At 34.0% G+C, this 72,089-nt stretch overlaps 1 protein-coding gene across 1 annotated transcript; it reads right to left on the reverse strand.

Moving 5' to 3' along the window:
* Positions 1-35,348: 35,348 nt before the first annotated feature.
* Positions 35,349-36,310, reverse strand: LOC116574213 (protein SET-like). Its single transcript, XM_032314856.1, has one exon. It carries the CDS (start codon positions 36,293-36,295, stop codon positions 35,429-35,431), a length of 867 nt encoding a protein of 288 aa, XP_032170747.1. The 5' UTR covers positions 36,296-36,310; the 3' UTR covers positions 35,349-35,428.
* Positions 36,311-72,089: the final 35,779 nt, after the last annotated feature.

Raw genomic sequence — 72,089 nt, forward strand, 5'->3', positions numbered from 1 at the left:
AATGGAATCATACAGTATGTAACCTTTTGAGACTGGTTTCTTTCATGTAGCAATATGCATTTAAGATTCAACCAGAACTCGACAGCTTTTATTTTTTCCTATTACTGAATAGTACTGAAATGTATCATAATGTCTTAAGTTGTCAATCAATTCATCTATTAAAGGACATCTTATTTCTTTCCAGCTTTTGGTGATTAGGAATGGCTATAATGAACGTTCATGTACATGCTTTTTCATAAAAATAAGTTTACGAATCATTGGGTGAAAATCAGTACAGCTATTATTACTGGATCATATGGTAAGATTCTGTTTAACTCTGTAAGAATGTACTAAAACAGGCTTATAAAACCATTTTCATTCCCATCAGCCATGAAGATGTTTTGCGTTTAAACCAGTGATCAATATTGACAAGTCTATGGATTTTCCAATTCTAATATTTCTGTAGTAGTATCTCATTGCAGATAAGCCTAAGGAAAGTAATTTATTTTCAGTTTTCTTAGAATTTTCTTGGAAGGATGAGAGTGACAACTTCCAAGCTCTTTACATGTCAGAGTTAAAACCAGAAGTCCAAAGGCTCTTACGATCATTCCTGCTTGCTGCCACCCGGGCAGGCATTTCCTGTAGTCAGAATGGCACTTTTACACCCTGAAAAGAAAGAAGTACAGAGTGATCCACTCATTTCAGTCCAGCAGCAACTCCTCAAAAACAGGACTTCCTTGACACCTGTACTGGCAGTTCTGTATGAGGTGCTGCTGGCTCTAGAAAGTGGCATGGACTTCATTGTACTGAAGCTACACAAGCAGATACCATCAATATCAGAACTTAAAATAAATTTCCTCCATTACTCTCTTTAGAACTACCTCCAACTTCTCTCTTCAGCAAGCTGTAGCCACCCGCCTCTCCCCCTCCCCTTACCTTAAACAAGTGCTTAAGCAATTCAATAGTGTCTATCAGCCCTCCAGAGTTTCTCATATTTTTACAGTTAGCAATTTTTCCATAAAATAACTCTGAGCCTCCACAGACAACATCATGTGATGCATATATATGTGCATGTTTCTGGGCTTTTTAAATAAATGATAATTCAGATTGGCTAGGCATGTACCCCAAAGAAAGTCAACTTTTATTTTATCAGAAAGGACAAACTCCAGATAAGAATCATACAAATATTTCAGCTACTTTAACCTCTCAGCAAGACCAGAAATGTTGCTAATTAGCAGTATGGTGAGGGTCTCAGAGAGGTTTTCATTGGTGAAATTAATAGTTGATTAATAAATCATTGTAACCATTAGTTATAGTTCTCATTAGCAAAATTAGAAGTATTCAAATTATGGGAATTGGCTAAAATATTTCAGACACTGTAGATATGCAACAATATGTGTAACCTAGGTCTTTAGGAAAGGCAACTGTACTTAATTCCTAAATGGCCAGTTACCGGTATGGAGCATTTCCTATTATCTCATGTTGATTACAGGAATAAGCAATACCTGCCTCTGAAAATGAATCTACAGTGAACCTTTACTGCAGCTCAGTGACTGAAGTATCTTAAGGAATTGCAAACCAGACCTAATCGGGCTTTGTAGAACAAGTCTTATGAAATTTCTATATGTGTGTGCAGACTTACACATAAATATTTGTTAGATAAATGTTTGTGATGATAGCAAAATCTGTTCTGTAATTCTTGTTCATTATAAACTGTAAGCAAGGCAGTATAGGAGATAACTAAATCTGTTTTAGTCTTAACCAATGGGTACAATTATTTTCCAAAAGAAACTGAGAACCAAATTACAACCAAAAACAAATTAATTGAGGTTGATGTGCAATACTTAATTCCTGAAATTTACATTCATCTTTAAATCTACAGATCCCCAGGATTGATTTTAAGGAAAGGGACCAGAAGACTAGAGACAGTTTTCTATGTTTGAAAGACCTGGAAGCACTGTTATTTCTCTGCAATATAAAATCACATATTTTTAGTTTAGTATAATGTTACATGTTTTTCTGCCAGACCAAGTTACATATTTAAGTGATTTGGCTTGAATAATTTGCTAAATGAAGCATTTGATTTTAGATTATTATTGAGTTAACACTAGAATTTATTATGGGATTTTTCTACCCTATAATTTGAATTTTTGTTTTATATAATTTCCTTTTTAAAATATTACTTATTAAAACTGCATGTACTGTATGCTACAGAGAAATATTTCCCCCTTCATTTCTAGAACTAAATCTTGTAAACACTCTACTTTTCTCTACTTATGAATATTCAAATAGTTAGCCTCTTCAGGAATATTTTGTAGTTTTCGCATGTATATTGTATATGAAAATACACAATTATTTCTTTTTATCATATCTCAGATAATTGAGGGAGAACGAAAACTGAAGATAATTATTTATAATTTTTTTTTTAATTATTTTTTTTTATTTATTTCCAGCATAACAGTATTCATTATTTTTGCACCACACCCCGTGCTCCATGCAATCCGTGCCCTCTATAATACCCACCACCTGGTTTGCATTTTATAGTATGTTATTGGATGGAAAATAAGTAGTGAAAGAAATTGAAAATGTAGTTATGTGTAGATACTGCATTGTCCATCTAAAACATAATGGATCTCAGTACTTTCACGCTATGATTATTTTTGTCTGATAAGTTACCTCCTTATTTCCACTAACAATGCACTAAGCAATTGATCTTGGAAGATCAATGAATTCTATAATTGATTTAAACAATACTACTATGTCTAGAGGTTTCAAAATCCATCAAGAATTTTTCCCAGCTTATTTCAGTTTTTTAGAATAAAACAGTGTTGGGATTGATGTGGTTTTTATTTTAATGATTCTGCATAAGTACTACAATAAATGAGTGAATTGCAACATCTGAATCTTTATTGCTATTTTCAAAAAATTCATGTCTTCAAAGACTGGGCCTGAAAATGTTAAACTACAATGAAGAAAACATAACCAACACAGCAAAAAACCCCTCGTGTACACTCTCAGTAACCATCTACTCCAAGGACATCACAGTCACAACTTCTAACATTATAAATATTTTTACCTATATTTCACATTATTAATGGAAACATGTGACCTATATTTTTATATGTCCTTTTCAAATACAAAATTATATTTGAGAGATTCATCATTATAGTCATAGTTCATTCTCAATAGTGTATAATATTCTATTATATGAATATACTACATCTATTTACTGGTTTATGAATACTTAGATTATTTCAAAGTGTGCTCTTTCTCAAATAAATAAATACAGTTTGTTCTCTGTATTTAAGAATCTGGTTTTTTGTTTGTCTTTATTTTGTTTTGTTTCTTAAATTGTACATCTGAGTAAAATCATATGGTATTTGTCTTTTGCTGACTGACATATTTCACTTAGAATTATATCCTCTACACCTATCCATGTTTTGCAAATGGTGAGGTCTCATCCTTTTTTATAGCTTGTAAATATTTCATTATATATTTCATTAAATATGTTATAGATATAATATTATATATTATAATATATATTGTTATATATATATATATATAATGTGTGCATATATATCACCTCTTCTTTATCCATTCATCTGTTGATGAACACTTGGGTTGCTTTTGTAAAAGTGTTGCAATAAACACAATGATGCATTTGTAAATAATGCTGCAATAAACACAGCGGTGCATAGATCTTTTTGAATTGTTATTTTTATTTTCTTTGGTTGAACAGCCAGTAAGTAGAAGAATTACTGGATCATATAGTAATTCTATTTTTGATTTTTTGAGGAACCTCCATACTGTTTTCCACAGTGGTTGCCCCAATTTGCATTTATGCCAACATTGCACATGAGGGTTGCTTTTTCCCTGCATCTCCATGAACACTTGTCATTTCTTACTTTTTTATTTTAGTCATTCTGACAGGTGTAAGATGATATCTCACTGTAGTTTTGATTTGCATTTCAAGTAATACATTCTTGACAACTCCTCCTTTCTTTCAAAGAGATGGAAAACAGAAATTTTATATGCTTTTTGTCCCCAATGTAATATATACTATTGTAGAACATAATATTTTCCTTAAAAAACAGAAATTGGGGGTGCTCAGTTAAGCATCTGACTCTTGTTTTCAGCTCAGGTCATGTTCTCAGGTCATGAGATAGAGCCTGGCTTTGGGCTCTGTACTCAGTGGAGAGACTACTTGGGATTCTCTCTCTCCCTTTCCCTCAGCCCCTTCCCCCCTTATCTCTCTCAAATAAACGAATAAATCTTTAAAAAAAATTCATGTTTAAATTAAATATGAGGTAAATTAAATGTGACTTTTCCAAATTGAAACCATCTATTCTTAATATTTTTGGAGACATTTTACTTCCACATATCCCCTCTAATTATCATATGCACATTTTTAAATGTAAGCACTGTATTCAGTTCAGTTCAGAATTCTTTATCTTTCTTTCTTTTCCTTGTTGAACTCTGTAGTTCTATGTATGAATTCATTTTTGTTTTGAAAGGAGTAAAAATACATTTTTTAAAAAGGGCAATTCTACCATTGCCATTTTGTTGCCTAAGGTATGAAAGCTAATATAAGCATTCATAAAATTCTGTAAAGAAAGGAAGATTTCTCTGTAAATCAACTTTAAGGTCAGCTCTCTTATCCTTGATGATTGAAAATGTACTTGGCCCTGAGATCCTTGCAAGCAGAGGAGCTGGTAATTTTCCATACTTGTTGCCTGATGATACATTTTAGTTTAAAACTTGTTTCTTGCATCATTCCAAAAAGCATCAAATCCTAAATTTCAATTTCTTTCTAAGTTTTATTTTTTCTATTTTATCTTTCTTTCCAGCATATATTGGTATTCTCCATATATATTTCATAAGATTGCTTAAGCACTGATTCATAAAGAACTTAATGTTTTACTAAATAGCTTTAAATATTTTACCAAATAATTTCATAATGAAAGTATAGTACATTGATGAACAGTTGAACAACTCTGGTATTATCTTTGTCTATTTTGAAAAACACTAAATTCAAGGGACTTTTATTACTTGGTTTTAAGTTAGTAATTTTAAAAATCTATAACTAAGCTGGTATTAAGTACTAATACTGGGAGATTCCCCTCTATGTACAGTATCATTTCTCCAAGTAGGATGAGTTACTTCCTTACCTACTGCTTTGACGGAACATCAGTGACACAGCTAAGAGCCCCTATCCAGTTTTTGTTCTGCTACTTCCTGCTTCTTGATCTTTAGAAAAGCTATTTAATCTTTGGTTTCCATTTCCATTTCATTACTTACATCAGAATCAAGAACTCTTATTTTCCATATTGTTTCATAAGTTTTTCCACCATAAAATTCTCAGAGTTTTATATGGTAGCAATCAATATGGCTGTCATTCTTTGCTCCTCAAAAGGACTAACCAATAAGTCCAAAGCCTTCCTGACTTAACAAATTTTGATAAAGAATTACCTCTAAATTTTTAATTTCTTAAATTCAGAGGATAGTCCTGAATCTAATAAAGTGTTCACTTATTATACAATAGTTTTCAAAAATTAAAATTGTAAGAGTTGGAGAATGTAGTTAAGGGCACCCTTCAAAACTCATATGTTAAAACCTCAACACACCCATGGGACAGTTTTAGGAGGTGGAGCTTGTGAAAGGTAATTAGCATGAAATGAGTTCACAGGATGAGTGCTCATGAATGGGATTATTGCCCTCAGAAGAGTTACAAGAGAACTTGCTTTCCCTCCCTGCTCTCTGTCCTATGAGGATACAATGAGAAGTCAGCAGTTTACAACCCAGTAGAGGGTCCACCAGAACTTGACTATACTCTGATCTCAGACTTCTATCCTCTGGGATTGTAAGCAATAAATTTCTGCTATTTCTAAACCACCCACTCTATGCTATTTTGGTACAGCATTTTGAACCAAGAAAATAGTGTATTTTTCTACCACAGTTGTATATAGATATTATGCTTGATACTGCTTTTCCCACATTTTTACCTTATGAATAAGGCTAAATCTTTATACAATCTAGTTTTCATGTGGTTCTCCCAAACATTATCCTCACTGGATTTGCTAGATACTGAGAAGTTTATTGATTTTTCAAACACTAAACTTGATTCTTCTAGCTTTTCTCTGTATTTCATTATATTAGTGATCATGATTTAATTTTATCTCACAATACTACCACTAATATTTATACCATGAATAAAAAACACTATAGGTAATATAGGAATTATATTTGAACAAGAAGAAAAGGTATTCATTCATCTCTGGCACATAGCATCATTCCCAGGCCCAGCTCCCAGAAGGGAAAAAAAAAAAAAAAACCACCTTTAATAAGAATATTTTCTTGACAATATGATTTATCCCTATTTATTAATAGAATTTCTGTCATTGGGGAAAAAATTGGCTCTCTGCATTTGTCCTGTGACAAGTTAGTAATGTCAATGCATCTCTGGGAGCTTGGAATTTAACATTTTAAGGTATTTTTACCTTTTAGATCCTCAGAGCTTTATGTTCTTTCAATTGAGAGATATGAAATAGAATACTGAATCTGTGTATCTAACTAATTTGCTTCTTTTTCATCTATTATAATTGCTGAAATAGCATATTCTAAACATTTATATTCTAAGTTTTTTTCTTAACAAATGGTAAAGAAACTAGTATGTCCTATTTTCATCATGAGGAAAAAACTTCTTCGTGTGGGGTCAAATAATCTAAATGTCATTAGAGGTCAATATTGCAATTGCAGCCGGCACCTAAAGAGGAAGGAGAATCTGGAATACAGAAAATCAGAAATAATTTGGCAAAGGAACTTTAAGAATAAAAGAAATTGTGGTTGAGAATAGCTAGCTAAAGCCTCCAGGCTGTATTAATCCAGACCAGGATGCATCAGAGCCTGCCGCTTCCAGTCGGCGACGGGAGAAGAATTAGGCACAAACAAATCAGCTGCAAGAGATTGGGAGCAGGGGACAACAGTGGAAAAGGACTGCTGCCACGAACAACTCCACAGTCTCTCTTTTAATAGATAGAAAACAAGAGCCAACAGAAGGACTGATGAAGGTCACACGTTAGTCACGTCTTGCAGGCCAGCAAGGAGGAGGGTAATGTTTATAGTTAACCCAGCACATTCAAAGGACTCATCGAACTAACCACGGGTGCTTCTGGGAAGAGAAAGGAGTGATAACGGAAAAGGGAAGCAGGTGGTTTTTGTTCCACCCTGAGCTGACCCAGCATTCCTGGGTGCTCGGCTTCCCTGAAGCAGGCGGCGTCCGGCCCTCGGCGGGCCGGGCCTTCCCGGTTGCCCGGCTTCTGTGAAGGGGGCGGCCTTCCGCCCTGAGCGAGCTGGGCATCCCCGGCTGCCCAGCTTCATGGTCGTATATCGTCCTTCTCCCCAAAGACCTGTTGCCAGTATATGTATTTCTTAAGGCCATATCTAAATGTTCTTGGCAACTAGTAAAATCCTCCAGGGGTTACAGTTTAAGTAACAAATTGTTCCGAGGGGCAGCAGCAAGAGTCAGAATGCTGATCCAGAGCATCTAGTTATAAACCCCATCTCTGACACTTCCATTCCAGGTGACAGCAATGAACAAGACAGCTTGGTAATCCAAACAGTTTGAGATACTTCAGCTTTGTGTCAATGATTATCATTTGGAGATTAATCTAATCCCTTTTCAACCAGTTTTCTTCTCTGAAATATCTTCTCTGATTATCTCATCCAAGCACCTACTTCATAAAATTGTTGTGAGGATAAATAGACTAATTGACAGTATCAGCCTTAGTAAGTAACAAATAAGCATGATCTTGTGTATTTAATCTATTGTAAACAACTTCACACAAATTTTCTTTGGCCATGACAACAATGAGTTATTTTGTTTGTTTGTTTCCCACTTTTTGCTGCAAGAACTTTACCTTCTCAGAGTAAATTCAGCTATCTCAGTTCGCCCCACAAACATCACATTACTTACTGTTCTTTCTTCTGTTAACAAAAATGTATCCCTGACCAAAGTTTTCTGAATCACAGGAACTGATCAGCAAATTTTCAAAGTGTTTAGAACTACACCTTTCATGAAAAGAAATTATGAAAACTTAAATTAAAATGGGCTTTTTAAATGCCACTTAAGATTTCTGCTAATTCAGCCCTTTATTTTTTTAAGGATTTTATTTATTTATTTGACAGAGATCACAAGTAGAAAGAGAGGCAGGCAAAGAGAGGAGGAAGCAGGCTCCCTGCTGAGCAGAGAGCCCAATCAGGGCTCTATCCCAGGACCCTGAGATCAGGGCCTGAGCCAAAGGCAAAGGCTTAACCCATTGAGCCACCCAGGCACCCCTAATTCAGTCCTTTAAAAACACATACACACTCTTAAGGTTTAGGCAAGATAGTTCTAAGGAATCTGTTTTGGGTTCTTGTTCCGTGGGAATGGTTTCCTTAAAGATTTTATATACATATAAATTACAATGATCAGACTTTAGTCAGGAAAACAGAAATTGCTTGTATTATTTTCCTACAGCTGTCATAATAAAGTACTACCAACTTAATGACTTAAAACAAAACACATTTATTCCCTCACAGCTCTGTAGGATAGATGTCTGAAATCAAGTTGTTAACAGGACTGCGCTCTCTCTCAGACTGGGCAGCATTCTTCCTTGCCCCTACTAGTTTCTGGTGGTGGCCATCAGTCCTTGGTGATCTCTGGCTTGGAGCTATAGCTATCTATCCCTCATCTGTTTTCCTTTCTCACATGGCACTGTCTCTGTGTGACATCTGCCTGTGTCCCCTTTTTTCTTATATGGACACTAGTCATATTGGAATAAAGGGCCACCTATTCCAGTATGACCTCATCTTAGTTAATTACATCTTTACAAAGCAAAACCCTTTGTCCATCTAAGGTGTCACTCTGAGGTTCTGAAACTAGAAGAATTTGGTGATAGAAGAACACCATCTACCCCATTACACCCCTCAAGTTTTGTTTTTTTTCTTTTGTTTCGTTTTGTTTTTAATGCCAGAATGAGGTTTATTTATTTTTTTTTAAGATTTTATTTATTTGCGAGAGAGAGAGAGAGTACACTCAAGCAGGCAGAGAGGCAGGCAGAGGCAGCGGGAGAAGCAGGCACCCTGCCGAGCAAGGAGCCCGATGCGGGACTCAATCCTGGGAGTCCGGGATCATGACCTGAGCCAAAGGCAGCGGCTTAACCAACTGAGCCACCCAGGCATCCCCAGAATGAGGTTTAATCAGGGATTTAGAGATATTTATAGCTACTGGAAGGTTGTGGGAATAATGGTGAGGAAAAATAGGGGCATAGAGAGGCTACCACTAGTGATTCCAGCTGCCTGCAAAACCAAAGTGACTGCATCTAAGATGGTGCTCAAAGATTTGGGAAGCTACCACTACTCACCTTGGCTGCTTTGAGTCTTGAAATGGATGATTCTCAAGAGGATATCTAAAAGTAATGGAAAAAGTCTTTCATTTGGCAAAGCCCATACTTTTTCACAACTGCTACCATAAAAAACTCATCTCTCTTTTGTCTTCTCAATCTCTTTAGAAGTACCCCTCATTGTTAAACTCAAACCAAAATGTTACTCACAAATTGAGGAAATATAGCATCCCCTCACTCCATATCCCCCAACACTGTTCCTACAAGTGAGAGTATAAAAGGGGTGAGGAAGGTGTTGAGAATCACAATCAGTACCCTTCACAGAAAGGTTTCTAGTCGCCCTACTGAGACAAGCACTCAATGATTATCTAGTGGAATATAAATATTTTGTTCTCTCCTTTCATACTTTCGCATAAGAAGTACCTAGTAATCACTGGAAAGAAGGAATGTGCCGGTCCATTTCAGATGAGCAACTGTCATAAAAACAGCACAAATAGCATTAGAGAGTCAAAGGACCTTAAAAATGGGTAGGACTTCTAGAGAAAACATTCTGCTATTTTTCCTCAAGGTAAAGTCAAGGATCATAATAGTATCTCTAATCACAAAAAAATGGAAAAGATTCATTTATTTCCAAACCCCTACCATGAATGACCATGAGCCTGAGTGGCCTATCAAGCCATTCTTGTTACTTAGTCACAAAAAAAGATCATCTGGCTTCTCACATAATACTCTATTCATTGGGAAAGCTCTAATTTCTTTAAAGATATCAAAGAAAAGACCTAGGGCCTGCCTTCAATGAACAATTTAATGAATATATATTCATAGTTTCCTCTATATATACATATATGTGTGCACATGTACATATAGGAAAAAATATGTAGTAAAATAAATGTACATATGTAGCTAACACACACAAGCACATGCATACAAGCACACATACAGCTATATATAGATATAAATAACTCCTAGCTTTCTATGGGGGAATTTGCTGGGGGGAGAGAAAATGGTAAGGTAAAGAGAAAGAAATAGAGAGTGAAATTAATTTGAGTAGATTCTAGAAGGAGAAAAATAACACTTTGATTTACCAGGCAAAGTGAAGGACATCACATATTCTTTATTGGCCCCAACCAGAAATTTTAGACACTCCAATAGTATGACAGTTCCAGATACAATTTTAATGTCTTTTTTTTTTAATGTTATTTATTTGACAGAAAGAGAGAGATCACAAGTAGGCAAAGAGGCAGGCAGCGAGAGAAGGGGAAGTAGGCTCCCTGTTGAGCAGAGAGCCTGACGCAGGGCTCCATCCCAGGACTCTGAGATCATGACCTGAGCTGAAAGCAGAGGCACCTGAGCCATCCAGGTGCCCTGAGATACAACTTTAAAGAGAGGAGGAGCCAAATTTCTGAGCTCAGAAGAGGGCAAGTCACAACTATAGCTAGGATCAGCACAGAACAAGTGTTACTTAACTCTTATTATGTATGCAAGTGTCCCCTGGACACTATTTACAGTGGTTAAGCAAAGTGAAAAAGAAGGGAGTGTTCCACAAAGTGTTGTCTTCAGTCTGTTCTATCAAAGATTCTATTTGGAAAGATCTTCTTTTTGAATGATTTTTTTTAACCTCATGCATTATGCAGAACATCCAATATATTTAACTGGGTAATCACAAAAAAATAAAAGGAAATTATCATAATAATATGTCATTCTACCTTTTGGCACAGGGTGGGAAGGAGCAGTAGGTTAACATTCCAAAATGAAAAATTTCCAATCTTTCTAAGCATATGTACATCACTTTTATCTTAAACAACTGTTTAAATCAAAATTTGACATTTTAGCATTTTATATGAATAACTGATGAAAGTATTCTAATGTGACAATACTTAAATTGCACAAAATGGATTATCCCCTCCAAACCACAAACTATGAATTTCTGAATTGCTCTATGACATACCTCGCTAGTGGCAGCAAAACAAAACAAAACAATAACCATAGAAAAAGGGATCACATTTGTGATACCAGAAGTGATGATGGGGTGGATTGAGGAATAATTGGGATTGTTTGTCAACAAGTACAAATTCTTAGTTATATGATAAATAACTATTAGGGATTGTAGTGTACAACATGATAAGACCCTGGTATTTGATATATAACAAAGTTAAGAGAGTAAATCCTAAGAGTTCTCATCATAAGAAAAACTTTCCTTTATTCTTTTCTTCCCTTTCTTTTTATTCTATCTCTATAAGATGGATGTTACTAAGCCTACTGTGGTAAGCATTTCACATTATATATAAATCAAGTCATCATACTGGTCACCTTATATCTATACACTGATGTATATCAATTATTTCTCAATAAAACTAGGCACAGAAAGTTCTCATCACAAAAAAAAAGAAAAGAAAAAAGAATTTGTTAGCTCTTTGTACTATTCCTGAAGTAGTCAGAAACCATTTTTGGAGTTTGCTAAAATAAGTCAGTTCTAAAGTATTACTTCTAGAAATAAAGAAGTTATTCAATTGCACTTATTTTATTCTCTTTTCCTCACCTTTTTTTTTTTTTTCATCTAAATTGCTCAAACAGAGACAAAACAGTGTATAACTAGTCTTCCTTGATCGGAAGAAATAAGAGCAATCAAGGCATATGACTCACAATGACACAGAGAGTAACAAAAAGTCATCATGATCTTTGGCATGGGTCCCACAGAACATAAACCAGAAGCCAAGCCTTCCCCAAGGCAATTTCAAACCACTTAGAGTTCGAATAATCTTAAAAATTATATCGGCTTTAGAAATTGTTCTTTAGAATTATCCCCTTTTCAAGGGGTACTTGAGTTGTTCTAGCTGTCATCAAGTTTCCATGGTTACAGAATTTCTCAACCAATTATCCTTCTTGTGTAGTATTGGTTAAGATTTTGGTATCGGATATCTAAGTCAAAGGCACTGTCAGTCTTTGAGGAGTATTTCTACCACCTCCCCTTTATCCCATCCTCTCTTACCTGCACTCATCGGATCCTAGGCACTATGGCCAATCCACTAGAGAAAAAAACAAAACGAAACATAGGTCCAGACACAAGTCCAAATCTAGGTGAAAGTTCGGGGCCACATTTCACAGCAATTCATCCAAATGTTTAGATTTGTTAATGTGCTGGCAAATGCTGAAGTATCTAAAATACTAATAACCCAAAGTATAATAAAGCCATTCATCTGATTCTGTATATAGAGGAAAAACATTTGAAATTCTCTGGTGAACTTTTTAGGCTTGAATCACCATATATAGCATAAAAACCATTTCTAACTTAATTTAAACTTTATTTACAAATAGGCATAGATCCTACTCACATTGTGTAATAATAAAATACACGTAATGTTTTGATTTTCCTAAAATATCGTATAATAACTTTTCAAGTAGTTAAAACAGTGTAAATACGACAATATGGCATCAAATGAAAATCTGTTACCTATTATTAATATAGTACATATAAATATCTAAATATTTAATGTATGTTAAATATATAATAAATTATATAATATATTATATATAATTAAATAAATAATAAATTATGTATTACAGTTTATTTTAAATGCTCTTACAAGTAGAATATATATTAATTAGCATATTAATTATGTGTAAACTGATATATTTATTATTTTCAATTTGCCTTAATGCATGTAATTATTTTATTTTGATAAAAGGAGTTGCATGTTTTTGAATGATCTTATTACAATAACTGGTATTAATAAAAAGTTTGTATTAATAACAACTGGTATTAATAACCTTTATTATGGGTAAAACTAAGTAAGTTAAATTTAAGTTTAGGTAAAGAAAAACATAACTTATTGAAATAATATATTACTCCTTAAATGTCAGACCTCTGTATAGTATTAATCTCTGGAATCAAATACAAAATATAAAAACAAAGACAAGAATCACTTCTACGTGATTCTTTAAATTTAATCTACTTTGCTCAAATTAAAATATGGTATCTAAAAGGTTATCTGAGGCTACCTGGGTGGCTCAATTGACTATCATGGACTCTTGATTTTGGCTCAGGTCATGATCTCAGGGTCATAAGAACAAGTCCTAGTCAGGCTCTACTCTGGGCCCGGAGCCTGCTTAAGATTCTCTCTCTCCCTCTCTTTTTCCCCCATCCCAAACTCCCACCCCTGTCTGAAAAAAATATATATAAACAAAAGGTTATCTGACTGGTAGCAAGACAGAAAAGAAGGTGAATTTATTACCTAACAAGTCTACCTCATTGTATCAATAATTATTCTTTGAAATTAGCTACTTATAAACCATCTAAATCAATTTTATATAATGTAGCTTTTTCCAATACTACAAATTAGTGATTCACAAGCAAAGGTATGCTATACATGACCCTTAAAAAAGTGTCCTGAGTTTTCAATATCTGACATCAGGGTAAATTATAAAATAAATCACTCTCAAAACATACTGTTAACATGCTTCCAATGCATTTCATTGGGTAACTAGGAGTCAGTAAATACATACTTGCCCTCATAGGAAGATCACCAACAATATTTTAAAGGTTGGAAGGCATTACTAAAGGACACATAGTGTAGTCTGAAATGACTAGGAAGACTTTAATACCAGAATTGATGAAAGTACTAAATGTCTTGCTACATTTTAAATATAGGTTATTAAACTTTTCAAACCTTTTCCTTTGCAAATCATTTTTATTTTTGTATTAATTCTACCAGGAGGATAGATAATTCATCTAAAATATTTAACATACCTTAATTTTAGACAATTCTGATTTAAAAGGAAGCTGAAAATGGCAGAAGATGTGATTGATAAAATACTATATTTCTAATTAGTTTCTGATTTTATATCTTACCACTTGCAAATTATTTTACACCATATTTTATTATGTGAAGCTCAAATTGCTAAAATTAGGCTCCTTCTCTGATAGCTTACAATTGTCTTAATTTTATGAAAATTTATATAAAAATTTAGCAGAGATTAAAGCCTGACAAACAATAATGTCAACATAGATGAGTGTGGTTGATTTTTTTGTATTTCTATAGCTAACTTTTATTCCCATTAATATCCTGAAACAATCAAGAAGACATATTTATGAAATAAATTATAGTCTAACTAAATTTCTTAGGGTAGAAAGCATTTATGACATTTCAGACCTAGTATAGCTGAATCAAATGATTTCTTCTGACAGGCCCAATAAATTTTGACAATACCAAGACAAGGTAAAGGACTTAAAGGATTCAGATACTTAGCATTTTTCTTTTTTCTTTTTCCTTAGCAGATTGATACAGTAAACCAACCCAAGAAGTAAGACTGGACCTTTAAAATACTGGACCTTTACCTATATGCTTAAAAGTATTTTCAGTTCTCACTATATAACCCCATATAAATTATAGATTCAAAGCCTCCTATTTCATGTTAAACTCTCTCAATTAAGGCTTGAAAATTTTAATATCATCATTGTCATATCCCTTACCTGCAAGGTCATAATGGAGTTATAAGGTATGTTGTGTTAGCCTACGGAGAGCTGTGGACAGAAGATAAGACTGACAAAAAGGCTCTGCTACAAGTCCTGCACCCTCACTTGTAGACACAGAACTCCTTCACTATGGGCACATTCTGAAACTCTGCTGGCTGTATTTATTGTGAGTGCAAAGACTTTTGCCTGTGTCTCCAGCAACCTCCACACTCCTAAAATGAATCCAGTTTTCAATCTTCATGTCACTTGAGCTATCATTATCTTTGGGGATACCGGACAACTCGCTTCTTGAAACGGTGTCTTCAAGTCCAGATAATACTTTCTGTTGGCTTCTTATCTATTTCTTAAATTAACTGTTTTTCTTTCTCCTCTTCATCTCTCTTTTAAAATTGAAATGAATCAAATAAAAACTGTTGTTTCACAAATATTCTTCACTATCTTAGACTCCTCCCCTTAACTGGATGTTAAAGTGACAGCAACTCAACATGTACAATACAGATTTTCATTTCTCCCCTGAAGGTTCTTTCGCTCATGTACTGTCAATCTCAATTAATGGCAACTCTCTTCCAATTTCTCAGGTCAAAACTTTGGAATAATCTTTACCTACTTTTTCTAGCATCCCTAATTTAATCAATTAAAGGACACCACAGGCTCCATGTTGAAATCATAACTGTAATATGACCAATTTCTACCTACCACCTCCAATGCCACTATCCTAGTCCAAACTACAAATAACCCTCATTTGTTTTATAGCCTTTCACTGGTTTCCTTTTTTTTTTTTTTAATGCAGGCCAATCCTTACCCCTTAAGCCAGAAATATCCTTTAAAAGCTAAATTAGATAATCTAAGTCCTCTGCTTAAAACCCTATAATATCAGTCCAATCACTCAGAATAAAATTCCAATGTTCTTTTTTTTTTTTTCCCTCAATGTTCTTTCATTGTCTTCAAATCCTACATGATCTGGCCCTATTTATTCTTTGGCTTTACCTCCTACTATTCTTTCCAGTATTCAATCAACTCCAGACACACTGGTCTACTTCCATTTCCTATAATATGTATAAGATTCTCATGCTTTGGGGAGTTACACTGGCTGTATCCCATACCTAGAACTCTTTCCCCCAGCTTATGCCCTCCCTTCAGTTCTCCATCTATATGTCAATCCACCCTTCATCCTTTCCATGACAACACTGAATAAAATAGGCAAACCTTTCCATACACTTTTGCACTCAGCCATCTTTATTATTCTCTATAGCATTTACAACTATATGATATTAAACACCACTTGTCATGCTATTTATGAGTATTTATTTATTGCCTACTGTATATTCATGTATCAAAGTGAAATTTCAAGTTCTCACAAAATTCATGTTTTACTGGGAAGTTATAGATAAGGTAACTATTTTTAAAAAGTAATAAATTTTAGGGATGCCTGGGTGGCTCAGTTGGTTAAGCAGCTGCCTTCGGCTCAGGTCATGATCCCAGGGTCCTGGGATCGAGTCCCACATCGGGCTCCTTGCTCGGCAGGGAGCCTGCTTCTCCCTCTGCCTCTGCCTGCCTCTCTGTCTGCCTGTGCTCGCTCGCGCTCTCTCCCTCTGTCTCTGAAAAATAAATAAAATCTTTAAAAAAAAAAAATAATTAAAAAAAAAAATTAAAAAAAAAAAAGTAATAAATTTTATACTTGAAAAGTTCTACTAAGTATAATATTTTGGGAAAGAGAATACCAATTGTGAAAAGGAGGTAGCAATTTCAAAAATTATCATCAGGAAAGGATTCATCAAGAAAATGTCATTTGAAGAAAGACTTGAACAAAGGAAGTAAACAAGCCATGTGTACATCCAAGAAAAGGACACTCTGTACATAGGGAGTACTCGGTGAATATTACTGCTTCAGGAATATTACTAGAGTGTTTGAGGAACAGCAAAAATGCAGATGTGAGTAATGGTAATAACAAGGAGGAACTGGAAGAACTGAGTTAGAAATATTCTAAGTTTAAGTACACTTGTTAGGACAGACCTGCCTATGAAGATACATTTAAGAAAAGCCCTAAGGAAGTCATCTACAGGGAAGAACACATTATACAGAAGAAAATAGTCCAGAGTCTCTGAAATAGGAAGATTCCTGACATGCTGAGGGGAAAGCAGAGACTGAAATAAAATGTGGGGGGAGACGAAGTCAGAGGCACTTGGGGCCAGATCACGTAGAAACCCTCAGGGCATTGGGAAGACTCAGCATTTGTTTTGAGTCTTGCTTTCAGTTTCTGAGGAGACTACAGGAGAGTTTTAAGCAGAGAAGTGATATAAGCTAATGTACATTTTAACAGTATCGTTCAGGCTACTATGCTGAAATACTCCTTAGGTGACACTGGTAAAAACAGAAAGAATTTAAAGGCTACTGTACTAATGAAAGTGAGAGATGATGGTGGCTCAAAGCACAGTGTTAAGATTTAAGATACAACAGGAAATAGAGTACTGGGAAGACAGCAGGGAGAGAAGTAAAGACAACTCTTCTAAGGATTTTTGCTCAAAAATCGGAGGGAGTGGTGCAGATTCTGAATAAAAAGCACAGTCCACATGGGGAGGGAAGCATCCAAAATGAGAAAAATAACAGAAAGTTTGTATAATGATGGGAGATGGTCAGAGATTAGCTATAATTTGAGAATAAGATAACACTTTGTTTCTTTGCATTTGTCCACCACACTTGAATGCATACCATGATAGAGGTACCTTGTTTCTTTTGCTTATCCTTATATCCCCAGGGCCTACAAAGTGCCTAGTACTTAAAATGTCATCCACTAATAGTTATTGATTAAATAAATAACATGAATTATGGAACTGCTGCTTAACTTAATATAATTTTTTTAAATGCTACTTTCAAGTATGTCCATAAAGAGGATACTAGTAGGAGTATGGACAAGTATGTCCATAAAGAGGATCCATAAGTAGCAGTTAGAAAGCAGAGTTGACCAAAACAATGACACCATGTATTAGAAATAAACCAATAAACCTCACTTTTAGCAATATCTCCCATATCTGCTACTATGAAATTCAAAGACCATGTGTCTTCCTTAATATTCTGAACTCATTTTACCAAGTTCAATGATATTTTTCTCATGCCTACTATGTAGCAGATTGGGGGGAAAAAAAGAATGAAGAAGACGAAGCCCTTGTCCATATATATTTAAACAGTCACAAAAATTAATTCTGCCTTATGCTGGCTAAATCTCAGAGACAGGGCCACACTATAGAAAAAGACTTTGGGGCGCCTGGGTGGCTCAGTGGGTTAAGCCGCTGCCTTCGGCTCAGGTCATGATCTCAGGGTCCTGGGATCGAGTCCCACATTGGGCTCTGTGCTCAGCAGGGGGCCTGCTTCCCTCTCTCTCTCTCTCTCTCTGCTTGCCTCTCCGTCTACTTGTGATCTCTCTCTGTCAAATAAATAAATAAAATCTTTAAAAAAAAAAAAAAAGAAAAAGACTTTTAAGTGGGGTAGGATTTTGTTAGATGGAAAGAAAGAATGTCATCACAGACAAATAATATGATTTATCAATACAACTCATACATAACTGGGTGTGAAAAAATTAGATGGAAATATTCCCTGATCTGCAGCTGAAGGGGTTTTTCTGTTGTAACACAAAGTGTAGCTTAGTATCACACAGTGGAAGAGAGTATTTTATGTTAAGAGCCTATTTAAAGTGCTTTTTTACTCCCAAATAACAACAACAGCAGCAGCAATAACCATATTTAAAGCAATTCTCCCTTTCCTGTAGTTCACAGAGTACACTGTAAATTGTGCCTGGGACATTTTCTGTTTATTCTGCATCCAGACACTATTAAACCTTTAATGAATGCTATAATCCTTTTCCACAAAAAATGTAATGTATATTTGTGCATACAGACAAAATTTTGCATGCAATTTCATGTGAATTATAGAGTCCATGAAACACAACAGCAAATGACCATTTTAGATTAATTATACATGAGACCTACATTTTGCAGAACCCACTGAATGAGGCAATCTTTGTAACAATGGATTGCTAAGGACTACATCACTAGGGAAGTTGAAGACTCACAGATATAGAAATTGCGAGATGTGTCATACAGTTTTAAATAATTAGAAACAAGACTATCAAGGATATCATTCTTCCAGGAGCTTTATACTGGTAACTCTTTCCTCTTCAAAGCAAACTTCAGTACTATGATGATGATGAACATGATGATGATGATGATGATGATGATGATGATGATGATGATTTTTTTTTTAAGGAAAATAAGAGACAAACTTAGCAATATGTCATAGGTACATGTAAGTACATGCAAGAGTTGAGCTATAAACCCAGGTGGTTTGTCACAAGGTCTGCTGTGTTAATCAAAATGCTGCATTTCCATTTACAAAGAGTATCAACAAAAATTGAAAAAAAGATTATCAGAGTAGATCAAAGCAGAACTTACTATCCATCCCATGCTTCGTTAAACATTCCAGCCAAGTTTGAGGGAAGAGAAAGTTGATGTTTTCCCAAATCTACTGTGGATATGTGCCTCCAGTATTGTTGGTAGGATGGCTCACTACAGAACAACTCACCCACTAAAAAAAGAGAGCCAAATAAATATCTCTGAGAACACCAGTACTATCAAGGAACTTCTGAAACTTGAGGAACCAGGATCCAGAAGAAAAGAGAATCACAGAAAGGTAAACCTCAAATTTTGCACTTCTGTCTTTGAGGAATTTGTGAAGCATAATTTGTGGCTGTGAGTTTGAGAAGTTAAACCATCATTATACAGGGATAAAGGGAACAATATGGGATTTCAGAGTGCATGAGTAAGGAGAGACTTGGTCCACTTCATAGTTGAGATCTACAAAGGTCCACATCCTAGGATTAGGGATAAAACTCTCATAAAGATGGAATATCACTATCCAAAGCAGTCAAATCTATACTCCATTAAAGGTGCTCTTTCATCAATGCTAATTGGCTATACTAGGAATGGGGAAAAGGAAGTTACAAAGAAAACCATGCCTAAACACTTAGTAACAAAACTACTAAAATACAAAGCAAAAAGGTAAAGCAAACATATATGCACAGTAAGCTCAAAGGAAGAAAAGCAAATTCCCTTCCTAACTAAAACAATAGGAGCTAGAAAACAAGGAAATTATATCTTCATAAAGAGAAAAAAAAGAAAAAAGATAAATATGAAGCCAGAATTCCACATCCAGTAAAAATATCCTCCAAAAATTCAGGAAAATAAATATTTTTAAGAATACAAAGCTGGTGGTGATTCACAGACCTGTACCCCTGGGGATAAAAATATATGTTTATAAAAAATAAAAAATTTAAAAAAAAAGAATACAAAGCTGGAAAAGTTATAATATTAGTAAGTTCTACATGAGAAAACAATGACCTCATGCAAAAACCTAGAATTACACAACGAAAAATGTAAATATTTAACCAATTCTACATGAGCACTGCATTGCCTATATAAAGCAAAAGTAATGATACCTTGTGAAGTTTAAAAGAAAGAAGAAAAATACATTACAGATCTATCCAGAAGTTAGGATGACATAGATAAAGTTGAGAGTTTCTACCTGCATTATTTGGTAATGGTAAAGATCAAGATTGTATGCTACACAGTAACACTAAAGAATTAGTAAATTTTGTATGTATGTGTGAATAAGTAATAACTGAGTGGAAAAATAAACAGCAACAAATATGGTTTAACCTAAATGAAGACTACTAGATAGGAGAGGAAAATATAGAATGGTGAGACATTGAAAATAACATTTTATAAAGTAGATTTAAATCTGAGTACAATTATTAATTATAGAGATGTCACATACAAACTTTCAAAGAGAAGATATTTGAATATTTTAATCTCATAATACAAATAACTCATTTTTGTTCATTGTCTCAGTGTAATTTTTTTTTTTCCAGAAGAACATCAGTTGTGAAGATGCTTCAATCTATAATGGCTAAAAAACAATCTTTACACCACACCCCGTGTGAATACTGTTATGCTGGAAATTAAAAAAAAAAAAATTAAAAAACTAGATCCCTATGGAAAAAAAAAAAAAAAAAAAGTTGAGTGGTAAATGTCACACAAAACAGAACTAATCAGTTTAAATAACTCAAAAAAGAAAATTATTTTATCTAAGGCAATGCCAAAATCATTCTGTAAAATATAATTCCCACTCTGGAATGGAAATAAAATATTATTTTATTAACACCAAAAAAAAAAAAAAAAAAACAATCTTTACAGGAACTGAACTTGAGATTTTTTTTTATAAATGAATTATCTTCTCCATCACAGTCTTAAACAAATTTGGCTGCTGTTTTATCATTGCTTTTGTTTAAATCTAATGTCACATTTTTTGATATTTCACATGATACTTATTTCCATTTATTGAAACAAATTTACCTAATATTTGAGGATTTTATTTTAATACTATTAAATTATATATATCAGATTTATATTTAATTATATATTGAGTATTAACTATGTTCAATATTAAAATAATAAACATAACTTTAAAAGCATTTTTAATCTGTAAAAAGGAAAATAGCAAAGTAGAAATATGGTTGATTTTGTTGTAAATTTTAGTTACTATCATTAGTGATAACACTCAAAGAATGTGAAAAGTAAAAATTAAAAATTAATTTTATTTCTCTCCACATTTCAAGAGTTTCATTATTTGAGAAACTTCTTTTGCTTGAGTGCATACCATATTTTAACTAACTTATTTATTTTAAGATAATTTTTGTTTTTAATTTTTTATTTTTTATAAACATATATTTTTATCCCCAGGGGTACAGGTCTGTGAATCACCAGGTTTACACACTTCACAGCACTCACCAAAGCACATACCCTCCCCAATGTCCATAATCCCACCCCCTTCTCCCAAACCCCCTCCCCCCAGCAACCCTCAGTTTGTTTTGTGAGATTAAGAGTCATTTATGGTTTGTCTCCCTCCCAATCCCATCTTGTTTCATTTATTCTTCTCCTACCCACTTAAGCCCCATTTTAAGAGAATTTTTTGGGCATTTCCACTATATGTCTGAGAGTGATTCCAAAGTTGAATTTGATGTGCTTAATTAAGAAGTATTGATCCTAAGATATTCTGCATATGGTTTGAATTTCTCTCAATATAGCACTACTGTGAATAAAATGGAGCCTGTATCTCAGAGCATCATATTTAAACAATGTATCCTTTATTAAACAAATATCTTAGTTTCTAAATTTTCTGGATTACATGCCTATTGTTTTACTAAATTATGACTATTTACAGTATAAATTCACAGGTTTACCTCAACAATCTTTCAAAAAAATGCATAATATTAAGGTTTTTGTTATTAAGTATGCACATGAACTTTGTAAACCTGTATAAAACAATGACATATGATAAATTTAATTCATTTTTTCTCTATTATTTCTCTTTCTTTCTCATACATAATAAATATTAGCTCTTCAGTATTCTTTTTCTCACCTCAACAGAGTAATATTTCTTCCTTATTTTATATATATAACATTATGTCAACATATTAATCATCCCATCAATAATCTTACTTTGAAATTGTCAATCTAAGTTTTGTTAAATTATTCCATCTATGTTATATACTCAGTTACCCCATTACTGAATTTCAAGATCATAATCCATGATCTCTGTAAATACTATGCCAAGAAATTTATTTCTATGCTTGACATGTTCAGGTAATGGCTTACATATATTCTCTCACTTAAAAATAGTATGCAAATTTCTCTATCTCTATTTACTGGCATTAAATACTAATAGTACTTTCTTTATTCAATTCCAGTGTTTTATATAAAAATGACATTTACTATTGTTCTACTTGAGAAACTAAGCATTTCCAGCATAATACCTACATAGGTACTGCTTAAATTTAAAATTGGTTTTGAAGACATAAAAATAAACCCTATCTTTTTAGTTTTTTTTTTTCTTTTTGTTATGATATAAAAACACCTATCTTTTAAGTTAAAATATAACTATGGTTTCTATAATTCCTTTCTCCATTTCTCAATATTTTAATATACCATAAAATAGTAAATTTTCAGTCATGACCCTCCAGTGGAAAAATCATGATTATTAATTTGAATCATATAATGTCTTTTTAGAAACATCCCTATGCTGTCATAAGGATGATTTGGCAGTTTTCTAAAAATATAATTAATAAAAATATTAAAGAACCAGAGACATGCATTTTCTTGTTTAAATTATCAGTTTCATGAATATAAAAATGTTCATGTTCTAAAGGGCAATTCAAAGATTCAGATGTTGGACCTGAATTGTGAATATAATAGGAATACCTATGTGCGGTCTCATCATTTTGATAACTAAATCATCTTTAATCAAAGAATCTGAGGTTGCAAAGTTTTCAAAGTACTTGTGAAGTTGTGCATTTGATGAGATAGATCTTTCGCCAAATATTCATTATTATAAATAGTAAATATTCATTAAATAAATAACATGCAATGGCCTCTCTGAATATACTATCTATGTAATACTGCATAAAATAAAGGAAAAAATATGCTTCAAGAGGATACAGAACTTTACAAATAGTCCAGATCTCCTAAAGCTAAAGTATAATTTACCATTTTTTTTTTATAATTTACAACTTTAATGTGATCTAAACAAAAATGTAAATAGGTCCTTTTGAATCTATAGTTCATACAGAACATAAGAAAGAACTAACAAGGAATTCCTGATAAAAAAGATCAATGATCTTATAATTTATACTGTATTAAAATATATTGCAAAAAACAGCACTATATAAACAGTGGGGTATTGGCATTTGAACATATAATGAATAATAATTGAAACCCTAGAAATAAATATGATATTGATATATGTAAATATTACTACTTCAAACCTATGGGAAATTTTTGAATTTTTAAAGAAGCAAGAATCTAGATTTTTAAAAAATTCTTACTTCCTAACTCTCAAAAAGGTAATTTTCTCAGAAACCTCATATCTTAAGTAGAATATAAAACCTCTGAAATCATAAAATAAAGTATAAAAATAAAGACGTATGTTAAACATTTTCTACATAGGAAAAATTATTATAAGCAAAATCCAAAGAAAAATAATATTTAAAATTGGTAGCAAGAAACTGTTGATTTCTTTCTTCTTTTTTTAAAAGATTTTATTCATTCATTTACATGAGAGAGACAGAGAGAGCTCAAGCAGGGGGAGAGGCAAAGGGAGAGGGAGAAACAGACTCCCCACTGAGCTGGGACCCAGAAGCTTGATCCCAAAACTGTGGGATCACAACCAGAGCAAAAGGCAGATGCTTAACCATCTGAGCCACCTAGGTGCTCCAACAGTGCTGATTTCTTAACATTGAATCCCTACAAGATACTGAAAAAGACCAGTAGAAAAAATAAAGAAAGAAAGAATATAAGTGGACAAATTCAGAAAAAAGAAATGCTGGGGCACCTGGGTGGTTCAGTCAGTTAAGCATCTGACTCTTGATTTAAGTTCAGGTCATGATCTCATGGCTGTAAGATTGAGTCCCTGCATCAGGCTTCACTCCGTGTACAGTCTGCTTGAGATTATCTCTGCTCCTCCAACCGCCCTGTCTCTCCCTCTCAAAACAAATAATTAAAATCTTAAAAAAGAAAAAAGCAAAAGAAACTTTAATGACCCCTAAACATAGGAAATAAAAATATTCCTGATAAAAGAAATAAAATAAAAATGATACAGGCACACCCATTTTTACTTATTATACTAGCAAAGTTCCAAAAGTTTCATAAATAATAACTTTATGAGGATATGGAGAAACCATAAAGCACCTTTAGTAATTTCTAACAAAGTACAAATGACTGTTATCTATATGAAGTGTAACTTTGAAGTATCTATCAAAGTAAAAATAAACATCTTAAGACTTCGACTACTGAAAGATTATTCCATTCATTTATTAAAATAAGTATGAAATGATATATACAGGGTTAATCACTGTAAATTGTAGCATTATGTAACAATAAAATACTGAAAACAACCTAAATATTCAAAAATTTAAAAACAGTTAAATAACTGTGGTACATCCATTAATGGAATAATTCACATCCTTGAAAAATAAGGAAGTAGTTCTTTCATTTATCGAAAAATCTTTTTGAAAAAATATAACCAAGTCAAAATCAAAGTAAAAAGTGTAGTAGTGTGAAAAGATGGGCAAAATCAAATAAATGTGGGTTTATACATATGCAATTTATCTGAAAGTATGTCTAATAAACTAATACCTGCACTAATAAACTAATAACTGCACTTACTCTTGGAAAACAGAACTAATTTATCAGTAAAAATTAGTAAAAATAAAGAAAAGAAACTAAATTAATTTTTTTATGAAGTAAAAAGGTCCAGAAAGTTACACAAATCACCTAGGATATCATTAAGTAAGAGGAAAGGGAACTCTATAAAACATAATGAAAGTAGAAATTATATACAACTAAACTTTTCCATGTTCTCTCCACTGAGTTGAGTCTGATCAATAAAACAATTTTAAAGACTTTTGAGGTGAAGTGTAATGATCCTCTCTAGGAATAGCTATGCTGTACATTTCTGTGACTTCTGATATATGGTATAGGAAAATCTCTGCCATTAACAGGAATGATGTGGTAAGGAAGGCTGCCTTCTCTTTTGCTATCAAAAAGACATTTGATATGTCTAATATTTTTAGGAAGACTCCATCAGCTGTTGTACTTCTGGTCACATTTTTAGGATTTATATTTTTAAAATAAAGTAATATTTATTTATTCTTTATGCATTCACATTATTTTTCTCATAATATCAAAAACCATGGGTTATTTATGACATCAAAATTGTAGTTATACAACATTAAATTCAAAGAAAAAGGAAAAAAATTAAAATAGTATAAATTTTAGTATTATTCAAACCCTATTTTATGGATCCTGATTTCTTTTCTCTTCTATTATATACAGTCATTTTCAACATGGTAGGACAAATAGTCATTAACTATTTCACAATATCTAATACAGTGAGCCTTCCATCTGAATTCCATCTAAAGACATTCTAGAAAACATCATAAGTCAGCTGCCTATCCCTGAATCAATCAACTATTATTAGAGTAGAAGAGCCACTTAAGAGGTTGGTATTCTCATGAAAAGCACTTTCTAAAATGAATAATGTGCAGATCCTCCAAAAACCAGCATTGTTTTCAAAAGAAAGAGGATGCTTAACAACAGCAACAACAACAACAAACTAAAAGAAAAACATAAATACAGAGGATTAGATAGATGACAGATACACAATACTGACAGATATATTGGCAGGCATAAAAAAAAAATACATATACAACACATACACATACACCAGATTTATAATTGATTTTCTATGGATAATGTGAATGGTTCTGTGTTTACCAAATATCTACTTCCCTGAAAAAAATATTAAGTATAAAATCAGGGAAGTGTAAAGATACAAATGTATATATCATATAAAATATAAAACAATTTTTATCAGGAATATATGACATTAAGTATAAAAGAAAGCTTTGGTTGGAATTACTTGGACAAATTTGGGCTTGAATTATCTAAGCCTTCTCATCCTCAAGTCTTTATAAACTTATTTGAAAAATAACTCCTAATTGATTCAGAGTAAATGAGAAATGAGAGAAAATCTATGTTTAATATCTAGGACAGTGCTTAATAAATATCAGTTCTGGTTTAATATCACATTTTAGTGGTAAGATTACCACATATCTTTAAAAAGAACATGCCCACAATTTAGAATTAATCTTTAAAAATCAATGCACAATCACTATTCAGATTTAAAATAATTTAAATGGTGGTGCTGGAGCTACCTGCTGATATAATACATTTTCAAAGAAAACTTAACATTACTGTCAGAGGAGGTCTAAAAGTACAGGAGTTTCTGAGTATATATTTCCTCACTCAACTGTAGATATTTATGATAGCTGAAAAAATAATTGATATACATATGCATATATATCATACATATATGTAATATGTATTTGCATATATAATATATAATTTATGTATATAAATATGATATATATCCAAAAGTTAAGTTTAAATACTTCTTAATCTTACAGCAATTAAGAAAGCCATAGTACAGCAACTTTTACTTTTGCTCTCTCGTCTGGGATACTTGTGAGAGAACTTTATTTAATCAACTAAATGTTCTCTGCTCTGTAATGCCACATGTTCAAGTTTCTCAGTTTGAATCCAATCATTTTCATGAACACTGAAGCACAATTTATCAATATGTTTTGTTGCCTTGAGTGACACAAATTACTTTCCAGGGATCTCTGCTTGGGGATCAGTCAATTCCCGATGTTTTATAAGTAGGGCATTTACCATCTGGCATATTTGTTTCATGTTAATGGAGAGTTACTAACATATGATATATATGTACTTTACTGATACTTTTATTTTTAACTTTCCCCCTGAATGAATATCAGTGTTCATGTTGACAGCATTTCTCAGACAAATAAGATTGTTTGCCATATTCTCACAATTTCTAACATAATTAAGTTTGCAAATATGTCAGAGAATGTTCTTATCTGTGATACTCAAACTTCTGTGAGTAGAAGGATCACCTGGGGAGCTTGTTAAAATGCAGATATGTGGAACTATCACAAAATCTTGGGGACAGTTCAGGAAATCATTCTGGATGATGCTGTCAAAGGTCATCCACATACAACTAACTTACTCAAAATATTAGTGCCTGTGGAATAACAAGCTCTAATTTTAAAGCCATATTTTAAAGATTCATAAGATTAAAAGGACAAGAAGGAATTTTGGTCCAAACTTCTAAATCTGATAATGGAGAATTTTTCCTGACTGCCATTGTAGATGTGAACTTACCCAAAAACACTTAAGGAAAGTCTTATCTCACTCCCTCTTTTATAAACTTCCACTCTTGTCCTATAGTACTTTTTATTGTTGTTGTTAATGCTGTTGATATTTTTATAATCCTTACTATCTATTATCAGGGCAAATCACCTATTGCTTTAGAAATTCAGAAGTTATTTCTCTTCATGCATGTAAGAACCAGAGACACAACCAAAACATGATATCGAATAAAATATTTGTAGCTCAGTGATCCCTTGACTAAGGGATTACTCAAGAACAGTTTCAAAGAAGTTCAACAGAGTGTGAGTCATGGAACATCTGTATTTCATTAGAAGTAGCAAATGAAGCACCATACATAAAAATAAACTCAAAATGGATTAAAGACCTAAATGTAAGACCAAAAAGCATAAAAATCCTGGAAGAAAGTACAAGTAGTAATTTCTCTGACATCAGCTAAAGAAATTTTTTTTAGACATGTCTCCTGAAGCAAGGGAAACAAAAGCAAAAATCAACTATTGGGACTGTATTGAAATAAAAAACTTCTGCACAGCAAGGGAAGCTATCAAAGTAAAAGCCTACTGAATGGGAGAAGATATCTGCAAATGACCTATCTGATAAAAGGTTACTATCTAAAATCATAATGAACTTATACAGCTCCACAACAACAACAAAACACATAATCCAATTAAATAATGGGCAGAAGACCTGTATAAATATTTCTCCAAAGAAGACATACAGACGGCCAACAGACACATGAGAAGATGCTCAACATCACTCATTACAGGGGAATGCAAATAAAAATCACAATGAGGTATCATCTTACACCTGTCTGAATGGCTAAATTCAAAAACACAGTAAACAACAGTGTTGGCAATGATGTGGAGCAAAATGAACCCTCGTGCACTATCAGTGGGAATGCAAACTGGAGCAACCACTCTGGAAAACGGTATGGAGTTTCCTCAAAAAATTAAAAACAGAACTACCCCATGATCCAGTAATCACACTACTAGATATTTACCCAAAGAATATAAAAACACTAATTCTGAAAGTTATATGCACCCCTATGTTTGGTTGTAGTATTATCTACAATAACCAAATTATGGAAACTGTCCAGATGTCCATGGATTGATGAATGGATAAACAAGAGGTCGTACATACATACACACACACACACACACACACACACACACACACACACACAGTGGAGTATTATTAGCCATAAAAATGAATGAAATCTTGCCATTTGCAACAACATGGATGGAGCTAGAGAGTAAAATTCTAAGTGAAATAAGTCGGAGAAAGATACTGTCACTCATATGTAGAACTTAAGATACAAAACAAACAAATGAAGGAAAAAGAGACAAACCAAAACCAGACTTTTAACCATGGAGAACAAACTGATGGTTACTACAGGGGAGCAGAGGGGAGAATTGGTGGAATAGGTGAAGGGGATTAAGAGCACACTTATTGAAAAAGAAAAGAGTAGAGAAAAATGAGTACACTTATCATGATGAACTCTGAGTAATGTACAGAATTGTTGAATCACTATGTTACACACATGAAACTAATATAACACTGTATGTTAACTATACTGGAATTTAAAAAACAAAACAAAACAGAACTGGCCCTATGAGTAAACTGTTAAAAATAAATTACTGGCTGGAATTGCAAAGGATTATCAGATTTTTCATATATTACAGTATAAGCAACAAAGTGAGGAAAGTATAAGGGACAAGATAAGACATGCATATAGTAGAGAAGTCCAAGAATTTTCCTTATGGGAAATAAGAAAGTTTAGAATAGGATACCAGGTCACAAAAAAACAAAAAACAAAAACAAAACAAAACCCAGAAATAAAGAAAGATGCTGTACTCATATTAAAAGAGTAAAGTAGTGAAAATCCAAATATATTATAAAAACTCAGTAGATTATAATAAAATTTCAGAATATCATAAAATTTCTTAAAATTCCCAAAGATAAAACAATAGAAGTCATTAGCAAACACCAAAGGAAACAAAATACACTAAAAATTCCATCAGATGTGTCACATAAAACATTATCTAAAAAGTCTGAAATTTTTTTTTAAGAAAAACATTCACCATGTTCTAATGAGCAACTAGTGAACTTAAAATCCACCTCTCAATCAAGAACTCATTCAAGTTGAGCATGAATCTACAAATTTGAGCACCATAAACACTAAAACACTGAGATTAATTAAAAATAAGAATGAACATACATCTATTCATCCATACAGACATAAATATGTATAAATTTTACACTCTGAAAAATTATAATTACATCACACCATAATAACAACAACAAAATGGTAATTATGTGAGGCGGCAGATGTGTTCAACATTTTGGTGACCATTTTACAATGTATACATGTATCATATCATCATTGTATACCTCAAACTTACCCAATGATATGTGTCAATTACATGTGCTATTAAGTGTCTTATTTCCATCAAAAAGTTGCCATTGGAGAAAAAAAATGAGTGGGACAAGTGGTATATGGAAAAAGTGTACTTCTTGGTTAATTTTAATGTAAACCTATGACTGCTCTAAAAAATAAAGTCTAAAAACAAACAAAAACAAAAAAAAAAACCCAAAAAACAAAACAAAACAAAACATAACGACAAAAGACCCTGTACAGTCAAAGCAATCTTAAGAAAGAACAAAGCTGGAGGCATCATGCTTCTTGATTTCAACTCGATTACAAAGCTATAGTAAATAAAACAGCATGGTATTGGCATAAAAACAAATGTAAAAATCAATGAAACAGAATAAAAAGTACAGAAATGAACTCATGCAAGGGTGCATGGGTGGCTCAGCTGGTTAAGTGACCAATTCTTGGTTTCAGCTCAGGTCTGATCTCAGGGTCATGGGACTGAGCCCCACATCAGGTTCCATGCTTAGTGCTAAGTATGCGTGGGACTCTCCCTCTCCCTCTGCTCCTCCCATTTGCTCGCTCGCTCTCCTTCCCTCTCTCTCAAATAAATAAATAAATATTTAAAAAAAATAAACTAATGTATAATGCTCAATTTATGAAAAAGGAACCAAGAATATACAATGGTTAAAGTATAGTAATCAATAAATGGTATTGGGAAAACTGGACAGCTATATGCAAAAGAATAAAACTGGGCCATTATCTTATATCACAGACAAAAATTAACTCAGAATGAATTAAAGATTTAAATGTAAGACTTGAAACCATAAAATTCCTAGAAGAAAACAAAGATGATACACTTCTTGACTCTGGTTTTGTAATAATTTTTTAAATTTGAAACTAAAAGCAAAGGCAACAAAAGCAAAGCTAAAGAAGTGTGACTTGGAACACCTGGCTGGCTTAGTCATTAGAGCATGTGACTCCTGATCTCAGGGTCATGAGTTCAAGCCCTACATAGGGAGTAGAGCTTACTTAAAAATAAGTAAATAAATAGCTATGTATTAAGAAAAAGTAAGTAGTACAGTATCAACCTAAAAGGTTTCTGCATAGTATAGAACATGACTAACAAAATAAAAACAGAACCTACCAAATGGGAGAAAATATTTGTAAATTATATATCTGATAAGAGGTTAATATCTGAAATATATAAAAAACACATAAAAGCCAATAGAAAAGGCCAATGATTCCATTAAAGAATGTGTGGAGCAGGATGCCTGGGTGGCTCAGTTGATTAAGTGTCTGCCTTTAGCTTAGGCCATGATCCCAGGTCCTGGGATCAAGTCCCATGTTAGTCTCCTTGCACAGTGAGGAACCTGCTTCTCCCTCTGCCTGCTGTTCCCCCACTTGTATTCTTTTCTCTTTTTCTCTCTGAAAAATAAATAAAATCTCTTAAAAAGTGTGTGGAGGATTTTGAATAGACATATTTCCAAAGAAGACATACAGAGGGCCAACAGGTATAAAAAAGAAGCCCAACATTCCTAATCATCAGAAAAATTCAAATCAAAACTACAAAGAGGTACCACCTCACATCTGTTGGAATGGCTATTATCAAAAAAAGGAGGAAATAAGTGTTGGTAAAGATGTGGGGAAGAGGGAACCCTTGTACATAACTGATAGAAATGTAAATTGGTGCAGCCAGTATGGAAAACAGTATGCAGGTTCCTCAAAATATTAAAAATAGAATTACCATATGATCCAGCAATTCCACTTCCAGGTATCTTTCCAAAAACAAAACCACCAACTTAAAAAGATGTATACACTCTCACATTCACTGCAGCATTATTTACAATAGCCAAGATATGGAAACAACCTAAGTGTCCAGTGATGGATCAGTGGATAAAGAAAATGTGGTCTATATACACAATGGAATGTTATCTGGCCATAAAATAGAATGAAAACTTGCATTTGTGACACCATGGATGGACCTTGTGTGCATTATGCTCAGTGAAATAAGTCAGACAGAAAAGACAAATACCATATTATTTCAGTTCTAAGTGGGATCTAAAATAAACAAACCAACCCAAGTTCATAAACACACTGAACACGTTGGTGGTTGTCAGAGGTAGAGGGTTAGGGGTGGGAGAAATGGTGAAGAATATAAAAATTCTAGTTATAAAATGAGTAATTCATGAGGATATAATGTACAACATGGAAAACTATGGTTAACAACACTTTATTATATATTTGGAAGTTGCTGAGAAATGTCTTAAAAGTTCTCATCACACACAAATTCTGTAACTAGGTATGGAGAAGGATGTTGACTAGACTTATCTTGGTGATCGTTTTGCAATATATACAAATATCAAATCATTGTGTGATATACCGGAAATTAATAAAATGTAAGTCAACCATATCTCAAATTTTACAAAATCAGAAGCACAAAAAACTAGTTATGAGTTGTGAGACACAGCAGACCAGTACTCACAGAAAAATGTATAGCTCTAATATTGACCCAATTAAAAAAAAAGTACTTTTTTTCTTTCTTTTCAAGATAGGTGATAACTAGATAATTGTAGAGACACATTGGGGATAGTACCATAAACATCTTCATGTCTCAAAGTATAACCAAGGTATAATAATATGATCAACTTCACAGATGTCTGAGCCAAGAAACAAATTCTTAATCATTCTAAATGTGCTCAATGGACTGAATCAGTGCATCGATTTAAATCTTTTCAGTAAAAAGAACCACCAAATCCAAATATACTTAAGGAAGTTCCTGAGATCATATCACAAATATATATTTTAAGTTTCCCCTTAATCTTCTTAAGGTACCTCCTGCTATCCATCATCATAATATAAACTAGAGAAAGGGAAATATCCAGGTATACATGGGATTATTTGAGACCAATTTTGGGGTATCATTTTTACAGGAACAAGAATTACTGTCATCTACTTCTTAGAGGTGTTTTATGAAAGACAAGTGATAAATTGTAAAAAAAAAAAAAAAGAATGCCTTCATTGTAGGCGCAGTGCATCCCTACACTAATCCCAGAGTCTTGGTCTTTAGTTGTAATATGCTATTGGCATTACATATTAGTTCCCTAAACTGTAGGCTAAGAACTATTACAAAAGAAAAAGGAAAATAAATAAAAGCAAAAAGTACTGTAAAGATAGACAAAATTAAAAAAAAAAAGTTCTTATTACACTTATAATGAATTATCCAGGTTGAACTATATTGAATATGGTTATTTCTTAGAAACTGACAACAAACTATTAGAAACACATTAGGCTAGTGGCTCCATACACAGATGCTTTTCCAGATGGGCTTTTCTCTTGGAGCAAATACATTTTGCCTTTGGTTCACAGCATGCAACCATTATCTAAAAAATGCTTTTAACTTTATCCTATACACAGAAGCACCAAAGGAGGATTCTAACAGGAAAAACAGTCAACCAATTCAAATTCACACAAGTAAGAGACCCAACATTAAACCTATCCAATATAACTTCTATCCAAGAAACGTATTTTGCTGAAAAGAAAGCAGCAAATAGGCTAATGACATACATGCCTCGTTCTAAGTAGAATGCTTTATGTAGGGAAGTTGTAGCATAGACAGAGAGGAATAGGAAAAGGAAAAAAAAAAACAAAACTGGAAGAGAAGCCAAATTAGAGAGGATGGAGAAAAAAAGAATAGAAATAACCATTCTTCTACCTTTTCATGCTAATCATTTCTTTGCTCTCAATGATAATTTTACCAATTATGGACACAACTGTAAGGAATATATTTAGTTTAGCCTATATCTGAATTTTACAGTGTGTGTTTATTGTCTTGTGTCTTTTCCTTAACATTATTGTGTGTGATTTTTCATGGCTGCTGCCTATAGCTGGGATTTGCTCACTTTCCAATTGCCAAATAACCCATTGTGTGAAGAGACTATATTTCTTTTTAATCTATTCTGATGTGGGTAAAAAAAATGTATTTTTTCACATTTGGGAACCACAATGGAAAGGTTGGTATGAACAGTTGAGAACATGTATCTAAACACTCACAAATACCTGAGTTTCTTTAAGATATTTACTTAAGAGTGGGTCATGGGCTCTGGATATCTTTACTTATTCTAGATAATGTTACATTGTGCCCCAAAAGTTATACCAATTAATAGCAAAATAGTAGAGGAGGTGTCTTTGGTCTGCAGGCTCACTCTGGCATTGTTAGATACTTTATTTTATTTTAATCTTATTTATTTATCTGACAGAGAGAGATCACAAGTAGGCAGAGCAGCAGGTAGAGAGAGAGAAGGGAGCAGGCTCCCTGCTGAGCAGAGAGCCCGATGGACAGGCTCTGTCCCAGGACCCTGAGATCATGACCCAAGCAGAAGGCAGAGCTTAACCCACTAAGCAACCCAGACACCCAAGATAGTTTTAAATTTCTGAGAATCTAGAATGTATCTACTGTGAGTACATTTTTTTTGTGTACACACTTAGTTTTATTGTACCAAAGCAACTTGTAACACTTTTAACGTTTAAAAACTGAGCATCATCTTTCCTTTCCAGTGAAAACAAAAAGAAAATTTAAAAATAATCAGGAACAAAATTACAATAGAGAATGTCAATTCCAAATAAGATCCTACAAGTTCTGCTGATTCTCCCATCGAGTGGCAGGGCTCAAGTCGTCATTAGGAGAGAGTTTTATTTTAAAAGTGTCATCTTAAACTGCAAGGATGCGCATTAAACATCACAATTAAACATGCCAAAGGAGAAGCCATGTTTTCAAAATGCCCACCTAACCCACCCAAACCTCTCAAACCCACCCTTTCCTGACCTTCTATAACCCCATTTTTAAAATTTTTTTTTCTTTTTTTTAAACAAGAGAAAGTAGACAGGTACCTGTTGGTAAATGCTAACTGTCCATATTCACATAGAGACACAGTGTATCTCTGAGGCCCAATATACAGAGAAAGGAGGAAAAAAGCTAGAATTCTATGCACTAATCAACAGGAGCCTAGCACCCTCCAGCTCCCAGCAGAGCTAAGGGAGCAGGTTTTTCTTTTTTCCCACAGAGCACGGTGGTGTTGATTCCATAAAGTTTTTGTTTTGGTTGAGACAGGAAGGGACAAAAATGAATTTGGAACAAAAAGGGGTAGAGATTCTTTTCCCACTGTATTCTGCTCAAGGTATTTCCCCCCAAAATAAGCTGAGAACCAATGGTATAAAGGGAGAGAAAAAGGAGACTTCAAAAAACAGGGCGGAAGAGCACGAGAGGAGAAAAGAAAAAGAAAAAGGAAAAAAAAAAAAAAAAAAGACGGCAACTTGCTCCCAGGGACTGAAGAAAATTAAAAAAGGAAGGTTGGAATCCCTCAGTGTTCCATTAGTCATCTTCCCCTTCATCGTCCTCTCCTTCCTCCCCCTCATCATCATCTTCATCTTCTTCACCTTCACCCTCATCTCCTTCTTCATCAATGTCTTCCAATCCTTCTTCTTCTTCATCATCATCATCCTCTTCTCCTTCCCCTTCTTCGTCACCCATATCAGGAACCAAGTAGTACTGTAATGGATTTGGCCAAATATCATCTTTGATGACCTCTCCTAACCCATCTGCACCTGCATCAGAATGGTCAGTCAACCAGGTGAAGAAGCTCTCTGGTTCCTCATGCTGTCTCTTCCTGCTGGCTTTATTCTGTGTTTGACTTGAACGTTTTGTCAAATCCTTTCCAGATTTCCATTTGATTTCAGTGGACTTTGAAGATGGATCACCACTCTCATTCAGATGAAATTCTTTGCAGAGAACTTTATTTTCGAAGTAAGGGTTTTCATCAAAATAAAAATCTATTTTGTAACCTGATTTAATATCTTCAAATTCTGTCACTTCAACTCTTGTCAAATAATGCAGCGCCTCTTCATCCTCCTCCCCAAGCAGTGCAGACACTTGTGGATGGTTGACAGAGGTTGTTACCCCAAAATTGGGGATTTTGGCGATCAATTCTGACCTCTTCTGAAAAAATGGTTGGTGGAGTTTGTTATATTTCTGTTCTACTTTCAAAATCTCCTCACTGGCTTGTTCATTAAGTCTGCCTATTTCATTTTGTACTTCATCGATATGTTCAATTGCTTCTTGCTGTTCATTTTCTCCTTTATGCAAGTGCTGAGATGTTGACGTCTGCCCTGGCTTGGGGGCAGGAGGCAGTCTCGGTTTCTTTGTTTGAGGCGGGAGCGAAGACTGGCGTTTGGGGGCCATGCTGCGAGGAAACTCCAGGAAACCCGGAGAGAGGCACGTCTGGAAGCTCTGATTGCTGCTGTGAGTACATTTTAATGGTCAATTTTAATTTCCTAGAATACAATGTCATTTATCATTTTTAACATTTGGATTTACTCTTTTTGTTGTAGCTTTTCAAGTTACTTCCCCATTTAAAAAAAACTCAGTGACTCAGTGACTCACTCGTTAAGCATCTGCCTTCAGCTCAGGTCATGATGCCAGGGTCCTGGGATTTGACTCCGCATGAGGCTCCCTGCTTGGCTGGAAGCCTGCTTCTCCCTCTCCCACTCCCCCTGCTTGTGTTCCTGTTCTTGCTGTCTCTCTCTGTCAAATAAATAAATAAAATCTTTAAAATAAAAAATTTAGAAAAACTCTTTCATATATACTTCTTTCCATATTTTGAACGCTTGTCATTTATAGGTTATATGCGTTGAAAAATACATGTTGACAATACATTCCTACACACTAGGCTCTTTCACTCCCACATCTTGGCTTTTTCACATACTGTCATATTTTCACTCTCCTTTTGGTATATTGTGATTAACTGAATTCTTAATTTTAATGTAGTATCTTTCAAGATTAGTATTAAAGAACTTCTATTATAATGGTTTCATTAAGATAGTATCTCATGATATCTTTTTAACACCGATTTTGTCATCAACAATGAAGTAATTTATTTACATGGAAGAGATCTATTTTATTGCCCAACAAGAATTGATTTTAATTTTTTAACGCACTCCCACTATGATTTGAAATGTCCACCCTTTCCCTATTTTCCTCAGTGTTACTTCTGTCACTTCTTTATATATTGGGGCGTTTGTTTCTGTGTGCACAAGACTATTACACTGATTATTTTATTCCCAGGACTAACATGGCAGTATATTAAAGAACATGGCTTTATTTATAATAAATAATTTATTATATATACATTTATTATTTATTACATTATCTATAATAATTATATATACTAAATAAATATATAAAATGATGCATTATAATAATTTGTTTATTATATTTATATATTTATTTTTTATTATTATATTTATATAATATAATGTATTATTGTTTAATTATTATTTATCCTAATAATTGTGGAACAAGTTCTCCATTTCCTCAACCCCCCTCGTTTTTACAATGTCCACTTGTTTATCTAAAATGTCAACTTAGTTTGTGACAATTGGTTTCTCTCATTGTTCCAGCTGGTATCAAACCCAAAACCTAGGGAAAATCTGAGGGCATTGTTCTAAGGTTGTTTAGGGAGCCTTTTCTCTCTGGTGGCTAAGGTATAGCTGAAGTGAATTGAGAATTCTCACTTGGATAATGAGTAAAGGAACTGACTCCTCTTATGAGCAGTTACAGAAGCCAACCATGAGACACCTACCTATACTCTGAAACAGCACTCCATGGTTATATAGTAAACTGTTTCTCTTTATTCATTATCTTATTGTTTTGTAACTAATGGTATCCATGAGTAATTCTTGGTTCTCCATTTTTCCACTTAACGCATTTTTCAAATTAGATATTTGAATTAAATTCATTTCAATCTTAGTCCTAATGTAGACAAATTAGTTTCTATTCTAAGGACATTGATGAAAAATATGTTTTCTTAAGTGCTTTTAATTTGATATATTTTTAATATTTTTTATTTATTTATTTGAGAGAGAGAGAGTGAACACAAGCAAGCATAAGCAGGGAGAGGTAGAGTGAGAGGGAGAAGCAGGTTCCCCACTAAGCAAGGAGGCTGATGCAGAACTTGATCCCAGGACCCTGTCAAGCAGACAGTTACCAACTGAACCACCCAGGTGCTCCTTAATCTGATATTTTTAAATGAAAATATGCATATACATAATTTAGTACATACATTTAGTCTTACATGTGATTAAAAAACAATTACTTAGGGAATAAATTACTATTTAAGAACTCTGAGATCATTTTTTTTTTAATTTTATGGTTTTATTTTATTTTTTTTTAATTAATTAATTTATTTATTTATTTATTTATTTATTTTTTATTTTTTTTATTTCCAGCATAACAGTATTCATTATTTTTGCACCACACTCCGTGCTCCATGCAATCTGTGCCCTCTATAATACCCACCACCTGGTACCCCAACCTCCCACCCCCCGTCCCTTCAAAACCCTTTTACCTAAAAAATGATCTCAGAAGGGGGTGGGATTCTGAGATCATTTTTTAGGTAAAAAATAACCTCCTAACAAGAAGGAATGCCTTTTGCATATCTGTTCCTCTGAAAAATAACTTTAAAAAATGCTTTATTATACGAGGAACATTAGGGCCAAAAAAATGTGTTATTACTTAAGCATTGATTATTTTATGGTGGAATCCATGTGTTCTCTTTTGTATATCCTTTGGTATTTTTTTATAATCCAATTTCCAGGAAGGTATACAATAGTAATTAATAACAACAGTAGGTTCATTTACAGTAAATGTAAAGTAACTGGATTGTTCCTGGTTTTGGACACTTTAGAAACATATAAGGAAAGTCAGAAATTATTATGTGGCCAACTGAATGTAAATGTTTCAGAATTCAACTGCTATCAAAGTGAGAACTATTGCAATCTCTGTGGTATTACTTACTTCTTAAGGAATGCAATGCATACTAAAATAGAGCAGTCAAAATTGCTCATTTTCCCAAACTGGCTATTATCTATATATTTATTATACCACAACCTCATTTCCTTTTTACTGGACAGAAACATTATAGGCTGAAAAGTATATTTCTCACCTTGAAAATAGGTCAAAATATACAAATTCAATATATATTTCTCATAACTAGAGATCCTTCAGAATCATCCATGGGACACCTACATTATAAACCACTAATATAAACACTTTGTTATCAATGTCAGCTTTTATCTACTGAAAATACTCATCTTCTTGAGTCAGAATGCTGTTACATTGCATCATTTTAAAGTCTTGGATTGAACAGAAATACCATTTTAACATATTTTGTATTTTAACCTACCTGGGCTCAAAATACGCTTTCTAGTAAAGAAAACTATAAATAATCTTCTGACTCTTTTACAAAGTTTTAAATCAACCACATGCAGAAAGCTGATAAGTAAGGGGAATAGAATAAACTGCAATCCTATTATGTTATTTTTTTTAGTATACATTTTCTGATAGATTGTTTATGATGCATTATCTCCTGTTTCCAAACTGTCAAAATGGTGAGCAGAGATACACAGTATAACTTCCACTGACTTTAATAGAAGTAGCTGAGCAATTTTTGAGGTGCCAGTCGTCTGGTTACACAGACAATAGGATTAGCCAAAGTGGCTCCTGATACAACAAATGAAGGAGATGGATTTCTCCTTTTAATTCTGCTTATGTCAAGTGAGTTTACATGCAGAAAATAGTCAAAATCATGATATTTTTGAATTCACATTAAACTTACATTATGATTGTATTTTTTTAAATTACATGGTTTTCATAGACTATGTGACTAAAAAACAATACTTAAATAGATTACTATTTAAGAACTCTGAAATCACTTTTTAGGTAAATAATAATCTACCAAGAAGGAATTTGTTCAAATTTTAATGATAAAATTTCATAATACAAAGATAAACATTAAATGTAAACACTACTAAAAGCAACTATAAACCAATCATTTAGTTCAAGTAAAATTAAGAATTACATACTACATAGTATGTAGTTATTTGTAACATGTGATACCATAGAATGTATATGAAGTCTGGATTCAGGGTTTGTTACAAATACTAAACGTGTCATACAGGGAAAGTTACTTATCCTTCCTGAATTTAATTTCTTCACTTGTAAGTGGTAATAACATCACTTATAACACAGAGTTATGAAAGTTACACAGAATTAAACTGAATGATGATCCAAGTCACCCTTGCTCTTAATGGTAGTAGTTGCTCAATGTATTTGTTTTTACCTCTCAGTGCCTTATGTATCATGATGTTTTTTAACTCCTTTTCAAATCTCACATGCATATCTTATTTCATTTTAACAATCTATCAATAATATTTTATTAAACTATTATTTCTGTTGGGGAAAACTAAAATTTAAAAAAGTTAACTCACTTAATCAAATAATCTACTCCAGACATGTATTTTGATTCCAGGATACAGCAATTTAAAAAAAGGGAATAAATTATATGCTTATAATTTAACAGGGAAACTCAGAAAACAAATAATTAGAAAAACATATAATTAATTTTATAATTGATGTGACAGATATGAAAGAAAAAGAAAGTGGGATTTAATACACAGTTTTAATGCACAGTTTTCTTACTTGTTTATTTTACAGAACCTGACCCTAGAGAGAGGTGATCCAGGACCATGCAGTAACTCCACAGTGGAATTACTGCCCCATGTTCCCTCCATGTGCTCCATTATCCATAGCATGAGGTACCCATCCTCAAACTTCTACCATATTTCAAAATGGCTGCTAGAGCTCTAGTCACAAAATTTATAGTCCAGACTGGAAGGAAAAGGAAAATTACAGAAAGCAAAACTTCTCTCCCTTAAGAGCTAAAGGGAGAGAAAACAGAAAAACCCTGAATCCCTATTAATCACTTAAACAAACAAAATCTCACAAATTTTAAATTAGTGATACAAATTCATTTTAAGTCCAATAATGACATCATAAGACACACATCACTTTGTTCATGTATATGATTTATACTTCTTAAAAATATGTTCTAGGGCACCTGGGTAGACCAGTTGGTTAACCATCTGCCTCCAGCTCAGGACATGATCCCAGGGTCCTGGGATCAAGTCCTACATTGGCCTCCCTGCTCCATGGGAAACCTGTTTCTCCCTCTGCCTCTGCCCCTGCTTGTGCATTCTCTATCTTTCTCTCTCTTGCACATGTGCACAAAAATAAGTAAAATCATTAAAAGTAAATACATAAAAATGTTCCATCTTATATTGTCTCAGTCACGTAAGTGATCCAATGCATTTGTTTCCTAGGGCTGCTGTAAAAAATTACTACAAACTAAAGTGGCTTAAACAACATGAATTAATTATTTTAGTTCTGGAGGTTAGAACCTTAAAATGGGATATTGGATATGTTTTCATTCTCAAAGCTTTTAGGTGATTCCGTTACCTTCCTTTTTCTAGTTTCTAGATATTGTCTGCATTCCTTGGCTCATGGCCCCATTCTCCAGCTTCAAAGTCAGCAGTGTAGCATCTTCCAATTTTCCTCTCAGTGACCCCGGTTTCTGTCTTTACCATTCCCTCTCTGACTCTTCAGCCTCTCTCTTCCCTCCTTCAAAGATCTTTGTGATTTTATTAGGCTCACTTGGATAATCCAGGATAATCTCTCTGTCTCAAGGTCCTTACTTAATCACATCTGCCAAGTTTCTTTTCCTAACTATGTAAGATAGCATATTCATGATTTCCAGGGATTAGGACATAGACATCTGGTAGAAGGATCTAATATTCTATTTATCACAAAAAGTGAAATTATACATGTGAACTTCAACATATGAGGTGTCTATTAAAAAGCCTACATATGCATGGGTACCTGGGTGGCTCAGTTGGTTAAGCATCAGACTTTTGATTTAAGCTCAGGTTATGTTCTCAGGACTCATGAAACTGAGCCCTATGGCAGGCTCTGCACTGGGTATGGAACCTGCTTAAGATTTTCTCCTTCCCTCTCCCTCCGCCCCATCCCCCAAATAAATATAAGTAAATAAATAAGTAGTCTACATATCCAAACAAACTAACCCTGACAATTACATAGCTCTCCACTCAACAAATTGGATTGTTGTCTTAGATTTATGTCTCATCCCTTGCTTCACTGAATCTTAAAACATCCTCTTTGTAGAATTCATCTATTAAACTATTTATTTTAGGTTTTTTAGGATTAAAAATCTCAAATTCCATTTTGTCACATAAGGCACATATTTTCAATAAGGCACATATTTAAAGTAAGACACATATTTTTATTATTTTGGTAGAAAAAACTGTTCAGTGTCCTATAATTAATATACTGGTATTACCTCAACTAAGATGCCTTTATATGCTAGAAAGGCTTCACTAAAGTACCCACTCTAATACAAAAGTTTATATATTCATTACACTTCACAAACTCTTATAGAGTATAGCAAAGTCTCTTCGACCATAAATTTAGCTCCATCATCATCTTTTCCAATACTCAAAAGGTTATAAAATGTTAGACTATAAAGTTATTTGAGAAATGACCTAATCCTGCCCTGACCTCATAATACTCATCATGTAAGTGATTCCTCAGAATTTGAATCCATTTAGTTATAGACACCAACATGTACAGTGAGTTGCTCAACTCATGAAACAGGTTAATCTTATTACTTATTGTTGAATATCCACTGTACAACTACTTTCGGAAAAACTAAATAAAATACTATATGTGCATGGGGTGCCTGGGTGGCTCAGTTGATTTAGCAACTGCCTTCGGCTCAGGTCAGGATCCTGGAGTTCCAGGATCGAATGCTGCTCCCTCTGACCCACCCCTCTCTCGTGCTCTCTTTCTTGCTCACTCACTTTCTCTCTCTCAAATAAATAAATTAATTTAAAAAGTAAAAAAATTTGTGCAAATATTTTTAAAAGTTTAGTCATTCATGGTGACCTGTCTTAAAGTTTGTTGTGATTTCTGCACTTAAAGCATATTTGAAACACTACAATGAGTAGGATTTGAAAGCTTAACAATTCTACAGTACTATAAATAAGTGCAAATTGCTTTGAAGTTTCCAGAATACATATGTAAATAATAATACTAAATTGCTGTACAGTTTTCAGGAATTATTCTTTAAATGATTAGCCACATAGACAAAATTTTTTAACTTCATTTTATTATTTTCCATTTAATATATTTCATCTCTTTTTATCCCTTAGGGAAACCCCATATTTATATCATCCTAAGCAAAATAAACTTAAAAAGATAAAATAAAAAAAAGAAAAAAGAAAAAAGATAAAATATGGGCGCCTGGGTGGCTCAGTGGGTTAAGCCGCTGCCTTCGGCTCAGGTCATGATCTCAGAGTCCTGGGATCGAGTCCCACATCGGGCTCCCTGCTCAGCAGAGAGCCTGCTTCCCTCTCTCTCTCTCTGCCTGCCTCTCCATCTACTTGTGATTTCTCTCTGTCAAATAAATAAATAAAATCTTTAAAAAAAAAAAGATAAAATATATTTAACTCAGAGCTTAGATAGAATGAGAGAGAAATTAAAGAAAATAAAGAAAATAATACTTAAGTTGAGAATTCCCTGGACAATAAAAAGTTTAAATTGAAGTTTATATTACTTTATCTAAACTCCAATGGGAGATATAAAACTCTTCATATACATAAGGGCACACATCATTATTCATGATATTTTTCTGCCTAAAGAAAAGTACGTAGACAATATATGGGCAAAACAGTGAAGTGCCCACCATAAATTAGAAAATTCAGGATACTTCTTGCAAGGTAGCAAGTGAAAGGATATATGGTGCAGTTATTGCACTAAATATGTAACTTCTTTTAATAACAGTCTACTTTCCAGGTTTATAAGAGAAAATAGAAAGAAATTATATATTGTGTGTTCCATTATTTCCTTCTTCATTCTTTCATTTGATGAGCATTTATAGAAAGGCTACCTAGATGCCAAGCACCGCTCTAGGTGCTAAAAGAAACAAAGAAGTTTATGACTCAGTTGGTAAAACAGAAAATAAGTAAATACAATAATCAAAAGATAATTACAAATTTGGATTAAGTTAACTGAAAATGAACAAAGTTAGAAAGCCAGGGAAAGAATTACATAATATAAAGTTGTAAAATTTAGGCTGGAACTGGACTATGCATAATTACCTAGACTACAGAAGACTGTAACACTGCAAATGGTATTATTATACTTGAAGAAATGTGGTCACAGTAAATAGAAAACATATAGGGAGACTAGAGAAGGGTATTCCCATAGATTAATATGTGGCATTTTTTACCTTGTAACTCCAGTAAAGAATCAAGAAATTTTGAGGTTATACTGAGGTCTCTGTGGAAGGAAATGGCTTGTTCATAGTATTGGCTCCATGTTTGTTTTTCTCTCACTTTTATACCCTCAGAATAATTTTAATCATAGAAAGAGTTCAAAATAAATACATGTAAAGTAAATATGTGAAATAATAAGGGAATATTTGTTCTCTTAAGAAACTCTTCCTCAAAATTTCTAATTTCATGTTGTGTTTATTCCTGGCTCACCAAGCAATCATCCATATGGGATTTCACAGATTTGTCCTGTGAGGAAAAAAGTTAACCTTTCTCTGTCAATAAATTTTCTCACAGTAAAGAATTAATCATTTTGCTTATAAGTCTGAATGTTTATGATTAGATAATTATGAATCAATTCTTCAAAAATTAATCAACACTTGTATCTTGAGAAACTACAAAATTTGATAAACAATTTACCAGACATGGTGCACCACTATTCTTAAAGTAAAAAACAGAATACTCAATGTGCCCTAAATGACCCTATTTTATCACAAGTTTTAAAATCAAGTTTTGAAGAGAATACATTTAGTTGGATAGAGCCTTATTCCCCTCATTATTGCTGGCAGGCACTTACATAGTATTCCCAAGTATTTATTAATTCTATACTCAAATTACAACATTATGAATTCTGAATACCTCATCTACTGTCTATGCCTGTGACAGTCTACATATGGAGAATATGTTCTATTGTGATTCTCTATAATGTCTATAAGAAGCTGATCAAATACAGATATTTGATTAAGCCATGAGAAAAATTTTAATTTGAGCAAAAAAAAAAAAAAAAAAAAAAAAAACAAGAACAAAAAACAAACAAACAAAAAACCCCTCTGTAATTGAGTATGTATTCATGGTATATAAGAAAAGTCAAGACATACCATTGACTTGAATAAGGAGAATTTAGATGATGATGACTAGCAGTTAATAGGGTTTTCAAGTCCATCATCATAAATCATTTGGTCTTCACAGCAACTCCATATAGTAGTCAGGATGCATGACATTATGCACATTTACAGATGATGACACTAGTACACAGATTTTAAATGAATGCTATCACAGTGCAGTAATGAAGAGAACAGAACAGCAGATTGAAAAGGGCACAAATTTTGAATTTGATAGCCCTAGGTTGAAAGCACAGCTGATAAACCTAATTAGCCATGTGGCTTCATCAACTGACTTGTCTTCTCTGAGATTACTGTGTTCCTCTCACCTCTGAATTGAAGGTAACAATACTTCTCCCTGCTTGTGTGATAGGAAGATGAAAGGTAAGGCAAGTACGGTCTTGGCACATAAGAGTCATTTAGTAAGTGCTCATTGACTTTATTATTAATGAAATTCTTAATATTGTTATTAACTCAGATCTTTCAATTTTATATGAAATGCTCCTTAATTGATAAATAAAAGGTAAGGACAAAATGACTCCAGTTTTCTTATTTGGGACACACCAGAAAGTAATATGCAACATAGTTCTTTCATTCAGTATATTTTAACAGCATTATTGAGGTATAATTTATATATATAAACTCTACATTTAATGTCTAAAATTTGATCCATTTTGGTTTAGGTATGAATTGTTACTGCAATCAGGAGAATGAAGATATCTGCCAAATGAACCCAGTAAACATTAATTCTGAAAACAATATATACAGCCAACATAGTAATATTTTTCCACAAGGATTACATTAGCACTTTTACTTGACTCATGTCATTTCTTCTAAACCAAATTAGATTTTTCATCCTTCTTATCTATTTTATACAAATTCTATCTAGATTATCTAATATATAAATACACACACACACCCAAATGTTTGATGTTGAAAACATTGTTGTATCATGCTTAATAGGTGTCTCTATAACAGTAACTTGGGCGATACAAAAACTTAATTCTCAGAAATAAAAAGTGTGGTCATAGGCATTTCAAGACTGAACCACTGACTTCTTCATCATATCATCATTTACCCAACCTTAGGAGGTACTTCTTTCTGCTTTTAAGCCTGTTAATCCATTGTCACAAGTTGGCTGCTGTAGTTTTAGGCAATGCAAGACATTTGCAAAAGAATCACCTGTGATTCTCAATTAATGTTTTTCCTTTCATTAGGAAAGCAAAAGTTAACCAAAAACCACCAACACTCTCTCCTTTGGGAATAATTGCCTAGAAATGGGTCTTAGGGACACCTCTGATTACCAGGAGTGTGAGAAACTGAGTTCCCAGCAAAAGAAAGAAAGAATGTCATGGTTGGATTAGGTAAATAATGATGGTGTAATTGCATACAAATAGTGACACACTTAAAAGATTTTGGATCTCCTAATAATAAAGGAGAAGGAATGGAAATTTAGGATAAAATTGGCATAACTGCCGCAGTTATACTGTGTCTCTATATGAAATCTAGGATTCATGAGAAGATTAAGACATATGAGTATTCAAAATGAGGCTTGACTTTTTCTAATACAATCATAACTGTTAACTCCTACTGAGTATGAGAAAACATAACACACAAAAGAAAGTGCTTTAAAAAAAGAATTTTAAAACATAAAAGAAAACTGCTATTAGTAGAAATTATATAATTAAAAATTTTAAAGGAAATATATGAGATATATGAGGAAAGTGTTAAAGTGACATATATTTATGGGAAAGCAATAAGACATCATAATACTTCTTCAGAAATGAATAAAGTAAAACATGCTTTGGTACTATAGCTTCACAAAGTTATAGACAGAGAAAAGTCCCATTTGCACCATTGTTTATAAGACAATACAATTTTGAAGATAAAGAAAAGACAACAAAATTGGCAACCTTATGTCTATAATTAATAATTGGTAAGCAAAAATAGACAGGTGGTAACTACAATGTGAGCACAGAATAACATAAGGAGATGTTGAATCGCCATGTCACCTGAAACTAACATAACTCTATGTGTCAGGTATACTGGAATAAAATTATTTTTTAATTGTTAAACAAAAATATAATAAGCAAAAATGTAAAAATGCATCTGTTATTTTCTTTAATTATATCAAATGCAATTTTAAAAAGTGATAGTTTATGTCAAAAAAAAAATCAAAAGCTAAGTAAATTTTAGTAATAGGTATTCATTCAGATTTCCAAAGTAAAACATATTCTGTAACAGTTAAAGATTTAACAAACATTCGTCAAATATTTCTCACCAGAATGCAAGATTGCATTTATGGAACATTTTAAGTAAACAGCTCCAACCAACTCCACAAAAACCTTTTCCTTTTTTTTAAAGAGCTAAAGCAGTTCATGATGGATACTGACTCTAAACAAGGTGGCACATTTGTATTTTAATACTTACCCTTTCAACTCTGATGATACCTTTGGAGTCAAATCACCAAAAGTATCATTAAATGAATACAATTAATAATGGCAGTACAAGCACTATTAAAATGAAAGTCCAAATATAACATGATGTCTGGGAAAAGTTAAGCAGAGCCTATTTTGTATTTCTGAAATATTTAACTAATATGGTATGCGAAAAATCATTAAAAATGGAGAATTAAGTCATAAGAAGGAACATGTGGGAACACCTGGGTGGCTCAGTTGGTTGAGCATCTACTCTTGGTTTCAGCTCAAGTCATGATCTCAGGGTTTTAAGATCCAGCCCTGCATCTGGGTCCTAGTTCAGCAAGGAATCTGCTTGGGATTCTCCCTCTCCCTCTCCCTCTGCCCCTGCCCCCAAATAATTAAATAAATCTTTGAAAGAAAATAGTAAGGAACATGATGATCAAGTTCATATAATTACCTATATAATCTCATTAATGGGATCTATAGAATAAATAAGTACTATGTCCTTATATATTTGGAAAACTGCACCACCATATCAGATAATCAGACAATTTTCAGCTCATTGATCCTTCAATAGGATACTTTTCTCATCCAGACTTAAATGTAATATTTCTTGTGTATAATCTACTATATATTTTATATAATACACTCTTAAGAACTGAAACGTACCTCCCTCCCATAGAGGTTGAGAGGCCTCAACCTCTATGTTGAAGCACTAACTCGCAATATAACTACATGTGGAGACAGGGTCTTCAGGAATTAATTAAGATTAAATAAGGTCATAAGGTTGAGGCCAATAAGACTATGGCCTTCTAAGAAGAAATAAAGAACTCTTTCTCTTCACATTCTTAGAGGAAAAGCCATGATATGAGGACAAAGCTGCCATCTACAAGCCAAGAAGAGAGTTCTCAGCAGAAAGTGAATCGGCTGGAAACTTGATCTTTGACTTCTAGCCCCCAAAACTGTGAGGAAATAGATTTCTGTTGTTTAAGCCACCCAATATATAGTACTTCGTTACAGTAATTTAAGAAGAATGAGACATGCAGCAAGGGCTTTAAATCTAAATGTTTATTTTTTTAACAATGGAAAAAATTTTTAAATAAAAATACCAGAATAGTAGGATTTTTAAATAAGGAAAAGCAAAAATAATCAGCTATAGAATAAATGCCTAAGTATTAAAGTAATACAAAACATAGAAAACCTTAGCCTGATATAATACTTTACCACTTCTTTGAAAACTAGTGACATACACATACCTATTGTAAAAATTAATAAAGGGAAGCCTCAACAAAATGTACTTGGAAGGCTAGAAGGAAAGGCTGGAAAGGGGGGTCTTACATCATGTACTTGTCAATTATAATTGTCAGTTATAGACCCCAACAGAAGAATCATCAATAGGAAGGAATTATTAGTTTCAGGTCCCAACACAGAAAGATATACATTGCATCTCATACAAGAAATCAATTAGCAACTCAACTGATGAGAAACTGTCATCCTGGAGCACCTGGGTGGCTCAGTGGGTTAAAGCCTCTGCCTTCAGCTCAGGTCATGATCCCAGGGTCCTGGGATCGAGCATCCTGGGGCGCCTGGGTGGCTCAGTGGGTTAAAGCCTCTGCCTTCAGCTCAGGTCATGATCCCAGGGTCCTGGGATCGAGCCCCGCATCAGACTCTCTGCTCAGCAGGGAGCCTGCTTCCTCCTCTCTCTCTGCCTGCCTCTCTGCCCACTTGTGATCTCTGCCTGTCAAATAAATAAATAAAATCTTAAAAAAAAAATTTAAAAATTAAAAAAGAAAAAAAAGAAACTGTCTTCCTTGTGAACTCTTGCTTTTTTCCAGTGGATTTTCCTTCAAAACAGCACCTCAACTTTCTCCTTCTCTGTAAAATAACATCCCTCTCCTTTTTTGTATCATTCCTTTTTTGTTGCACTTGCCTATGGTTTTGCCATGAATTGCAATTCTCTATTATTCCCAAATGTACCCACTTTTGATGGTAAAGCAATTGAGTGTTACATTTCTAAGATTATAGCTATTATAAAAAAACATATTTTTACCAAAGTTATAAGACTTTTATCATTGAGCTACTATATATTTAGTATCTGGTTTTACAAACATCTCAAGACTCTCAGAGAAGGTGACCAATGATATTCTCATTTACATTTATCTCTATAATATACATTTTAAAATATTTATATTTTTTAAACCTAACAAAACTAGAACTGAACTAAACACATTTTTTTAAAACTTATATAACTATGACTGGATAGGGATGTAATCAACACACAGAAGGACTGAAACAACCTGCAGGGCTCTGGGTATAAGAGAAGAGAGTAGTGGATGAAAGTTTGACTAAAATTGCCTGTAAGAAAAGAACATGTGTCCTGGTTCATTAGGTCCTCTCATTTGTGAAAGAATAATTTGAAAAATATAGATGGCTGACATTTCCATTTTTGTACGAAAACCCACACAAAGCTGTGGATTGAGGAAGTAGAGGGAACAAGATAAACTCCCCTAAAAGGAATTGAAACCATATATCCACCAGCTCGAATAATAGGTCTGTGATCTCTCATTATCACAATGGATCCAATTCGCCATTTTGGAATCTAACAGCAACTGAGTTAGTCGGGGCCTAGATTAAGAGAACTAAAAATGAAAGAGAGAAAGAATTTCCTGTTCAAAACAAAAACAAGCCTGCAAAGCAAAATGAGCGGCAATATGGAACAAACAAATCATAACATCATGTGTCTGATAGCTATTTGTATGTCTTCATTGGAGAAGTGTCTGTTCATATCTTCTGCCCATTTTTTTATATGATTATCTGTTTTGTGTGTGTTGAGTTTGAGGAGTTCTTTATAGATCCTGGATATCAACCTTTTTTCTGTACTGTCATTTGCAAATATATTCTCCCATTCCATGGGTTGCCTCTTTGTTTTGTTGACTGTTTCCTTTGCTGTGCAGAAGCTTTTGATCTTGATGAAGTCCCAAAAGTTCATTTTTGCTTTTGTTTCCTTTGCCTTTGGAGACATATCTTGAAAGAAGTTGCTGTGGCTGATATCGAAGAGGTTACTGCCTATGTTCTCCTCTAGGATTCTGAAGGATTCCTGTCTCACACTGAGGTCTTTTATCCATTTTAATTTATCTTTGTGTATGATGTAAAAGAATGGTCGAGTTTCATTCTTCTACATATAGCTGTCCAGTTTTCCCAGCACCATATATTGAAGAGACTGTCTTTTTTCCACTGTATATTTTTTCCTGTTTTGTCGAAGATTATTTGACCATAGAGTTGAGGGTCCATATCAGGGCTCCCTACTCTGTTCCACTGGTCTATGTGTCTGTTTTTATGCCATTACCATGCTGTCTTGGTGATCACAGCTTTGTAGTAAAGCTTGAAATCAGGTAATGTGATGCCGCCAGTTTTATTTTTGTTTTTCAACATTTCAAATTGTAACATCAAATCACTCCACACAGAATTAAAGACACTCCCCCCAGAAAAAAATTAAAGCCACAAAAGAATAGATAATTTTTGAAAAAAAAAAAAGGCAATGAATGACAAAAATGTATAATTTCATCAGAGTGTTAGGGTCATCCGAGATTTGTACAATTGACTGTTATTCAAGGTGGAGAGAATAAAATAGATTTTCATGTTTGTAAGAACCTGGATTGTTACTACCCATGAAACCAAACTAGAGAAAATTTTGTGAGAAATTCTGCATGAAGAAAAATAATTCCATATGAAAGAAACAGGATGCAAAAAATTCAAAAATACTATGTAAACATATTAACAAAATATTTAATATACTAACTATTAAATATACTAATGAATAGTTTCCCTTGGGAAAGGGACTCACTGAAAGGAGGAAAAGGGCAGGATCAATGGAGAGCTAGGCATGATATATCTTGTTCTGGGTATTAGTGGTATTGGTTCTGGGTATTAGTGGCATTGTTCTGTGATAAATCATTTGACTTATATGAAATATTCTGTTTGTATATTACACATCAATAAAGTATTAACAAAAATGACCATTTCTTTGTGTTTAAAAAAATAAGTATAAAATCTTCAACAAAAAAATAACATGGTGTGGGGGTGCCTGCGTGGCTCAGTCAGTCAAGTGTCCAAATCTTGATTTCGGCTCAGGTCATGATGTCAGGGTCCTGGGATTGAGCCCTGTGTTGGATTCCACATTCACCAGGAAGTCTGCTTGAATTCTCTTTCTGTATCTCCCTCTGCCCCTACTCCCTGCATGTGTTCTCTCTCTCTCAAATAAATAATCTTTAAAAAATAACATGGTTTGTGTTGGATGCACATGTGTATAATGGCAAGTTCAACTGTGAATCGTAATAGGCTAGCCACTATGTCCCATCAGATAGAGGGTAAAAATGCCAAATCAAGTTGGAACATAAAAAGCTATTTTACATAAATATATATATATGAAAGTATTTAAAAAAACACTTCTAGTAACCATTAAAAAATATTAAAATTTAAATAAAGAAATCAGTATATGGAAAAGGAGGGAGAAATGTAGAAACTTAAAGCCAAAGCCACAGGAAAGAAAGAAACAGTAACGGAAATTTTTTTAAAACTGTAACTAGAAGAAAGCAAGTTTTTAGAAATACATTAATCATAAAAAAGAGACTCAGTCATGATAAGACAACTGTTACCAACTGTATGCTATTTATAAGACACACATAAAGGTCTAGTTTTCTGTAATAAAATGATGTGTGTGTACATAATCATGCAGACTATTATAGTATTAATACATAATATTGTTAATATTATATTGTAACAATATTATAATAATACTGTTTGTTTACTCTCCTGCTAAGCTAGAGAGCTAAATTTATTATTTCTATCTCCTTTGAAGCTAGGGTCTCACATGTGATACAGGTTCTGCCAAATCAGGACACTTACATGAAACTTAATTTTAAAATGAGTTTCATGGAAACCCTTGTTGGGTACAAAACATTAATAATGATACCAAGAATCATGGTAGAAAGGAATTTCTGAGGAATCCAGCATGTGAGGAGGTAGTTTCCTGAATCCATCATTTTTAATTATTGGAATACCGCCATGTCCTTAAGGAATCATTTTGAAAATGGTTTCTGAAAGGTCAGTCTAATTTTTTTCTTTCTTTTGATGGAGCTTAGGGCAGGTTGCTCCAAAATATGCTAAAATGGCATATTGATTATTTTGAATTAAAGTTACTTGAGAAGCAGCTGGTTCAAGCAGGACACTCTGATCCTTCTCTTTGTCCCCCTGCAAACAGGAAATAAATCTCATAAGGCAGTGGGAGGTGGAGCCACATCCTTACATCTTTATCCCCCTCACGCCCCTACCTCCACAGAGATAAAGAATTCAGAGCTGATAATCTATGTAAACAAACTTCTGTTTAGCTTCTTCATTAATTAATAACTAAGCTCAAGTTTTTCTTCTCAGTTCTTCACAAATTTATTGCTTCTTTGTCTAAAAGGTATATAAACAGTCAACTTTGTTCACTCCTTGAGGCCCGTATCTATAAAACCATACATATGAAATTAAATGTTATTTTTCTTTATTCCTGTGACTCTGTCTTGTGTCAATTTATTGTTTTTAAGATTTTATTTATTTGAGAAAGAGAGTGTGCAAGAGCATGAGCGGTCATGGAGCAGAGAGAGAGGGAGAAGTAGACTCCCTGCTGAGCGGAGAGCCTAATGCAGGACTCAATCCCAGGACTCCAGGATCATGACCTGAGCAGAAGACAGACACTTAACCAGCTAAGCCACCCAGGCACCCCTGTCTTGTGTCACTTTAATTACTAGACCAAAGAACCAAAATGTGAGGGAGGTATTTTCCTCTCCCTGATTCCTTCTAAACTCTTATGTTAATATCTATATCCTTTAATAAATACTTCTTTGCTTGAAATAAGTATAATGAAATCCGTTGCATGTAACTAAGCTCCCAATAACAGACTAGCACACCATGACAAAAGAAAGCTGGAAAACCTGAATATAGGATATCCTCTGTTATAACCTGAATTGTGTTCTATGACAAATCATATGTGAAAGTAGGAACACCTGCTACCTCAGAAGATGACTATTTGGACATAGTTTCCTCTTAAAAAGACCCTAAGTTAAATCATTAGGGTGGTAGTTTCCTCTTAAAAAGACCCTAAGTTAAGTCATTAGGGTGGTCCCTAATCAATATGACTGGTATACTGTAAGAGGAGGAAATGTGGGCACAGACATGTACAGAAAACCATACGAAGACAGAGGAAGAAGACACTCATAAGTAAATCAAGAAAAAAGGTCTTAGAAAAAAACAACCCTGGGATGCCTGGGAGGCTCAGTGGGTTAAGTGTCTGCGTTTGGCTCAGGTCATGATCCCAGGGTCCTGGGATCAAGCCCCACATCGGGCTCCATGCTCAGTGGCAAGTCTGCTGGTCCCTCTCCCTCTGTGATTTCTCTTGCTTTCACTTTCTTTCAAATAAATTAATTAATTTTAAAAAAATCTTTTTTTTTTTTTTTTTTTTTTTTTTTTTTTTTAGGATTTTATTTCTCCATCTGAGAGAGATTGATTGAGAGAAAGCATGAGAAAGGAGAAGGTCAGAGGGAGAAGCAGACTTCCTGTGGAGCTGGGAGCCTGAGGAGTGGGCCTCAGTTCTGGGACTTGGGGATCATGACCTGAGTGGAAAGCAGTTGCTTAACCAACTGAGCCACCCAGGCATCCAATAAATAAATAAAATCTTTAAAAAAAGAAAGAAAAGAAAAAAAAAAAAAAAAACCCTGCCAATACCTTAATTTCTGACTCCTAGCCCCTAGAACTAGAGAAAATGCATCTCTGTTACTTAAGCCATCCAGGTTGTGTACTACTTTGTTTTGGCAGTCCTAGTAAATTAAACTAATACACTGTCCTACTTTTCAGACAACATAGTTGTCTCTGTTTGAAATTCAGAAGACTCCACAAACTATTTGAACTAAAGAGAGTTCTAAAAATTTACATCATAAACAACAAAAAATATCCTTCTAAATGAGTAGAGAGACTTAGGACAAAATGATTCTATTCCAAAGGGTTAAAAAAAAGTGTGTATTATTTATGATTAAATCTGGTTATGTATTGGGAAATACTAATGTATAAAGTATAAACACTTTATGAAAGGCATGAAAGAAAAATTAATTAAGGCCCACCTATTGACATGTTCACAGATTAGATTACTTATTGTCATAACAATATACAATTCCCCAAAGCACCCAAAAAATTCAATAAGACAAAAATAGAATTCTCAGTGTATTTTTAATTTTAAAAGACTTTGAGAAGAGCTAAGCTATTTTTTAAAAGGGAAACAATAACTTAAATTAATTCTAAATAATGTTCAAATAATCCAAAAGACAAGCATAACATGAAGAGCAGTGAAGAATAATTAATTAGGGATAGGCAGCAAACAAATAGTAAATGGTAAAATATAATGTGCCCTTGGGGCACCTGGGTGGCTCAGGTCATAATCTCAGGGTCATGAGGTCAGAGTCTGCTTGGGATTCTCTCTCTCCTCTCCCTCTGCACCTCGTGTGCTCTCTCTCTAAAATAATATATTCTTTTAAGAAAATGTAATATGCCCTTACCAAAAGAACATAAGATATAAATATTTGTATATATACATATATACATATACATATACACATACAACTCTATACTGTTTAAATAAGATGTATTTTATTTTTTTAAAAGATTTTATTTATTTATTTGACAGAGAGAGATCACAAGTAGGTAGAGGGGCAGGCAGAGAGAGGGGAAGCAGGCTCCCCGCTGAGCAGAGAGACCAACGTGGGGCTCGATCCCAGGACCCTGAGATCATGACCTGAGCCGAAGGCAGAGGCTTAACCCACTGAGCCACCCAGATGCCCCTAAATTAAATGTATTTTAAATATAAAGATACAGATTAAAGACAAAATAAATGAATAAAAAAAGGTATATTATTTAAATAGTAAGCAATAAGGCTAAAGACTATAACAGGAAAAAAGATATTATTACATAATTACAAAAGGGCCAATTTATCAGTCATAAATAAGTATATACACCTTTCACAATGATAGATTATTTTAACACCTTTTCGATAAACTGACTGAAAAATCTGATCATCCTTTCTTAAACATTTTGGTCTAAGGAACTGCTAATATTCTAAAAACTTATTCATCAAGTTATAGGTACTGATATTATCATTTTATCAAATAAGAATTAAAAAATAGGTAAAATATTAATTAATTATTTTATTTTAAAAAACAACACTAAATCCTTACATGTTAAAGTAATACTACATTATCAATATAATATAACCATATTTTCCAAAATAGAAATTTAGAAGTTTGGTATTATTTTTTTTTCAAATTTCTTTATTATATAATTTAATAAAGAAAATTTTTTGTATTAGCTTCTATATTCATCTATTCCAATTATATTGTTTAGTTGTTTGTATATGAAGAAAATCTTGCCTTACACTTATATAATGTTTATAAAAGGAGTATTTTAATAAGGATTTTAGATAATGGAAGAAAATCTTTTTTGATATTACATTAAACCTTAGCAAGTATTAGTATCCTAAAAGTTAATTGTCATATGAAAAATGAAGCTATATTAGTGATGTTTTTAAGTGTTTCTATATTAAAACCCATCATGGGGCACCTGGGTGGCTCAGTGGGTTAAGCCTCTGCCTTCAGCTCAGGTCATGATCTCAGGGTCCTGGGATCGAGCCCCGCATCGGGCTCTCTGCTGAGCGGGGAGTCTGCTCCCCCTTCTCTCTCTCTCTGCCTGCTTCTCTGCCTACTTGTGATCTCTCTCTCTCTGTCAAATAGATAAATAAAGATCTTAAACAAAAAAACAAACATCATTTTGTCTTGCTTATTAAATGGATCTTTTGAGAGTTCTTGGTGGTCTACCTGAACCACACTTTTGAGAACCAATTAACAACATAACCCAGCAAATATGTAGGCTGTCTGATGAACATCATCAAGCACCATGATGGAATTTATATTTATGGAATACCATATCCAACAATTATATAATTCACTAACTTTCCAAAGGTACATGGTATTTTTATGATGGGTTAATCATACTCTGGGTCCAAAAGTAATAAATACAGTGACTGAAACCATATACAATATTTCTCCAACCATAATAGAATTAAATTAGAAATCAATACTAAGATGGTAGCTGGTAAAATAGCAAATATTTGAGAAATTAAGATAATAAATTTCTAAATAATCCCTATACCTAAGAAGAAAATATGAGGCAAATTAGAAAATATTTTGAATTAAATGCTAATGAATATTAAAATTTATGGTACACAGTTAACAGAGTGCATGAGGGAATGTTTTTGATTATATGGTTATTATTTTAAAAAGATAAAGTCAAATATTTATACTTCCACCTTGAAATGCTAAATAAAGGAAATCAAAGAAAAAAACAAAATATGTGGAAAGAAGGAAATAATGAAGTAAGATCAAAAAGTAACATATATTATCAAAAGGGAGTCTACTGGCAGAATTCCTTCTTTCAGGAAGGAGGTCAGGCCTTTATATCTTAAGGCCTCCAATTGATTAGATGAGTCCCACCGATATTATGGAGGGTAATCTGATTTACTCAAAGTCTACTGATGTACATGTTAATCTCTTCTAAAAATTATCTTTATAGCAACATTCAGACTAGTGTTTGATCAAATATCTGAGCACTACGGTCTATGCAGCTGAAACATAAAATTATCCATCAAAGTTCATTTCTTTGCAAATTTTACATTTAAAAAAACTACAAATACTACAAATAACTATTGAACTTTAGCTAAAGACCTGAATGTTGAAGTATTGGATGGGGTTGTATTAATTTCTGCAAATTACTTGAAATGTATCAGAAATCTGGTGACTGGGTAGATTAACTTAGGAAAAAAATGGATGAAAATGAATATATATATATATATATATATATGATATATATATGATAAAACAAGTACCACACAAGGCTAGAATTTAGGTTGTGGTTGTGTGGATGTCTGTTTCATGGAAGAAAAAATAGATTATGTGCTGAGCACATATTTAAAGGTCCAATTAACAGATAATGGGCTTTGGAGCACATGGGTGGCTCGATCAATTAAAGCGGCTGCCTTTGGCTCAGGTCATGATCCCAGAGTTCTGGGATTGAGCTCCAAGTCAGGCTCCCTGCTCAGGGAGACTGCTTCTCCCCCTCCCTCTGCTGCTCCTCCTACTTGTGCGGGCGCTCTCTCTCTCTCTCTCTCTCTGGCTCTCTTTCTCTCAATTAAATAAAAATCCTTAATAAAAAAAAAATAAGGACTTAAGAGGAAAATAAGTCAAATTGGAATCATTTAGTCATTTCATATTTGAAGCATGATCTTGACAAATGAGAATATCAGTAATCAAAGGGAAAATACTGAGAAGCAATTCTTAAGGTAAGCAAAACTGAGAAAAAAAGAATGGGATACTCTGCTGGCATAGGATATTTGTGTGGGAAAGTGGTAATATTATTTATACCTACGCAATAAAACCTATACTGGTTAGCCTTCCATTTAAGATGAGATCTGAGTCCCCTCTCTCCAACATCAACCTCTATTACTTACATGTATGGGTCACCTAATCTAATTAAATTAGACTTCAACTGAGCTTTAGAAAAGATTTCTCATCTGTAGACCTCTCCTCAACTTAATATGACCTTCTGGGTAGACCTTCCTTATATTATCAACCTGTCAAAGCTTAAACAAGTATCTCATCTGATTTCCTAAGATTCCCAAGTTATTCAGTTATTCCTCTTCCCAGTGATTAATTAAACCACTTCATTTGTATTATTTTATACTTTTATCATTTTATGCTTCAATTCATTTTTGTTATTTTTCTACTTATTCAATTATATTTTGTATAAATATACAACTATATTTATATAAATGTATACATATAAATATACATCTTCTTGCCCAGTTAGACTAAATAAAGTCATTCTGGTCAGGAACTCTGCCTTACTTACTTTGCTTCCTTCATAATTATCATTGCACAAACTTATCTACTATATATGGCAAAAAATATTTAGTGGGTTAGTTTTATGTTGCTGCCTAGTAATTACCACAAGTTTAGCAAAATAAAACATCTATTATTTCATGGTCAGGAGATCAGAAACAGCTTAACTGGTTCCTCTGCTCAGGATTTAATAATGAAACTATTGAGCTTTCTACTAGGAATGTAATCCTATCTGAGATCCTCTTCAAGGTGCGCATGAATGTTAGATAAATTTATTTCCTTGAATCTATAGAACTTATCATGACTTGCTTCTTCAAGGTCAGCAGGGGAAAGAAAGTCTGTAATTTCTTCCATCTCTGGTCTCTAGATTTTCTTTTATAAGGCTAATGGATCAGATGGATCCAACTAGGAAAACTACCTTTTGATTTACTTAGAGTTAACTGATTAGAGATTTTAATTACACCTATCCACTTTGCCAAACCCTACTCAACAGTAAACTGCTGTAAGTCCTGACTTCAGTAAAGTGTTGTACAAGAGAATGGGTCATTAGGGGTCTTCTTAGAACTGTACCTACTTTAGGAAATAAATAACATTTATTTATATTCGTATAATGCATTAAAAATGTCGACAAACCCACTGATACAGTTGCATATATTGTATCATGAATAAATTGGCAAAGAATGGTCAATATTGGTTTCCCAGAGCACTCTGTACATTTCTCCATCATAACACTACAAACATGCTGATTATTAAGAGAAAGAGCAGGGACTGGACTAAGGTCCCCTCAACCCTAATCGCCAATCCAGCATGCAAAGATAGCTGAAACTCTATGCCCCTTAAGTACTATATCTCCCAAACTCTGAAGAGCTAAAACTTGATCTCTTTCATTAGCATGTCTTGCAGGATGCTTACTAAGAGCCACTGGGGTACAAAAAGTGGTAGAAACTGGATCAAACTAGTGTCTGGCAAGATAGACCTCGCTGATGAACTTTCTCTGATTTTTTTCTCCATTATACTACTAAAAAATCACACCCAGGGATGGAGATTTACCATGTTAATTAGACATGCCACACATGAAGAAACATGGCTGTTAAGTGTGCAGGTGCCAATAAATCCCCACCTCTACATATTCAGACACCACCTTCTTCCCCACTAAGTTTCTTGAAGGACCTATCCCTGATTTCTCCTTGGAGAGTTTGCCTGAGGATGCTTTCTTCTGTGCAGACTTCCTTGTCCATATGCCCCAACAAAGCCTTGCCTGAAGCTTCCATTGGTCTCTTTTCAATTTCTATTATTTAGAGATCCCAGGGCTGCATTGCTATCCGTTAACTTCCAATAGTTCTTAGTCTCTTAGTATATTGACATTTGTTTTGAAATGTGTTCCAGACCCCAGTGATATGCCTTGTTTATAATAAGATTTCAATAAAAAAACAATATATTAATACTCAAAATACGTAAAATATTAAGATTGACCTTCAGAGGGAGAGCACTGCATGTTAGCATCTGTAGGATGATAAAGTATTTCTGTAACAAGATACAGAGGTCTAAATTTCTTAGCATGAAATGCTAAATGCTAGAAGGCATTTCTGCACTCAGACTTATTTGCTCTTTTTTAAAACCTTTGCTCAATCTTGCTAAGGTGTTAGAATCTGAATATTACCATATTTTTTTTCAAATTAAAATGGCATTTTGTATTATCAATTGAAACAGAAAGAAGTACACATAGTACAAAGCAAATTACCTAAGGGCATAATATATTTATGGCTCAAAGGATTTTATATTGAAAGGTTTCTGACTGATTTACAAGAACAGTCTATGCTTAATGAGCTAACAAAGTTCTTAAAAGCATGTTTTCTCACCTCCTGGATACAATCAGCAAATAAAAACAAAACTCCAAAGGGAAAAACAGTATTGGCCTTTTTTTCTTTGTTGTGGCTGGCAGAAAATAATTGGCTTAGTCCCAATTCATAGAATGTTGATGCTGCATTTAAACAGCACATTAGTGCATTCCTTCTATGGAAGAGAATTTATTGCCAGTATGAAGCTCTTCTCTTTATATCATAACATAGTTGTAAGTATAAGTATGGCAGAAAAAGTGGAGTAAAATTGTTTCATAATGTGTTCTGTTTTCTCATAAATTGTTTATTTTATTTAAAAGCAGAACAGTTTTGCAGAATCATCTTAAAGACCCTATCTGTGAGAAAATTTTATTATATGATCTATTTTAAAATTCAGAATTGATGTTTAATTACCATAGCAAATTCAATTTCAAATAGGATATATATGTATTGAAGGGGTAATGTGGTGTACAACTAAAAGATGATGTTTGCAGTTACTAGTTCAAATAAACCAACATTTATAGCATTTTATTTTTTAACAATTACATTTTTTATGAAGCTATTAAAAATGGCTCTGGCTATGTGAAGTAAAACACTCATTCAGGCAAAGAAATTGCTCTGATACAGTTTTTTTTTTTTTTCCCCCTCTCATTTGGGTAGCCAAGAATTTAAAAAAATGTTGTACTTTATTTTTTTCTAGACCTAACTATTTACACAAGTAAGACAATTATTAATAATTACGAATGAAACATTGTTGGCAGGAGCACAAATTGAACAAATACTAGTCATTAGTGAAATGCTGTTGCCAAGAGCACAGAATTTGAGTGCAGACTTGTGGCGCTCAAACCTGTTTCTGACAGTTATTAATCATGAAAGCTTGAGCACATTAAACATTCCTTGCCTTGATTTCTTCATTTGTAAACTGAAATGATACAAATTTCTACCTTATATAATTACTGTGAATGTTAAATGAGTAATTACATGTGAAACATGTGGGATAACATCTTCTATGACATAATCTTGTTTAAGCATTTTAAATATTATTTCTGTTATGTCTTGTTTAGAATGTTTCATCAGTATAGACATATTTGTTGTAAATTCCAAAATAAAATTATAATGTGGTCATTTTATATTTAAATGAAATCACAGTATAGCAATATTTTACACGACAGGAAATACACAGATCAATAATAACAATTTTAGTATATGTTCCTCAAACAGTTTACAGTAAATCTTTATGCCTGAATTGTAGCAAAACATACACTCTGCAGATCAAGATGCTGAGGAAGAGCAGTGATTACATACTTGCTTCTTGGTCACATGAACTGGTTTCCAAACTCAAGCTCCATATACCTTATTCTACTTGAAATATGTACATAAATGGGAACTGTCATATTTTATTATTATTGTTATTATTATTTTCCTACCAGATAAAATTCATGGTGATGAGTGTTCCATTATTTTAAAACTAGATTTTTATAGTGAAATTTTAACACAAAATGTGTGAAGAAAACAATGTATGAAGAAGGGTAACTTATTAATCAGAAATCAAAACTGAGATGGGTTATATTTTAAAATTTTGAATTGAACATAATCAATTGAATTGAAATTGAACATATATTATTTATCTACACATATAATGAAATAGAATATTTTTATTAACAACCTTCACCACAGAGACCCAAAAATGAATGGCAATCATAAAATGCTTAGCTTCAATTATTACAATATATGAACTCTGTATTGAAAGTAAAGAGTAAACAGAAAAAAAATAGTATTCCACAAGATTGAGCCTAAGGTTAATAAAAAGTTTGTGGATATTGCTGAGGATAAAATATATATATATATATTAATCATGAGTGTCAGGAACACACTTTTTTTTTTTTTTTAAGATTTAGTTCATTTATTTGACACTGAGAGAGAGAGAGAGATCACAAGTAAACAGAGCAGCAGGCAGAGAGAGAGAGGGGGAAGCAGGCTCCCCGCTGAGCAGAGATTTCCCCACACAGGGCTCCATCCCAGGACCCTGAGATTATGACCTGAGCCGATGGCAGAGGCTTAACCCACTGAGATACCCAGGCACCGCAGGAACACACTTCTAATACATACAGACATCTATTTATGTATAACACCTTTCTTATAGTGACTAATGAGAGTTTATTCTCTGTTTTATTTCTTGTGTTTTTTTTTAAGATTTTTATTTATTTATTTGACAGACAGAGATCACAAGTAGGCAGAAAAGCAGGCAGAGAGAGAAAGGAGTAAGCAGGCTCCCTGCTGAGCAGAGAACCGGATGCAGGGCTATATCCCAGGACCCTGGGATCATGACCTGAGCCTAAGGCAGAGGCTTTAACCCACTGAGCCACCCAGGCACCCCTCTCTGTTTTATTTCTTGAGAGTAGCTAATAGCTTTGCCGTACAAATATATAAAAGAGTAGGGGTATCTGGGTAGCTCAGTTGGTTAAGCCACCCACTCTTGATTTCAGCTTAGATCATGATCTCAGGTTATGAGGAAGAGCCCCAAGTTGGACTCCACATGGTGTGAAGCCTGCTTGGGCTCTCTCTTTATCCTTCTCCCTCTGCCTCTCCCAACCCCCTCTCCTGACACTCACACACCTGCTCTCTCTTCAAAAAGAGAGAGAGAGAAATAAGAAAATATAAAAGAGCACATTTATAGTTTGATATGAAAACACACAGTAATCATGGTTCTATTAAAGGAGGATGTTCTGCTGATATTACTTACGTCTGTATAAATAATCAACTGAATTATTTTCTGCTCTTTAATATGATGACATTTGGTCAAGTGTCTGTAAAGTTAGACTTGCCAAATTCACCTTGAAATGGAATAAAGGATGGTGGGGAGCTGGGGCACAAGTTAGTTCTCTGGACATAAGAACACACCAAATACCATTCACCTATATAGAAAGATTAGTTTCATTCGTAACACAAACACTTACTATTAGTTTCATTCATAACACAAACACTTACCATTGTCTGAAACTTTTGATTCTGTTTAAGAAGAACTAACAATTTTAAGAACAAAGTTACATATATTGTTGATTTATCATGAATAAATCTCTTAGGTAGGAAAAACTATCATGCATTTTATACCCCATAGTTTTCAGTGGTGAGGGGTGTGGGATAGTGTGTGGAATACCGTGTGGAAAAAATATAAAGGCAAAATTTATTATGTAACAGCTGAACAAGTTAGCTTTATTTTTAAAAAGTCTTAATAAAATTCTAAAAAAAAAAATGGGGAAATCTGAGTAAGAAGTTTAGGCAAGTGCCAAAACATGCAGCAAATGTTAAATATAGCTTCCCTTTCTTAATGAGAAGAAAGAAAATTGTTTCTACTTCTGAGAGACAGGAAGAACAAAAGAGAAAAAGCCAAAGACCAGAGAAAATAAAAAGGTTAGCAAGATGGTAAAATCCTAGAAACCTAGAAACCCTTTATCCTTGTGAGATAAAGGATGAAGAATGTAGTAATCCTTCTCATTCTCAACCAAGTTTAATGTTAATTTCAGAATGATCTCCCTCTCCTCATTTCCCACTCACTTAGTAAATAAATTACACAAATTTGGCTTCCAGTCCTATACCACATGCAAAGTGGCTCTCCCTGACATCAGTAGTAACTACACTGAGTCTGTGATGCAACATCCATATTGGGTACTTTTTTTTTTTTTAAAGATTTTATTTATTTATTTGACAGAGAGAGATCACAAGTAGGTAGAGAGGCAGGCAGAGAGAGAGAGAGAGGGAAGCAGGCTCCCTGCTGAGCAGAGAGCCCGATATGGGACTCGATCCCAGGACCCTGTAATCATGACCCGAGCTGAAGGCAGCGGCTTAACCCACTGAGCCACCCAGGCGCCCCCATATTGGGTACTTTTGAAAGTGAAAGGAAATGATTAAAAATGAGCTCAGGCAATAGACATAAACCAGGATCTTTCCAGTCAAACCCTTGGTCATTCTTAATGGGCATTTTCCAGGCTTTATCTTATTCTATTTCTCAGTAGTGTTGAACACTATTGGCAACCTCTCCTCTTTAACAGTCTTTGCTCAGAGTTCTATAATGCAATTCTCTCCTATCTTTTCTTTCACTGTCCACTAAATCTCAGTCATCTTTGTCAGCTTAGCTATTACTTGTTGGGAGCTCCTCAAAGATTAGTTTTAGGACCTCATCTCTTTCACTCCCTGGGCTGGTAACAGAACTCTTTCACTCACATTTCTTTGGTGGAAGTCATATGGCTCCAAGTAAACATAAATGCTTATGACTGTGGTCTAGCCATCTACTACTTAAGAATCAAACATAGATATGTTTATTAACTGGCATTAGTGAATTGTGGCTGATGTGTAAGTTACATTAATAGGATATTTATAACAGTGCCCGAGGAGTTATACTTGGCTCAAACATGCCCAAAGTCTTAGAATTCCACATTCACACAGAACATGAAATAGAATTTACAAACTGGAAATGAGCCAGGACTTAGTATTCAGAATTTACTAAACACTAACAAGAAGTAAGTATCTCTTGTGATAAGATTTACTGAGGAATTATAGGAAGCAATTAACTAGGAGTCTACTGACTAGAAATCAAAACAAAACAAAAGAGCCACATTCGATTAGAACAAGTACTTACGCCCCTTACAGAAAATTTCTGCTTCAAGTTTCTGGCCCTGGATTTTCTTGAACACTAGGTTAATTGGACAATATAGTTATCTTGGCCAATCTTGGAAAATAGATGAGAACATCTCTGAAGTCACCGATTTTTGAGGTGGTAGAAGATGAGTTAAAATTACAAAAAAAACCCAAGAAACTTTAGTGATGCATCTGGTTCCACTGATATCAATGATGTATATATAAAACTTTTTGATGAATTCCACATAACTGCTTCATTTTCCTAGAAAAGTTTTGATTTTTGCTGAACTTTGGTATCTGTAGCTATTATATGGTTGCCATTGATAAGGGGATACAGTTCTGACATGAATGTTCCTGATATTTTCATTTACATTTGTGAGTAAGGTGAACGCAAAGCAGCAAAGATAAATGTCAAAACTACTCTTTGCAATGACAAAACTGCATGTTTCACAATTTGACATAAATCTTCATAAGCCAAACTACCAACGGTCAGTCTTAATTTGTTTATAAAATGTCCTGATACTTGTCTTTTTTTCTATCTTTCTTTTTAAAAATTTAATTCTATGTCAGTATATAAATATCTACCTCATTATGTTTCATTACTGAATAATATAAGGGTTTCTTTATTTAAATATCTTAATATTGATGAATAGCAAGTATTTCCTGGCTATCTATCCATATATTTACATATAGATAGATATATAGATATATAGATATGTATTTCATTTTATTTGAGAGAGAGAGAGAGATAACATGAGCAGTGGGGAGGAGTAAAGGAAGAGGGAGAAGCAGACTTTCTGCAGAGCAGGGAGCCTGACATGGGCTCTATCAGGATCCATCTGGCTCCATCCCAGGACCAGAGGGCATGATCTGAGCCAAAGGCAAACACTTAACCAGCTAAGCCACCCAGGTGCTCCTGGCCTTATTTATATTTTTGACCAGGCTGTTTTTATCAGTATAAAGCTTGCTTGTACAAAGTAAACAAAACAAACGAAAAACAAATCTTAGTCAGTGTTACTAAATAATAATTTAACAAGTTGTCATGCTCTTGTGTAATAATACTGTAAGAATACTGATTTTCTAACACATAAGATAGTTCTGAAATGAAGTTTGGTCAAATATACTATTTGACCATTATCTCTTATCATGACTCAGATAAATAGGCCTTGCTTAGGCAAAGACCTAGTTCACAGAATAGAGAAAAAGAGGAGAAAGAGGGAAAGTGAGAAAGCTGAGAGAAAGAGAGGGCCATTTTTTAATAAGCTGATCGGTGTAGAAACTTCTAAAAAATTACAGTTTTCGTTGTCTATTACTTTAATTATTGTGTGCCTGAACTACCATTTAGCAGAGTTATACCTGGCATGGCAATGATTACTTCGATAAAATAAAGAAATTATTTCACATATTTTACTTTAAGAATTAAAAAGAAAAAAAACTGCCTTCCGCATCATTTCAAGTTAAATGATGCATCCGGAAATTCTAACACAGGGAACTCTCTCTTCTGTTCAAATACGGCTTGACTGATGTCACCCTGCCTCAAGTGTATTACTTAAAAAACAGAGTGCAAAGAGAACAGCTGTCAGGGTGAGAAGTCTAAACACACTTTCGCAAAGTAACCTACTGCTGACAAAATGCATTTAATCATGCTCAAGCTTTATGAAAATGAGTTCATTAAGTTAGAATTTTTAATAATTATGACTAAGAAAAAGCATTATTTATATCTAAACTACTGAAAAAACAACCACATAAAGCTATCCAAGGAGATATGAAGATTTTAATAAACTGGGTTAATAAATAGTTCTTTCAGCATTTCAATTTTTTTCTAAGAAGCTGAAATTAGGGGAACCTTGACAACTCGTTTATTGCCAGCACAGTCTGAAATTGTGAAAGAAGACAGAGCCTGGTACTCTGAGCATTGACCTGTTTCTTTTTCTTTCCTGCTGAACTTAACAACCTCATTTGTTTTCATGGGAATTTTGTGTGACACCATGGAGATAATTGTGCCATAGCCTGAGATAAGACATTGAAATCTATACCCCTGAGAAACAACCAGAATTCACTTAAGGGAATAAAAACTGATTTTCTGTTTTAGGATTCAACAGTTTCCTCAGTATAGTCCAAGAAGTTCCTATCTTTTTACAGAATAATTAACTCCAAGCAAGATGCCTTCTAACCAATAGTTAAATATGTCAACAAGAAATAAAATTAACAATCACAACACATACATTTACAGAGTATATGGGAAAGTATAAATAATAAGAAAACTATATTCTTCACGGTACCAACACAGAGCTTTATTTGATAACTGAATTTACACTATAAAATAAAGTCAATCATATTTTACCAAAATGAATTTAACATTATCAGATGCATTTTACACATTCTGATTTCTCTTGAGATTACCCTTTGGCAAATATAGGATGCTGCATTTTAAATTTATCTGACATGTTATTGGCTCTAAGGCTCTGATTAGGAGGATTTTTATGAAATACAACTTTTTCTCCCACTCTGTATTTTTCTTGTTGAGGCCATTCAAGTAATGCAATAAAACACCTCTAACATTAATTAATTAACATTAATGTTAATTAAAGTTAATGATCCAAGCCTAAAAGGCCCTTTCTTCCCTCATAGTGTCCCTGAGGTCTCAGTGAATGTTATTAAGAACCATTTCGTTTTGGGGAATATTAACTACCAACTGAGTGACCTCCCACCCAGTCATTTTGTGGCTGACATCTGTGGTGACATATTTTGACATGTTACTCAGAGACATTTCCTCTTTAGTGCTTATAGATGCTTAAGCAAACAAAAATATAATCAACAAAGCTAGCTATCCCAGCATAAGCATCTTCTAATTACCTGACATCCCTTACACTCTTATATGCAGAAATCACTGCAACCTTTCAGGAGAAACCCTGAAAATCAATCCTCCTCATCCTTAAGAAATGTGGAGACGGACATGCATTGTCTCTTTCACATCTAGGAGGCAGGTGTGTATATTAGTTTCAGGTACTTCTCTTGGGTATGGCAGATTTCTCATTTTGTTGTCTTAATTCCTGTGTTCTGAAGCATATTCCAAAATTTTTAAGGTTCTCTTTTCCATCTTCCCAAAGAAGTCAGGGGGCTTCATCTAACCACATTTCTGAGGGTTCTTCTCTGATATGTTGAAATTTCTGAAGTACACAGATTACTTTGTAGCTTTTGCTATAACCATCACATATGTAAAACAGATTTTGAGAAAACATGTAATACAAAAATGAAAAAGAAATAAAGGAGGGAACAGAGGAGAAAAAAGTTTAGAGAGTAAAAGGAGGCAGAAAGAGAAAGTGGAGATGGAGTGAGAAGAACAAGCATAAATGCGGAGAAGAGGAGACAGCATGAACAAAAAAGGGAGGGGAGGATTTGATGGAGAAAAGACCTACCCCCAACACTACACACAGTGAAATAAAGAATGTAAGTTCTCGGACTTTAATACCAGACTAGGTGGATTCGCATCCAAGGTTCACTACTTGGTGACTAAAACACCGTGAGAATTTATTTAACTTCCTCAAGCTTCATCTAAGGGGCAGAACTACACTACGGTTGGTATTGCTAAATAGAGACCCCACTGATGTGCCTGGTCCCTGTGCTCAAGAGAAAGGAACTGCTTCACCTATCTCTGTGCCAAAGGCAGACATTTTGCTGACTGTTGAGGGATTTCCAGACCCAGGTTCATTTCAGTTTACTTTATACCACACAGCAGAATGATTTTTGTAGGACCTGCATGACACACTCTTGGAGAAGTAGGGAAGATGGAAAATTTATCAGAAGATATTTAAAGTTTCTAATGTTCACCTCTTTTTACCCTATAGTCTATCTTCACTTACCTGACACTTCATCTAAGAAGCAGTTTCCATGATTATGTTATTATATTTTGTTCCTCTCTCATAAAATATATTCTTACAGAATATTATATAATGTGCTTTCCTAAATTTGGATATCATTTTTAACATTTAATATAGTGAGAGTTCATATTAAATAAGCCACCCAGGCACCCCAACAGTTCATAGTCTTTAATTCCCTTTCTGAATCCCTATACTTCTCTCACATTCTTATATTTTATTCACATTGCCTCCTGAAACCATTCCTATAAACTTCATACATGCTCAGTATGACAGAGAAAACACACTAGTTTCCATAGTCCATTGTGCACCATGATGTTTAACATATTTAAAAATTGTCCAGTACTTCCTAACAAAAACATGATCCATACATACCCAAGTGTGAAAAGAACAAGAAACCTGAATAGCTGTGATGCACAGCATATATGTACTTGGTATAATCAATTAAATGTTAGCAAATTTTAGAAAAGAGTATTCATTTACTACTGAAACAGAAAAAGATTCACAGTAGCATTTGGTATGGAAACTAAATCCTAACTGTACTTGAACAAGTGATGAGCAAGAGATGTGATTTACCAAGTTTAAAGTACAGAGTGAAAAATACGGAGTCGGGGTGCACCTGGGTGGCTCAGTGGGTTAAAGCTTCTGCCTTCAGCTCAGGTCATGATCCCAGGGTCCTGGGATTGAGCCCCAAATCGGGCTCCCTGTTCAGTGGGGAGCCTGCTTCCTCCTCCTCTCTCTCCCTCTCTCTGCCTGCCTCTCTGCCTACTTGTGATATCTGTCAAATAAATAAATAAAATCTTAAAAAAAAAATACGGAGTCGGGGGCAGGAGGGCAGAATAAAGGAAGAGAGGGAGAGAAAGAGATTTAAATTTTAAAAGTTGTTCTACCTGAGAACAGTTACCTACACTTTTGTCAGGACAATTTTGTTCTATCATGAAAATATCTTTCAAATTAAGGAATGTGTGTCTTGAATAAGGTGACAGAGTTTTAAGGTCATTATTTCACATTTTAAAAAGCCAAGCAACACAAATGGTCCAAGATGGCAGTATAGGAAGACCCTGAACTCACCCGCTCCCACAGACACACTGAATGTATATCCATGTATAGAACAATTCCTCCTGAAGAAGAACTGAGGGCCAAGTGAATAGTTTCTGCACAATAAATGACAGAGGGACTATACAGAGAAGGGTAGGAGAAACAGAGACATGGTAACAACAAGAACCCCAGGCCCTACTCGGTGACCTGGTAAGGAGGGATATCACTGAAGAGCCCTGTGCGTAGATTCACCTGCCCTGGGGCACAGCAAAGAAACATCAGTTTAAAAAGTCAACTGGACTATAAATAAAGGAAATCCATTTACTAATTCTGGAATGTCCAATAAATGAATAGGGAATTGCTGAAAATCTTTCTGGGGTTGGAGGTCTTAGCAAGTGCCATTTTTAATGTTCACCCTCAATAGTGCAGACAAAAAGCAGGGTCTAGGTGCTCTAGCCAGTCTGTTAGGGCCATCCCAGCATAACCCAGTACGTGGATTACACTAGCTCTAGATTTTTCCACAAAGGCAGCCCCAGCACAGAACCTTCTGGGGGACTTCCCAGCCCATGCCTGACCAAATCACTCTGATAAGGTGACCCTGGCACTGTATGCCCCAGAACCTACCCCTACCTCTCACTCCCACTTGCTATGCCCACTCCAAGGAAAGCCATACATCCAGAACACCCCCGATGCAGTGGGGCCTGGGACTCCCCTGGCCCATACCCACTCCATCCCCAGTTTCCCATCAAAGCAGCCCCAAACTGTATGCCCCCCTAGCTCTGGCCATCCTGACAAAGGGTCCTGGCACAGAACACCCCTGAACCCCTCCTGTCCATACTCAACTCACTGCCACCAATGTGGCTATGGAACAGTGTGCCCCTAGGACTTCATCCTTCTCCCTGTATGCATTCTAGCTGGCTCCCACACAGAACACCAGGAGCCACTAAGCACACCCACACTAACTTCATTCAACCCCTCAAGGTGGCCCTCATAAGGCATATGCTAGGACCCCAACTGCACCTACTCTAGCCCAGATGGCCTGCCATAACTGCTAGGCGCATGCAACCTATACAGGGGATGTTCCTACATATGGCCACTCCTTCAAGATCAGGAGAAGCAGCTCTTCCAACCAATTCATAGAAACAAACACAGAAAGTCAAACAAAATATGGAGAGAGACAAATATATTACAAGCAAAAGGACAAGATAAAACCCCAAGACCCTAAGAAAATGGAACTAAGCAATATGCCTGACAAAGAGTCTAAAATAATGACCATAAAGATGCTCAATGAATGTGGGAAAATAATGGAGGAACACAGTAAAAACTTCAAAGAAGAGAAGATATAAAAAAAGAATCAACCAGAGCTGATGAATACAAAACTCAAATGAAAATTACACTAGAGGGAATCAAAAGTAGATTCGATGATATAGAAGAGCAATCAATGATCTGGAAGACAGAACAATGGAAGAAATTACACAACAAAACACACGTGTACGTGTTTTGACACACACAAAAAAATTAAAATGAGGACAGTTTAAGGGACATCTGGGACAGTATCAAGCACATTTAACTTTTGCATTTAGGGGTACCAGAAGGAGAAGAAAGAAGGAGGCAAGGGGGTGCCTGGGGGGTTCATTGGGTTAAAGCCTCAGCCTTCAGCTCAGGTTATGATCCCAGGGTCCTGCGATAGAGCACCACATCGGGCTCTCTGCTCAGCAGGGAGCCTGCTTCCTCCTCTCTCTCTCTCTGCCTGCCTCTCTGCCTAGTTGTGATTTCTGTCTGTCAAATAAATAAATAAGATCTTTATAAAAAATAAAATAAAATGTATTTTAAAAAGAAAGAAAGAGGCAAAAAACTTATTTGAAGAAATAATAGCTGAAAACTTCTCTAATCTGGGTAAGCAAACAGAGACATCCAGATCTAGAAAGCTCAGAAAGTCCCAAAGAAGATGAGCTCAAAGAGAGCCACACTAAAACACATTATAATTAAAATGGCAAAAGTTAAAAACGAGAGAATCTTAAAGGCAGCGGTGGGGGGGGGGGGGCACATAAAAGGGAAATCCCACAATAACAGCTGATTTTCAGTACAAATTCTGAAAGCCAGAAAGAAGTAGTAGGATATT

Source organism: Mustela erminea, chromosome 15 (genome assembly GCF_009829155.1).
Source record: "Mustela erminea isolate mMusErm1 chromosome 15, mMusErm1.Pri, whole genome shotgun sequence".
Classification (NCBI taxonomy): Eukaryota; Metazoa; Chordata; class Mammalia; order Carnivora; family Mustelidae; genus Mustela; species Mustela erminea.

Coding starts and splice junctions, on each gene's coding strand:
- LOC116574213 (XM_032314856.1), bottom strand. CDS start 36,295: ATGGCCCCCAAACGCCAGTCTTCGCTCCCGCCTCAAACAAAGAAACCG.